Raw genomic sequence first — 72,089 nt, 5'->3', positions numbered from 1 at the left:
TACGTAGGATACAGAGTAAAATAGTTTTAAGCCCTCTATGAAACTACTTTAATCACGACACACTGCAAGATGGATATGCAGAGAGGAAGAAATTATTAGGTAATTTAGGGAAACTACTTTAACGCTCTCAGATTGTTGGAGGGTTAGTTAGTGCTTCTGGGCATTTTCCGTAAATCGACAACCATTGTGCCTATTTTGGGTGAAACGAGGTAGCGCTACTCTAACCACCCCAGCTCCTCCACGAAGCCTAGGATTGTTTTCAGGTTGCTAACTGCCTCCTTTAGTGTGCACGGAGTGCCACGGAAATGTCAAAGAGACGGATAAGGAAAAACGAATACCAAGAACTTGTTAAACTTGAGAAGAATATATGAATGAATACCTAGCGCCATAAGTAGGTACCTAAATAGTTGCGACTAAGGGCAGCGAGCCTACCATCAAGTATACTCTTTAATAAATGAGGCTATGTAATCAAATAACTACCTAATCAAATTACATACCAATGGAAAAAGAGAATTGTCAATATGAAGATATAAATTAATAAAACAAGGAGTTAAGTAAGCTGCTAGCAGCTAAGGTGACTACTCACCGACATACAATAATTATACGGGAAAAAATAACGATTATGGGAAAATACTTACGGGTCATTTATGACGTTCATATTACATAGCCAATAAGATAGAAGACACTGCATTTAATTGAAAATGAAGGGATAAAGGTGTCTACTTGAAGTAGTGATTAATAATTATGTGTATCGTGCAAATACTAAACTGGTATTGAACGTTTCAGTATACAACTATTAGGTACATAAGTAGGTAATTGTAAATACCAGAGGGATATGAAAATAAGTTTGTGACTTCAGAGTAACGTCACGTGTCACACGGCTACAAAAAAAGTATTGATGAAATATACATTGATTCTTTAAATATGTACGAATGAAAAAATACGAATGTAGCCATCTCAATTTGAAGGTTTGAAATAAGGTACAGTCAACTTAATAGGGGATATTACGCAAAACTGTGCGTAGAGGGCGCCACTACCACATTCTGAGGGCTTGTTAAGAAACACAAAAATCGAAATTTCCTCTGCCTCTCTATCACTCTTGTGTATTCGAACGATAAGATTTTCGCGTTTCACTGTAGGCCTCTGTAAACAAACCGCTTTGATGCATCAATTCAACGTCATAGTAAAAACTTCTCAAATAATTTTTAACGCTGTTTTCTCTTTATTTAAGAGCTTGTCACCGAGGTGAACATGTCGTTCCATAGAAAATCAACAGTACAATATTCTTATATAATTAATTAATTATATTATTATTTATTAACAATAGCCTTTCGTACAAGCTGCAGTAGCGCCATGGCGAAGTCTGACAGAGGAGCAGCCAGAACGCTATTGCAGCCCCCGATATCAAACATAGTATTATGGCTTGAAAAAGCCAGTTATATCCATGTTATATCCTAGCAGCTCCATTCCGGACACATTCCATTATAACATGGTACACGTCTTCTAATACGCCACACTCATCACAATTCGGAGAAGGAACTTTCTTCATTAAATAACCAAATTGTATTTTTATACTTAAGTAATGAAAACTAGGTAATAAATACCTACCTCATTGGGCGGCTTACTTAATAAACGCCTACAATTAAACCCCTACAATTAAAAAGCGGCCAAGTGCGAGTCGGACTCGCCCATGAAGGGTTCCGTACCATTTATGACGTATTAAAAAAAACTACTTCCTAGATCTCTTTCAAACCAATTTTCGGTGGAAGTTTGCATGGTAATGTATATCATATATTTTTTTTAGATTTTTCATTCTGTTATTTTAGAAGTTTCAGGGGGGGGGGGGACACACATTTTTTCACTTTGGAAGTGTCTCTCACGCAAACTATTCAGTTTAGAAAAAAATGATATTAGGAACCTAAATATCATTTTTGAAGACCTATCCATAAATAACACACACGTATGGGTTTGATGAAAAAAAAAAAAATTTTTTTAACTTTTTGACGTTTTAAATAAAAACTACTCACTAGATCTCGTTCAAACCAATTTTCGGTGGAAGTTTGCATGGTAATGTATATCATATATTTTTTTTAGATTTTTCATTCTGTTATTTTAGAAGTTTCAGGGGGGGGGTGGGGGGACACACACACACATTTTTTCACTTTGGAAGTGTCTCTCACGCAAACTATTAGTTGAGAAAAAAATGATATTAGGAACCTAAATATCAGTTTTGAAGACCTATCCATAAATAACCCACACGTATGGGTTTGATGTAATTTTTTTTTTTAACTTTATGACGTATTAAAAAAAAAACTACTTACTAGATCTCGTTCAAACCAATTTTCGGTGGAAGTTTGCATGGTAATGTATATCATATATTTTTTTTAGATTTTTCATTCTGTTATTTTAGAAGTTACAGGGGGGGGGGGGACACAAATTTTTTCACTTTGGAAGTCTCTCGCGCAAATTATTCAGTTTAGAAAAAAATGATATTAGAAACCTAAATATCATTTTTGAAGACCTATCCATAGCATAGATACCCCACACGTATTTGATGAACACGGGTTTGATGAAAAAATCCTTTTTTTTTAAATATTTATGACATATAAAAAAAAAAACTACTTACTAGATCTCGTTCAAACCAATTTTCTGTGGAAGTTTTCATGGCAATATATATCATATATTTTTTTTAGATTCTTCATTCTGTTATTTTAGAAGTTACGGGGGGGGGGGACACATTTTACCATTTTGGAAGTGTCTCTCGCGCAAACTATTCAGTTTAGAAAAAAATGATATTAGAAACCTCAATATCATTTTTAAAGACCTATCCATAGATACCCCACACGTATGGGTTTGATGAAAAAAGATTTTTTGAGTTTCAGTTCTAAGTATGGGGAACCCCCAAAATTTATTGTTTTTTTCTATTTTTGTGTAAAAATCCTAATGCGGTTCATAGAATACATCTACTTACCAAGTTTTAACAGTATAGCTCTTATAGTTTCGGAGAAAAGTGGCGGTGACATAATCGGACAGACAGACGGACAGGACGAATCTATAAGGGTTGCGTTTTTTGCCATTTGGCTACGGAACCCTAAAAACGACCCTTTTCTGCTGACGTAATTATTGCTCACGTAGACCCTATAACCTTTTACCTTTTACCCACACCCCGCTCATTTATACGAGGGATGCAAAAGAATAGATCAATGTGACCTTTTTAGGTAAAAGGTACCACATTGTCGGTTGTCCGTAAGGGTGATTTTTAATTACATATCTGCCGCATGAAGGTTTCACAGTTGTGCCTTTATAACAAAAGATATAATCATTAAATTAGGCTCTCTTCTACGAAACTGTATAGTTAGATATTTTTAAGATTATAGGAAGAGCTGTAAATTAAAATTCAAACACTTTAATGCCCAAAGTAATTGCAGATATAACTTACCTTTGTAAGTATAAAATTTTCATATTTTACCGCAGTGAAACAGTGGCAGCGCAGCTCGACTATTTATTAAGCAGATAGAAGCAGATTATAACAGAAGCAGATCGATATTGGTTATAAAAAAAAATCAAGTATACCAACCCATAAGACACATTACAAAATACAATTCAAATATAAATATAAAATTACTAAAAATACATTAAATAACAAATAATGTTGACCGTTTGCGAATTGTTTGCTGAACAAGAGTTGTCGCTCGATTATTATTTATTGTGACAAAAATTTTGTACGATGTCCAAATGATTTAATGGCAATTTTTTCTGCAAATCAGGTTAAAAAACGGCTGATCATTTAATTACTTCCCATTGATAAACTATAAAGTATTAGTATTTTGTGCAACAGGTACACAATAATAAGGGTTCTTGAAATTCAAGGGCCGCAGTTTAAAACGAATCGAAGTTGAGTTTTGTAAAGACAGGCCCGAGAATTTTAAGACCTAATTATGTAGCGTTGCACATAATATTTTTTCTAAGAAAACATTCATCCAAAATTATAAATAACAAAAAAAGATTAGTTTCTATCTTTGCCTAGAAGTCAGAATAAAATAAACAACAGTTGTATAATATTCCTAAGAACACTGATTTTGCTGAAGCTGCTTATGAAGTCAATTTTGATCTCATTAGCAGTCATTCAATCGACAAAGAAGAGTACTGGAGTAGAAAAATATTTAATACGTAAGTGTCTCACGGCAGTCTTGTTATTAAAACTAAAGTCAGTTCTAACGCATTATACGTTAACAAAAATCTACTTTTATTAAAATGGCCTTCAAAGGTTACACGTAACCCTAAATTTGACCTTATTTTGCCATTGCAATAATACGAGCAAAATGCGCAAGTGATTTTAAAACGAAATGAAATTCAATTTTCAAAAGACGCTCACGGTTACAAAACAAGCCGTTTTGCTTTGATTTCTCTATTATAACTCTCCAGTCCCTGGTTAGTTATACAAACACAATTGTTTGCATACCTTCCCTCCCCCTCTCCCAAACGATTGTCGTTTGCGGTCTCTTTGATCAACCCGCAACAAGTATCGACCAACGTTAACACTGCAATATCATCCTTACCGTACTGTGTGACAGTCTGAATTGACTTGCATGAGAAGTAGGACTGTTAAGGTACAATATAAGGAGATTTTTACCTCTTGTTTGAATAACTGGAGCGATTTGTTGACGGAACATCAATCAGGAATATTACTGGCTTTTAAAATAACAGGCAATTTTCAACTTCTTACGGCAATAATTAAAAAGGCAGGCAGGTCAATTCGAACGTACACTGACATCAGTCTCGCTCGCCCCAATACATGTACGGACAAGTATGAGCGAAATGCAAGTTAACATGTTAAGGAGTACACACGTTTGAATTGGCCTGAGGGACAAATTGAGCTCATGAACGCAAAGTATGCATGCATAACAATTCGGAACCCTAAAATTTGTATGCTTGGAAATATACTCATCATAAGTTGCGTTGCGTACTTGCGTATGAAAGAGGTTTTGCTAATAGATAATATGTTATAGTCTGTATCTTTAGGTATTTAAAAAAAGGTAAACAAACAATTTGTACATTTTCGGGTAGTTTTAATATTTATTGGTTAACCAACCAAATACAAAACCGCCTGGATCTGTCACTGAACGACCTGACTTTAAACCTACATTATTTGATCATGTAATGTTTTCATCTACCCTCAGCTGCCTTAAGGAGCCATTTGAGGGTAGATTTTGTTTACCTTTTTTTAAATACCTAAAGATACAGACTATAGGTATGATATTTATTTATTTTGTCAGTATAAAAGAATTAATATTTTGATTGTCAAGAGTGCATTATAAAATACGATATATTCTATTAAACAATACAACACAGTTCAAGGTATCAGGAATTCGTCCATACAATAAGTAATAAATAATAAAAATAAAATAAAATAAAAATCATTTATTTCAGACCTTGGTCCATACAGTGTTAGTACGACTTACTCTAAAAAATTATATTAAATTATTATTGAATTATTAATAACCTGTCACAGTATTTACAGTGGCAACACTGAGATAGGTACTGTCATGAACGTCATGTAAGGAACTCGTGTTGTATAGCCCTGAATAAACCGTAATTCATTAATTTACAGTTTTATTTGGCTCCAAATCATAACACAATATATAGTATTTGACAGTACATTTAGTTTGAACTCTATTTCAATTGTACGTCTTGCAAGTCAACACATCACTTGTGTCATCAGCAAATTATATTACCTTCCATGGCAGCTGTAGGCAAGTCGGTAACAAAAATTATAAACAAAACATTTGGATCCGGCTACGTCCACAAGAGAGGTATGGGCATTGTGAATGTCATCTCGCTTTGTGTGGTAGGGCACAGCACAGCAGATGTTATTCCAGATCAGAGCAGAGCCCAACTGGGGAAGTACCTCCACCTTACAGAAAACCGCAGCCAAATAACACTAACTAGACCCTACTCTGGAGTTGCAGGTGTACATATGGTACGGAGACTGCTTACCACCAGGCGGGCCGTATGATTGTTTGCCAACGACGTATAAACGTATATACGTTTTTAGTATTAAAAAAAACCATCTTCACCACTTATGTAGTTAGCCATCCACAACTGTGCATTTCTCCGGAAACTTCCAGCCTCGCACAGCTACACTGTGGAATGAACTCTCCCCTGCGGTATTTCCGGACCGATTCGACCTTCGAACCTCGACCTCGACCTCGAAGAAATAAGCCTAATCCTATCTTAAATGCACTTGCAACCCTTCTGATGTTGCAGGTGTCCATGGGCGCCGGTAATTGCTTACGATCAGGCGATTCGTCTCGTTGTTTACCTCCTACATCATAAAAAAGCTCTGCCAAAGGTCAATTAAAAGTGCTGTTGTTACTTTGTTTCTTCACTATTCAGTCGACCGTCCGCCAATGAAATGTAGTTTTTAATTGGCACTTCTGAATGAAGTCGAATGGAGTTAGCCTCGAACGAATGGACGGCTACCTCATGGTTGCTATGTATATTTTTTACTCGATCAACGAAAAAACAGTTTTTTAAGTGCAACGTGGAATATTTAAAATAGCTAATAATAAACAGAAATTGAATCGATTACATCAACAACGTTTTTTGTTAAAGTGATCAATGTTGACCCTGACTGTACCTAATTATTTTCCAAAATCTGTAATAGCTAACCGTCGTTTCTTAAAAAGGATCAGGGGTAAATGTTAGAAATTCAAGCGCTAGAAATTGAAGGAGGGTAGTCGAAAATAATCTCATACGATAAATTTTCACGGCTAACTTCGCATGAATCCCCACCCCCATGACTTCTAACACTGAGAAGGTAAGTATGAGATTATTGCTTCCATCTATACTATTACACATTTAAACTCTGCTAATAGAATTAAATGTACCTAAAACACACCTCACAACAACTCGTTTATGTGTGTTAGAATATTGAATAAAATTCCTAGTCATATAAAAAATCTTCCTTTAACCCAATTCAAGAAATAACTGCATATGTGACTATGTGAATTAACTATTACCTTAACAGTTTTGAATGCTTCACGGTTAGTATCACCCGCTATCTCCAGTTACCCGTGAACAAGATGCATGTAATTGCGTCGAAATATCGGGAGCTCAATAAAAACAATATATTTCAAAGGTAATCACAGTTCATATCCCGGTCGATTTAAGTTTACAGTACCTTAATGGTTATTAATAAAAATGCCAAAAATAGTAATAATAATGACTACTACTAATTATTATTACTGTATATAGATAGACTTCCCCGGGCAGTGATGTTGAGTGAAATATATTGCATACGCCAAAAGACCAGTCGGACGTCCAATGCTTCGCTTTAAGGATTCCTGCAAGCGGGACATGTTGTCCTTCAGCATCGACCCGAACACCTGGGAAACGGAAGCCTTTAAAAGAGGGGAATGGCGTAACCTTCTACATGACGGCATAGCGAAGCATGATGAAGTCTGGCTCGATGATTTAAAGCAGAAAAGACCTCGGACTGCACAGGAACCATCAACAGATTCGCGCTTCACCTGCGATCTTTGTGGCAGAAAGTGCTGCGATTGGGATTTACAGTCACAGGAAAAGATGTGCCGCACCTCCGATCTCCGACGGCGCACGGACTTCTTCTTCTTCTTAATAACCTGTCGCTGCAACAATCATCTGTCAAGATGCTGTGGCCAATGATGTAATTGTGTATGTGAGTGTAGGCTTCATAACGTTTAGCAACACCTATTTTCGCCACCCAAAGGTTGTCTGGAAGTTTTTCTTTCTTTTGTATCTTTTTACTGAGGTGTGCCAATAAAGAGTATTCTATCTCTATCTATAATATGTAGGTAGGGTCAAGGAATTTAATATCACAATGATTATCACTGTAACAAGGAACAGAGTGATATGGAAATTAAATTTCTTAGTTAAATTTTCCTTAATTAGTATATTTAGGTACCTACTCAAAACCGTGCTTTTTTTCTAATGACATCCCTTAAAAACATTATCTTTTGACAAAATCGGCTAAAAGCAATTAAGACTTGGAGCTGAACACGTAATTATTGAGTGAATGGGAACGGATTGAACGAGTGAACGAATGTACACGTCATTCATTCGTCGTGTCGCAATCAGGGGCTGTTGTTTTTACTGATTATGCGCTTCGAGGGGGCCATTTCAAGTTACGCCCTAATTAATTTGTTAACACGCTTTAATTTTTGACTTCTTTTGTGCCATGATGCAGGGGTTATTTTAAGATTTATTTTACATGTATGTACTTAGTTGTATTTTAATTTTATTTTCAAATTTATTTATCTTGTTGTTTAAAAAATAAAATAACTAGTTTTACAGTCAAACTATAAGCTAGTTTTCTCGAACTTAATGTTGCTCTGTTTTACGGAGTTTTTTTACATTTTTTTTGTTGGAAGTAAAGCAGATAAACGAGGGTTTCGAATTTCATTTTATTATAATAAATAAGTGATGCAAGTCTTTGATGAAACCGAATTACCAAAGAATGAAGATTAAATATTGAATGAATAACTTCCTTTCTTCCAAGTCGGTTCATCTATCATTCAAAAATATAGCCAAATACAGTTCACTGGTCTGAAAACTTTTCAATAGAGAAAAGATTAAGGTTGCAGGAACAATTGAAGTCCTGCCATTGTGCCTGAGATTGTGTGGAAACATAAAGTTAGTAAACGGTGTTTTATTCTCCGCTAACTACGGGGTATAGCTAAGTACATTTAAGGAAACTGAATAGCATACTTCATTATGCTTTTTCGTAAAAGTAATTAATATCGATTCGTCAAAAGCTTCTGTTAGATTAGAGTACAAAATGCTATGTAAAAAGCTAGAGGTTTCAGACGTGCCGGCAGATGTAATAAGTATCCTAAGGTACCGAAGTCAAGTGAATTAGGTAAGATGGGCGGATAATTTTGCCTCAGAGTACAGATGCGGAGTTAGGCAGGGGGCTTCTTTTACTTTTACTTGGAGCTGATAGTTGGGCTCAGCAGCATGCATATCGGATGCTACATAGATGGTGTCAGCATAAATAACATCAGTTTTGCGGACGACATGGTGCTGTTGAATCCGTCGGTCAGTGCTCTAAGAAAGATGTTGGCGGTATGTGAGCAGTACGATAACGTTCATGGCTTGCAGTACAACCCCAAGAAAAGGAATGGTGTTCAACGTTTGTATCGTTGTCTGAATACCCACAGAGCAAGTCTTCTTGAGATTACTGTTATATTATTTATTTATTTATGTACCGCTCCATAGACAATTCTGAACTTTACAAAATAATTTATAACTAATAGAATATAATAGAAAAGCAAGAAATGAATATGAACCGTTTACTAAAAAAGGCACTTTCAGTAATCAAATAACAAATTATTGGATAGAATATTGAATTGGAATTAAAATTTAATATTAAAATTTAATTATTGAGGGTAAATATTTTATGAATGAAAGTTTACTTAAAATGTGAAATGACTCAATGAGAGTCCAAGCATATTTTACTCCAAAAACGTAATCACAGTCTTTAATAGTTGCTCCATTTATGGTTCAAGCTAATTTGGTAGTCAATGCTAACGGTATGACGAGCCAATGTAAAGTGAACCCTAAATGGCTCAGCAATTAAAATCTGTGACTGTACCTACATTTACTCATATTTCTAAATATTTACATGGCTAACGCAGAGTTTTAATTGAACGGCCCGATTTGAAGAATGAGATATGATACCGATAAGTTCTGGTTTAGATAAGTTCTCATTTAGATATCGTTTACATATCGTATAATTGAAAGAAGCAACTCGATTCGGGCCACCAATGTCAGTTTGACGTTAGAAATATCGTAGATAGATCTTATTGCAGCGGAATCGAAATAAACGTCAATTTTGACACGTCGTTTAGTTATCGATCTTTTAAAGATCTTTCAAAGATCTTAAACGTGTCTTAATCGTTCTTCGAATTGTGCCGAAAGGCAGATGTCATGAAAAAAAAACACTCGAAAAATAGACTATATAACTAAACTAAACTAACCTAGACTAGAACTAGGACTAGATACTAGACTAGCTTATCGTAATACTTAATACCTATCTTTAAATATTTCGTGTTCAGTTTCTAAAGATTACCTACTAGAACAATACAGAAAATTTCATAATCTTCCTACAATAATACTGCGCAATCATCTAATAGGTACTAATAATACCTAATGTAACTCTAAATGCTATTTCATCCATTTCGTTATGGACTACTTTATAAAATGACCACGTGTGTGAGAAAATGAGTGAACCTTTTTAGGATCATAGATTTTTTTTGTATCCACTACATGTATGCAATTATAAAAGAATAAAACCACTACATTCGCAAGGGCATATTCCAATAAAACCCGTGTTTAAAGATGACATCGCTTCTTTACAGAATACGTGACAGCCCGAACAGCCTCCTGAAGACATTAGCTGTAAGGAATGAGTGCTCAATAATGCAACATTTAATTAAAAATACGAGTACGTTGTCATTAGTTATGAATATTAACATAGATTTTAGGTTTTAGCTTTAATAATACTAACAAATTTGTGGATCTTGTTGTCTGAATAAATAATTCATTGGTAGAAAAAGTTACGAGACATGTCTAATTGTCATTTATTTTCAGTCGTACATATATCGATACCCTGTATACAATCGCAGTATAATATTTGTTCAAATAGCTAGAAATATCGTCTAGGGTTCGACTAGACTGACCAGAAAATAAACAGAAGTATATAAAATAATGTGTAATAACTATTAGAAGTATTAGAACAAATTAAATTATTTTCAGCTCGGTATCACCTGAGTTGATCCAGTTAGAAGGTATGAACCATACTGTTCTACCTTAGAGATGGCTAGGGGGCGCCGTAAGCCTTCAGTAATAAATGCATATACTTGGAAAAAAGCATTGGTCGACAAAGCTGCCGTGACCCCGGTGCCCGAGTGGCTCAGACACCTGCCGCGATAGCAGAGGACGCTGGTTCGATTCCAGCCTGGGGCACTGGAGGCCTTGGTCACTTTTTCTTAGTATACGATATTTATTTCATTTAATGTGTAATTAGTTTGTGTTTACGACTTTTTACAACTGGCCGGAGGAAGCTCAAAATCAGGAGTTATGGAGAACTTGGGAAGAGGCCTACCCAGCAGTAGGACACGCACAAATAGGCTAAAAAAAAAAATTTATTTCTTCCGTCGCAAGTTTTGCACGGCACGCCATAGCTTTTGTCTCCTTCTAATTTCCTGGCTTTACGACTCCTCTTAATTGAACACAATTTGATTGTTATTTACAAGAATAAGGCTGCGTTTTCACCAAAGAAAATCAATATAGAATCACTTTTATTTCCTCTCGCAGCACAGCTACACACAATATATATATATATATCCCTAGCTGCTCATCCTCGCTTATCTCTGGTGGAAATACAACCTAAGATTGTGTGTCCATGGACATATTTAGCTACTGTTGCTGACTGTACTTGCTTTGCTGAATCGACGTTCCCTTTACTGTTAAGGGTTGTTTGTCTTTTGCCTTATAATCGTGAAAGCCCTCCGGAAAGTTGGGCGATACTTTCGGCTAATTGCAGCAAAGTATGGAACTTCTTATAATGAGCCCAGTTTTGTTTGGGTTTAGGATTCAATGCGGGTAAGACAGACAAACGGTAGGAACTTTTGAACCGGAGTCCGATTCTGATTTGCCTAATTTATTATGGTTTTGATCATGTTACGATACGACTTAGACACGACTTAGGTACGGCCATTGGCGGTACTAGACTCAAATTCTCTAGTAGGTATAGTAGAAATATTTCATAAATCCAATTTGTTTTGTTAACCAGTAGAATACGTATTACTCTGTACCCCTAGTGTAAATATTTTCGACAGCGAAACGTGACGTACGCGTTTGCGTTAAGTGTCATTTTGAAAGAGATTTTTGACTTTCCAAAACGTCCCGCTTGGCGCGCTGTTCAAAAACCCATACAAAATGAGACTTAACGCAAACGCGTACGTCACGTTTCGCTATCGACTAAATTTACACTAGAGGTACTGAGAGGTGAATATGTAGGTATAATAAAAATATAATCGCCAAAGGAAAAGCTGCTGTTTTGTACTGAAACAGCAATTTTTTTCGCTGTTTTAGGGTTGGTTCCTTAGCAAAAGTATTCATCCGTCAGATCAGGGCAAGTAATCCCAAAATTATGATGTTTTTGGAATAGCTTGGAATTAAATTTGCATTCTGGTAAGCTTTAAGTACCTCCGTTGTTTAAGATAGATCGAACCAGTGTTCCGACAAGTCGCAAGTTCGAGTCTTACCCAAAACGGTATTTTTTTTTCCCTCTAATATTAAAATTTGTAATCTGCAATACTTACTATGAATTAGTTTTATTATAAGCTCGTTACTACATAGTGAATCCTCAATATATTTTTGGATTCCGGTGCCGTTAAAGCAGATATTATTAGATAACTTCATTATCCTTTTAATCGATTGCTTTAGCCCAATTATACCGGATGTAACCGGATAACTATCCTCAAATCCGGTTGGAACTAGTTTAAAACTGGCTATAGTTCGTTAACGCCCGGTTTGATTACCAGCGGATATCCGGAAAGTCGGTAAGTTTTAAATGAACCTGGAGACTAAATGCATTTAAAATAAATTACTTTTGGTTCGCCAGTTAAGGCATAGTGGATGACCGCTTTTTTATACAAACGTAATCCCCATTTTCCTCCCTAGATATTAAGGGCTATTTATACACATTTTATTGTATATTATACATAGTTCACAAAGGGGCATAGCTATGGGCAATATACATAAAACTGCCTAAACATATTTTCTATGATATTAGTAATATCCGTAAGGAAAATGTGGACTACTTGTGTATGAAGTACCTTACAAGAACTCTATTAATGTCAATATGGTTAAGTGTGGCTGCGCAATTAGTGTGGCTGGCATTCACTTTGGATCTGTTTACACATTCATTTGATTAGTGTTTTTTGCGAATTAATACTTTTGCCACTAAACGTAAGTAGCAACTTAGCAAGTACCAAATGTATGAATTTGCAATAAAAACTTATCAATGTGGATACAGGCCCCAATGTGATGGCCAGCCACACTTATAGACGACCGGTCTGGCCTGGTGGGTAGTGAAGGGTCTCTACCCATCCCCCATCCCAACCATCCCATCCATTGGCTTCATAGGCAGGAGCCTATGAAGCTGATGGCCTCGGGTTCAAATCCTGGCAAGGGCATATATTCGTGTGATGAGCATGAATATTTGTTATTTCTATATTATATATATCGTTGTCTAAGCCCACAACACAAGACTTATTGAGCTTACTGTGGGACTTTAGTCAATTTGTGTAATAATGTCCTATAATATTTATTTATTTATTTATTTACCTATCCCGCAGACACACTTATCCGTGTGACCTTATCAGGGTCCTTCAAAGGTTCTTCTTCACACAAACGTAGTCCCGTATAATGACCTTATCCATTATGTACGTTATGGATGACTTACAGCAAAAATAATCTTCTCAGATCGAAGTCGAATAGGTATTCAATTCCACTCCAACTTATAATACTTGTGCGCAAGTTCTGAAGACCTGTAAAAACAGTCTACTTAGTTCACAAAGTCGAGTCATATCACAAATCGAATTTTAGTCTACTGAATAATATATATTTAAGAGGCTGATTCTGAATTAATTTTTTGTCAAGCAGAAACGTCTTAGAACGATGCTTAGAATAAATTTTAAAGTGGAAAAATTTACTGTCCTCTCCTGGGTGAGCCTCGACTCACGACACTGGATCGCTAGCCCATTGCCCTGCCGTCTGAGCCACCAAGACCTCACACAAGGACAGCAAATATTTCCGTCATATAGGCCTTTAGGGAAGCACCAAAAATCGGCAACAATAAACGCAAAAATGGAAACTTTTTTACGATTGGTTAAGTTTTGGAGGAGGAAAATATCGAGAACGAAACCTCAATTTCTCAAGATCTTTGATTTTTACGCAGGATTCGGTGTTTGCGGCCCTTTGATTGCATTTCTTGAGGTCCATTCGGCACACGCTGACTAAAGCTGACCATTGAAGCGGAGATGAGATGAGAAATGTGGGAAACAATCAATACGCGTAGCATTGGTTGTAATGTAGTGTGTGTTATGCGTCCCACACATCTACAGTGTAAGAGTAGGTATATAAGGTTATCCAACATGTAATATAACAGAGCGGACAAAGGATCTGGATTACAGCCAATTCACGCACGCCTCCTCAATGTCATATCAAAATAAGATGAAAACCATATCAAATTGTAAAAAGAGAATCGGCCTTCAAATTGAGAGTTCCCAGTTTGATTGAGACATCTGAAACTTAAATGTAAAATGAGCTGACTTGTCAATTTTATGGATTTCTGATGTAATTTAGTTAGGGTATCTTTTGTAAGGTATCTTACATAAGTCTTGCGTTTCGACTATACGATATGGATCGAATATGTCAGTGTCAAAAGTAATGTTTTTACAAACAAAAACTCATACTAATATAAACATTAATACCGTTAGACTTCTCTAAGCCGAGGCCTAGGCGCGCAAGATGGTTCAACGTGCCTTCCTCTTTGGCCTCCACTGTAGCGGGCCCCCATGAAAACCAAGGATGCCAGGAAATTCCCCGGCGTCCGGCGACAGATCAGGTCTAAGGTACTGCCGCAAAATCACAACTCGGCTGCAGACATGGAGAGAGAGACACACCGTAACACCGACACTTCTCTTCCGCAGCCCCACCAACGCCTGGTTAACGGTTACTAAGCCCCTCCACCACAACAAGTTAAGCAACCCGAGGGGACACTATGATACAACTTGGTACTAAGGGTCGTTTACACCAAAACGGTGGTCACCGCTAAAATATTTGTTAAAGTTTATTATCCAGTGTAACAGGCCCAGTGGCACTAACCACAAACTGAACAACGTCATCAGACCGTGAACAGTTCGCATACAATACAGTTTAGAGAACATATTAGCGGTGACGGACTGTTTGATGCAATTCATAGATTTAGTAAATTAACCAACCGAGTGCCTAATGTGCTAGATGTAACCACAAATTGATGGGCTGAACAATGTCACCCAGCTGTGAACTGAAACATTGCATATGCAATAATTTCACATCAATTTAGAGAACGATTTAGTGGTGACCGATGGTTTGTCGGTTTAGTGCGGAGCAGTACCAGAGCAGTAAGCTAATGATAATGTATGATTCGACCAGGACCATCGGCTTCATAGCCATCATAGCTTCTCAGCAATACCAAAGTTGGCTGCTCTTTTGATGGCAACATCATCAACAATTTAAGCTATGCAGATGGCATGGTGATGTTGAGTCTTGCAATGAGTGTTTTGAAAAAGCAGCTGAAAGCCACGGGCTAAAGTATAACGCAAAAAAACAGAGCACCTCGTGTGTAGGCCGCAAGGTTCCCGAAGGTATCCCGTTGGCATAGTGCCACCAGCGTTTCAGGTAAAATTAAATTAATTAAAAATTGATTAATAAATAAATAAATGATTAGTTAAAATTTATTAATAATTGGAACTGTGTGGCGTCATTTTAGCCGCAACCACCCTTCAGCCGAAACATTATTTTTATGCCGAAACAGAAATTGAATGCGAACTTTCGGTCGGACACTACTATGACACAACTTTATGATGCACGCAAACGTTTTACAAATTTAAATTAAATTAGAATCGATCTATATTTCATTTCTCCACTACCTAAAGGTTGTCTGGAAGAGATCGCTCTGTAGCGATAAGGCCGCCTGTTGTTTACCTCTATCTTCATGTATTATATGTGTTTCCATGTACATTTATTCTGAGGTTGTGCAATAAAGAGGATTTGTATTCTATTTTATTTTATCTATATTTAATAAACTTCCTTTTTTATTTTCGGTAACGTAAAAAACGTTTACCAACTGATCCAAAATATTTTTTGGTAAACATTTATTTACACGCGGAACGTTGTTTGGTTTATCAGGCACCCTAAAAAAATCTCACAAATTGCAGTTTGAGCAAAAAATACCATCGTTACGTAGCTAAGCCAGATCAAATATCTTCTACAAAAATTTTAGACGAAAAATTCCCCGAAAAAGAAGGAAACCTACAAAACTAGAAAGTTACGTAAGTATTTAGATTTTTGAATTTGTTAAGGATTTGGTGTCGATATGTTGCGATACTTCTTCGCGCTTCCCATCGTTCGCGGTTCTTCGTGCGTGCGAACATACTGCGAACTGCGAAGGAATTATATAGACTAAACTCATACATATTTGACAGGTCTGGCAGTTATACCATCTCCATATCCCTCTTTTTTAGTTTGCAGTTTTGAACATTACCAAATACACATACACAATTTCCCTCTATTAAAAGTTGTGATTGGTCAATAAAAGTGTTGATTTCCTAAAGTGAAATTTTATATATCAAAGATTTGACATATACCTAGTAGTAGTAAGTTAAAGAAATCCATTGTCAAGCTTCGCGCAGTCATAGAGTCTTATTTCTCTATGGCGCAGTATAGTCAATATAATAACGGCTTTCGGGCGTTGTTGAAGCTGCCCCGCTTCTGTAGTGCTTCAAAAATGTTCGCGGAGGCACGCACAGACGGTTTTCACGCCATCGTACGCAAAAGAACTGCCTCGCTAGTGAATAAGATGCGGAGCAGCTCTAACGGCATCCTGAAAATGTTTGTAGGAAAGCCTGATTCTCCCATGCACAAACATATTAATAAATAAATGATCATGGGTAGTTTAATTGCGTGAATTTTAATTTAATTTAGTTATTTTATTGTGAATTTTAAGTTAATTTATTTATAATATGTTAATTTCAATTTAATTAATTTATTTATTTTTAAATATTAACAATAGATTTTAAGTCACTATGTACCTAACCCCAATGGATCCTAGTTATCTAAATAAAGAAATAAATTTATTATTATAGTTGAGTATCACGCCGGAAAACTGTAGTGAGGTCATTGTTGAGAGACTAGGTAGACTTACTCTAGCTCGTTGACTGCGATTCCTATCATTATGTACGGTCGCGGACTTTAATTGTTGACCCATCTACGGTTCAAGCTAATTTGGTTGGCAATACTAACGCTGTGACATATCCAATGTAAAATAAACCCTAACCCCGATATTCATACAAAAGTCAACAAAAGTTAACAAGCTGCTAATAATCTTTTTTTTAAATACTACGTCGGTGGCAAACAAGCATACGGCCTGCCTGATGGTAAGCATTCTCCGTAGCCTATGTACACCTGCAACTCCAGAGGAGTTACATGCGCGTTGCCGACCTTAACCCCACCCCCCTCGTTGAGCTCTGGCAACCTTACTCACCGACAGGAACACAACACTATGAGTAGTAATCGTTTGTCCCTTCCGACGTATTGGTATGATGGAAAGGGACAAAGGATTATCAGCGGCTTGTTAACTTTAGTAGATGTTTATGAATAAGGGGGTAAATGGCTCAACAATTAAAATCCGTGACCGTACCTCACTCGTAATTATTGTAGCCCTCAAGATCTCCTGTAAGGTCATATGACCTAACGTCCTAACAATTTAAAAGTCTCTAGGTCGTAAAGGTACGTTTACAGAAATGAGATGAAGGAGAAGTAATGATAAAGTAAATTCACTTAGTATTCATCCCCAGAGTTAGGTCGTTAGCCGATAGCCTAGCGTTTAGATAATTGGCTGTCTGGCCACAGTCAACCACGCAACACACTCATCATATTTAATACTGTAGTTTGTACGCCTGCCTAGTGCCTCTGAAATAAAGTTGAGTCCAGCGTGGGTACTTCAGGTCTCAGTACCTGCTGCAGAACTTAAGTGTAGGAGTGGTTTCAATATTCTTATAATGCGACATTCTCGATACGAAAAGTGAGTTTCATTATAACCCAATGTCGGGTACCTGCTGTCTGTAAATCTGATCTCTCTTGATTCTAATGTAGATGGTGGATGAATTAGCATTGTTAGCGCTATGGCAACATCAACCAATCAATGATGGATGGAAATGGCAGCCCTGCAGGTCCAATCCGCCAACATCCAAGACGATAACTGGCTAATAGACGGTGAGAACGGCGTCCAACCAGATAGCGCAACACAGCGCCAGGATGCGCGGCGCGGCCATCCCTCTTTTGCTTCCGACGTGTCGGAAGCCGGTGTTCCTCGAAGCTCTCTTGCATTCTAACCAACATAGAAAGCGCGAGTGCCCTAAACTATTAGAACCTAACTATAAATAGGTATCATAAGAAACAGATGTAAATCTTTGTTGTATTTAAATAAGGGAAGCAAGCATACATACACGTATAAAGGACTTTTAAAATAAGGAGATTCTAACGGTTATTTAATAGCTCAATTTAAGTTTTGTACCCATGCGTATGTTTCAGTGGCACTAATGTAGGTAACGTGATTGCCTACGTGTTACGCGTCAGCCATCTCTGCAACATAATACAACTTCTATACAGACTGCTTCATCTGCCGCAATCTGTGCCCAATACCATAATGAGACGTTTCCAATTCTCAATGGGCCCTCAGTATTATGACAATTACCTCATACCAGCTACAAACCAGCTTTGACATTAGCTCTCATTTAACCTAGCAACCTCGCATCTTACCTTATCATGCCATTTCAAAATCGGTTCTATCACTAGCAGTTAGAGTTAAATTTTGAATGACTTTACATTTTAAGAAAGGAAATGGTAAAAAGTGTTCATGGTTATTAGGCTATAATTTTGATAGTAATAATATTATTATAGGTGTAAGTAATGGGATTTATAATGAATATTGTCGTTTTAGACTACATTAGCCTAATATTCTGATTGAGCAATGTTAGTGATATAAATTATATTATCGTAACTCAAGAAGCTTATACCAAGCGACAGGTAAGGTTATTCATTTGTACGTAACATTAAATTTGTTTCGTATCTTTCAGCAAGCAGTTTTTTTGAAATGTACTTATTTTCAAGGTATTAAACAACTTTCAAGATAGTCTTAAGAGTCACACAATCTTGAAACCACTCATTCAATTGAAATAAAGCTCTTATTTTAAAACGATATTGTGAATTATACAAAAAAAGCGCTGGTGGTCTAGCGGTAAGACTTCCTGCTACCTAAAGGTTGTCTGGAAGAGATCGCTTTTTAGCGATAAGACCGCCTGTTGTTACCTGGTTCAACTTTCCTTTAAAATTCTATATAACTTTTAGAGCTAAACATATTTACGAAGAAAGCTTCTCTGAATATACATGCTCCTTTGTAAGTTTTGTTTATTTGAAATTGAGTTTGGTTAGTAAATAATGTACATGAGTATACATTAATTTAGCATTATACAAGCAAATTTCATGTTCCACATTGTATTTTGCGCGCACCAATCAGCATGAGCGATGACTATAGGATATACATAGGAGTATAACTTAAAAGTCAGGTTTTTAGGCATTCCACTCGCACTTATTGCCTGTCAACTCATGATAATCAAGGCTCGGAAACCGGTTTTTCCAAACCGTTATCAGGTACTTGGCGCAAAACGTTTTAATTTCGTTTTCGCTCGAAAAACCGTTATTTTTAAACGGTTTTTATGAGTTTTTGTCAATTAACCGGTTTAACTCAATAAAAACCAGGTCTATTTCGCTGTCTATGTTTACGTGACACACCACCAGGCCGACCGGCCGTTGCGTCGCTCTTCGAATAAACCGGTTTTTTAGGTTATGATAAAGTTCTTAAAGCGTTCGCGTTCTTATAAAATTTCGGAGGAAAACCGAAATAAACCGGTGTTTACCGGTATTTTAAAAACCGGTTCCGAGCTTTGATGACAATATAAAACTGTAAGGCCCGGCGCCCACTATCGGCGTGGCACGGCAAGGGACCTTCGATATATTGCCGAAGAGTCCTCAGGTATGCCGCGGTGTGCTTGGGAATGCAGAGGCATCTCTCAGGCGTTCACAGACATACCAAATGCTGGTACAGCCTGAATTTTTCTCTTTGGTATCACGATAATATTTTTGTAGACTTATTTCCTCTTAGTAGACGAATTGAGTCCAATATTTTTGCTGTAGTTTCTTAAGGTGCCATAGGTTCAGAGATCAGAGTTTTTGAAATATTGTACGGCTTTTTAGATAGTATTTCATTTGCAATCTTGAAGATTTTCTCTAGGGATTTTAGCGATTCGAATCCTGATTTTTAGACTTTCGCTCGATAGACAAAAATCACGAATTAATGAATGGATGAAAGGAATAAACCGCACTTTTAAAACTTTGTATCATTTTATTTACAAAAGCTAAGATTCTTAAAATTGTTTCTGAGGGAATTCAGCGATAACTTTTTTTAACTTACGACAAATTAAAGTTCAAAAACATGGTATCCGCGGTCCCGAGCACGCACATCCATCTTGCTCATAGCGTAAGTACGCTCAGTAGGAGAAGAACCCAAACCTACGAGACCTTAAGGCCTTGCGACAAGGGCAAGGTTCACCAGTCCTCAGTATTTCGCAAAAAGACGTGACAAAGACCTTTATCTCAGTGACGTTGACAAATGAATACTAAATAGTAGACCTCTAAAGTATGCTGCGATGTTTTTGAGGCCTTAGAGACTGGGCCTTTGTCTGTAAAGTGAAAAGGTTCCCCAATTAACGTTAAAATTAATATCAGTAGAATGAATGACACAGGGATCGGAAACCGGTATTTTTTGTATGGGAACGAAATCGGTATTTTTTCATGTGTTAATTATTTCGTTTCTAATTGAGCAATATACGAAGTCGTTATCTAAACACACAACAAGTTTTTGCAAAACACCGGTTCCGATCCCTGGAATGAGAGAATTTTTCAATCTCCGATAATACTTGAATCACTTTGATTTATCGTAATGGCTCAGGGCTATAACCTAATAGAAGTTCGTCAATTGCGGGCATTTATATTTGTCACTCTAATTATAATAATTACGTCTTAGTGAGAGTAAAAGATAAAGATCCCCGCAATTTGCGAATTTCTGTTTTTGCGGTAGGCCCTAAGGTGTCAAGTTGATCAACAGTGAACAGTGAAGCAAAACATAACCAAATGAGGACTGCTCCGTAGCCCCTGAGGTGACCCTCCTCCCAGCCCCCCCCCCCCCGCCTGCATAGACTTCAGGGAAGGGTCACTTCTTTCTGCAGCTGACTGCTTCAAAACAACTTCCATTATATTACCAATTTTTAATATAAGTGTACAATTATTTTAAAATATACCTCACGTAATTTATTTTAATAATTATCATTTTTAAATTTTGAGATTTATTTATTTATTTATGTTCGGGAGAACCAACAGCTTTAAACTTACAATAGGACAACAAGATTAATACAGAGAGCCAATTACAGGAACTCACAAGTAATTACAAAGTATATAAAAAAAATGCTAACACTGACGCACACACACATGCGTACAAAGTGCGAAAAAAACAAAAACACAATTGAAAATGAAAATACATAGAAGCCATTAAAATAGACCCTAGGTTCGGAAACACTTAGTTCATTACGCCCAGAATAATTGAGGTCTCAAAGTTCGAAAGAAAAAAGAACATACAGTAAAATATATCAGATGTTAATGCTGATAAAGCAAATTTTTATGAATATTTCAATGTAGTTATTACGCTTTCGATTAACTTTTTTAACTTAACTAACGATTACCCACGGACCTGACCGTTGTTTTAACACTCCGTTATTTTAATTACTGTCGTAAAATAACCGTTAACCAGAATTAAGCTGTCAGCGACCAGAATATAAATAAGTTTTTGCCGAAAATTTCAGTTTTGGTACAAGTTTTTATCGCTTATTGTACTGGCAAGGCATGGCATGGAAAGGCATTAAATCCGCCATTTCTAGATACCTACTATATATGCATTAAAGTTTAAAATAAATAAATACAATGTACCTTGAAACGCAGAATCTCGCAAATTTTTACATATATGTCACCGTACCCAAACTGTTTGACAATATTATAGCTAAAAGGATTATGTATGTATGTATGTTTGTCACTATATTGCACATAAACAGACAAAACAAAACAAAAAAAATGTTATATACAAAGGCGAACTTATCCCCTGTTAACATAGGATTATGTATTGTAATATTCATGGGATTATTATTTTGGGATTGGTTGTCAGGAAATGCCCAAAACTTTACCTTCATCATCATTTTGACTAATATTTCAGAAACTTGAGAAGATTCGGCAATAGCAAGTAATCCCTTGCTCAAACAAGACGGTTTATTAAATCGATCAAGGCGGCTGTTTCACCGCCAACGATAAAGGTTCATGTACAACAATCAACAGCCAAGGAATCAGATGTATGTTTTTTTTATTTATTACAACAACGGTTTACACCAATTACACTTGCAAATTATAGGCCCGATTCGAAGAATGATTAAGACATGTTTAAGATCTTGGAAAGATTTTAAAAGATTCCGCTGTGACCCCCAATAAGAGGTATCTACGATATTTCTAACGTCGAAGTGACATTGGTTGCCCGAATCGAGCTGCTTCTGTCAATTATGCGACATACAAACGATATCTAAATGAGAACTTATGCGATACAACGAGGAAATGCTGCCAGCATCTATGGCACCATGCCGCAGGGGGATAGTTTTTAATTATTTATTTTAAGATTAGTTTTATTTATTTTTAGATTTAGATTTTAAGTTTTATATGTATTATGTTGTTGTGTTTGTACCGAATAAGTTATTATAAAATGAGAACTTATCTAAACCAGAACTTATCGTTATCGTATTTAATTCTTCAAATTGGGCCTTATGAATACTATTTAACACACTTATACATAAATAACAGTATAGAAATTATTCTTTAACTCTTCGCTCATTCATAGTCTCACCTTACCTTATGGTTGACGGGTAAAAAGTGCCAGTAGGAATTAAGTCTGCCATTTGCACATTATTTGTGTATTTTGTGCAATAAAGTTTAAATAAATAAATATGCACAATAAAATATCTTTATCAACGTATTTTAGGGCCCCCTCTATTTAGTCGTTTCCTTGCAGCCGGTAGGACAAATGCCTATATATAGGCATTACCAAGCCCCGATTCCGGTTGGCATTTGAGCCTAATTGGTAACTTCATATTTTGCTGCGGGCTCCAGTAACTCTTCGCTTTCCTACGATTGTGTTTTTATCGTAAAGGGGAGGAGGGGGCTAACTCAAAATTGTAGTTTTTATACACACACATACTTTTACATATTTTAATCAATTTCAAATGCCATAAAAAAAACATATGGAAACTAGAGTGTCAAGCCAAACTCACATATCTTTGAAATAGCCATTTCGAAATAAACGACGCTGAAGTTTAAAACAAACCACACAAAATTCTTATCTTCTTCCTCGCGTTGTCCCGACATTTTACCTGGCCTGGGGTCCGCTTGACAACTAATCCAAAGATTTGGCGTAGGCACTAGTTTTTACGAAAGCGACTGCCATCTGACCTTCTAACCCAGAGGGTAAACTAGGCTTTGTTGGGATTAGTCCGGTTTCCTCACGATTTTTCTTTCACCGAAAAGCGACTGATAAATATCAAATGATATTTCGTACATAATTTCCGAAAAACTCATCGGTACGAGCCGGGGTTTGGATTTGGACCCGCGACAACACACAACAACAAACACTATCATAACTTACAAAATTATGATCTGTATTTTATATTTTTTAATAATGTGAATAAGCAGTACAGGAACTAATGATAAGACGTATTTAAAACTGTATGATTTAATTATGCCAAATTAATACACTAAGGTGTATAGGGGTAATTTCGAAAACTGAGTAAAGGGTCTAGCCGCAATCCTATAGTGAAACTGCCCCTGGCTGAAATGTATACCTTTCTTAGAAGCGTTAATTAGTCTTATTATAAGATATCATTTTACAATATTTCAAGCCTGGAATCCCCTTGGTTTGTATGGTAAACTAAAAGTAAGGTTAAAACAAAGATTTTATAAATATACTTCGAGGTTCCTCAAATTTAAGTGCCCAAATTATTATTTTTTATGTTTTAAACAGAAGATATCAATTATTAAGGTAATGAATACTGTATTCTTCGTAATTCTGAGTAGAAATACCCCAAAATTTAATGGCTTTTCCAAATAAAACGGTGAAAATGCCTTTAATATAAAAGCTTCCTCCACCTAAAACCTTTATTGCCCTAATAACCGCCCAACCAAGACCTCAACTAAAAAGTATCGTTAATTATTCTTTCGTCTGGACCCGAGTGTCATAGTTCCAAACTTTTATTGAAAAACTTGCTCCAAATCTGCTTTACAATTTTAAAAGGCTGCCTGAGCCTTGTTAAAGTATTATGACTCTTTTACAACTTTCGACATTTCTTCTTAAAATCCGAAAGCTCACTTAGTGGACAATAAAAGCTCAATTAAGTATGATAAATATAAAATAAATAAATAAATATTATAGGACATTATTACACAAATTGACTAAGTCCCACAGTAAACTCAATAAGGCTTGTGTTGAGAGTACTTAGACAACGATATATATAATATATAAATACTTAAATACATAGAAAACACCCATGACTCAGGAACAAATATCCATGCTCATCACACGAAGGGCATGTACCTTACCAGGATTTGAACCCGGGACCATCAGCTTCGTAGGCAGGGTCACTACCCACTAGGCCAAACCGCTCGTCAAATATAAGTATATTAGTTTGCTTTTCTTTTTAATTCATTGATATTTTCTTCTATCTCTGCACCAATTGGAAGTGTCTCTGTTTGGCTCTCTGATTGACTGGTAGATAATGCCATTTGGCATTAAGTTCGCCATTTGTACACTGTTGTATATATTTTGTGCAATAAAGTGTAAATAGATAAATAGTAATTTTCACTTTGTAAATAGTATATTTCACCCTGAAAGTGTTATATTTGACCATACGATATATATATCGTGGATAATATATGTATGTAGATCATACGGAACAGCTTTTACTAAGAGGCCGTCACAGCAATCGCGAAAAAAAAATTGCCGTCTCTGACTACAAATAATATAAATAAATAAAAAAGGCAAAAAGTTCATTTTAAGTACAAGTTTTTATCGCTGCCTGTACTTTTATTTCCGCAGGCAACGAATACTCATCGAGACAATTCTAAAAACCCCAAACGATTAGGTTGCGTTGTTTTATCACAGAGTTCCAATGGTTACCTCCTGTCTTCATCATCAGATCAGCTCGATGGTTACCCTAATATTGCATTGTCACTCGACTTACATATGTGAGCAAATTTTCAGCTTCGTTGGAAGTCGGGAAGTGGGTCTTTTACTTGCAAGATTTGACCCGTACACACATTGTTACATTGCAAGTTAAATATAAGCTTGTAAAAATATAAGTTAGGTAATTTTCTTGTATAACATAAATTTCAAAGTAACCTTTCGGCCCGATTCGGAGAATGAGAAGATCTCATTAAGATATCGTTTGTATGTCATACAATTGACAGAAGCAGCTCGATTCGGGCAACCAATGTCACTTTGACGTTAGAAATATAGAGTGAAAATTTAAATGAAAAAAATGTAACTCCCCGGAGTTGCAGGCGTACATAGGTCACGGAGATTGGTTCCCATCAGGCGAGCCGTATGCCTGTCTGCCACCGTCGTAGTATTAAAAAAAAATATCTTCCAAGAGCTTATATTTTTTGATATATGTAACAGTTTAACATAGGATAGGATTTTCCCTTTTTTGTTCAAATAGTAGCAGAAATAGCTTCTAACCTCCGACCCCATTTTCCTTCCGTCCCCAAACCTCACATATAACACATAACTATGTCAACAACCTCTATATCTCGGAGGGTGCGAGTGTGAGGGTAAATTGAATCAGGTTTCCAGAAAAACGAGAAAATATTACATCTCGTTATATTGTGGAAGATTGGATTTGTTCAATGTTTACATGGTTGGGAGACTTATTGAGAAACATGATTGACTAAATTCAAATCACAGTGACAAGGAAGCTAATTCGAACGAACATTTTTATACCTAAATTATGTAATTCTGTTATAATCGCGCGTACTTGTTTGGGCATGTATTCGCGTGATCGAGACGCTGGGTGGAATGACAACAAATGGCAAATTTGTTGTCAAAATGTAAATTTGAATTACAATGTAAAAATTTCACAATTTTTCATTCGTAAACTTTGGAGATTAAGGGGGGGGGGGAATGGTATTATTTTTTTTAACTCTTCCTTTATAATTCTATTTTTGTTTACAATGAAAAAAATTGTTATGTAATGTTTAATTTGAGCTCTTTCAAATGATACCCCACTTGACCTAGTTAACTAGACTTTGAAACGTTGCTCCCCCGTTTGTATTGGGCATTTTCCATAAAAATAAAAAAAATACACTTTCAATATGTCTGGGTTAGCTTTGTTCATTACTATTCCAAATTTCAAATCGATAGCTTAAGTACTTCTCGAGATATTTAGCAATGTGACAGACGGACGGACGGACAGAGTCGCACCATAAATCCTTTTGTACCTTTTTGGTACGGAACCCTAAAAAGAAATTTCGAATTCGCCAAATTTCTGGCCTATAGAATTACCGGAGCAACTAGCCGGTAAAAGCTATTATTGGAAGAACCCGAGTTTAGGCTCTTAAGCAGAATAGTGGAGCTGATAGTTAAAACACTAGTTCTCGTGGTGAATATTATATTGCAAGTGATTGACATCAGACAGCTGTACAAAAACATAACAAATTCAAACGGGTGTCATATATGTGCCGTAATAAGTTTACTTTTGTGCCAGCATACACATATACAACCTCCAATAGCTATTACTTTTTCCTTAAATAATATTTTCAGTTTAAACACAACTTTCAACTAAAATTTACGTGAAAATTAATTACCTTAATGAAAACAACATACCCTCAATATCATTGTCTGACAATAAAACATGTTAAAAGCTATTTTCAACACTGCTCTCATTGCTTTAAGGTACAATGTCATGCGACATTGTACCTTAAAGACAGGTCCTTGTTGCCAGTTAAATCTTTTAATATTTGAGCTAAAGATAAGAACAATGCAGTTTTGTCTCCGTGTTTCTTTGTTTCCTGACAATGGAGAAGTTAAATAGATTATTCGTTTTTTTAATTAGTCCTGTACTTGGATAAGCCCTGACTTTTCTCTGAAAATATGTATTTTCATTGTTTCTTGGATTTCATGCTTATTTTAGATGGAAACCGCTGTGCTAATATTGGAGTTTTACGGAACTTATAACAGATATATAATTAAATTAGATCACGGAACCGCACCTAAATCTAGTGGATTTTGAAACTGTTTTTGTGATCATCTCTAACCGATATTTTTTCATGCATTTTTTTACTTATTCGACTAGATCAAAAGTATAAATTGAAATGGTATCATATTGCACGAAAGAAAAAGTGGCCAAGGCCTTTAATGCCTGGACCAGAACACCTGCTGCACTTTTTAAATCCTCAATCCAATCCAAATTCTAATACAAAACAGAAAAAAAAGTATTCATTTAATTAAACATGTCGAAAGATTACCAATATAACTCGGACACTGGGTAGGCTTGGTTTTCATAAGAAATGCGTCATCGTTGAATGCGTATACTTGACTATATATAGATACTACATATTAAGTCAAATCAAAAATACCTCTATAGGTCAACCGCCTCTTGTAAAAAAATGTGTACAGATTCGATAACTATACCTTTTTGTTAAATTGGTTGTTTTTTAGGGTTTCGTACATACCTCAATAGAAAAAGACGGAACCCTTAAAGTATCACTTTGTTGTCCATCTGTCTGTCCGTCCGTCTGTAAAGTGTCAAGTCGGCCGTGTATCTCGGGAACGCGTGAAGGTATCGAGTTGAAATTAAACTTAACGTAGAAAAAGATTCGTCGGTTTATGCCACAAAAAAACGTATATTTCGATACTCTCAAGGCAATCAAAATGTATGGGGTACTACCCGTTGACCTAGAACTATAGCACTATGAAATTTTGCAAGTAATATTGTCTTACTCTACAAATACAGGAAAAATGCTCAAAACTATAAGTTTGTAAAAAAAAGTTAATTTCGTACGGAACCCTCGGTGGGCGAGTCCGACTCGGACTTGTCTCTTTTTTATTGATTGTGGAGCCATGAACTGACACTTCCCTCGTTGCGGGCGGGTTATCTAAACTACTAGACAATTTGGTAGTGCTAGATCGATGTGTTGTTCTGTTTGTTTTTGAAGGCAGATTTTATCGAAAGCCACTTTCCGTTTATAAGAAACTTACCTATTTGTTATTATGGAAACGTAACAGAATTATCACTAATTAGACTAATTATTCATTCATTAGAATGAATGAGTACTAATTATTCATTCATTAGAATGAATGAATAATTAGTCTTTATATCAGGCAACTAGAGGCCCATAGATAAATACCTTAAAACTAACATAATATACACTACAATTCACATTATGGTTGCCATACATTACGCAACCCCGCAGGTCGGGAAGTCGGCCGCGGAACCGCCGAAACTTGTTGACACCCTTCTGCCAAAACTCCTCCTTGTTGAAGATCGCTAGACGTTCAGTCAGAACGCTCACCACAAACGAATTAAAACAACATTATTAGAATACAACAGTACATCTGTTGTATTTTATGCAACCGTTGTATAAGAAAGGCGAGTGGCGTGAGTAAAGGAAAACGCCACGAGCGTTTTTTTACCTACTTATACAACGTTGCATACAATACTTTTCCTACGAGTCAACAAAAATAATACTTTAAACTAGTAGAATCATATAGGTAAACAAACCAAAAGTATACAACTAAGATACGAGAGCAACCTTCTTACGCGCCCGCCCCGGCCCGGGCTGGTCAGCGACACCTATATTAGGTAATAGACCGCTACGCTCCTTAATTCACAGTTGTATTAAAAATTAGAGATGTGAAAAATAGTTTATAAAAAGTATTTAAATACAAAATACAAATACTTCCTTGATATACTATTTCAAATGCAAAATACAAAATAGTTTTCAAATTTGTATTTAAAATACTAAATACAAAATAGGTATTTTCAAAATGCTTTTTTAAAATACAAATACTTTGCGATAAAAGGTACTCTTAAATAGTGAATACCTAGTCTGAATTAAAAAGTTAGTATTGCTCGGAATTTACAAGTTCGAAAGGCTTTCTTTATTCTTTAAAAATGGTGTGTATATCAGTCCTCTAGAGTGCAAATGTTTTACAGCTATATACCTCTCGTTGGTTGGTGAAAACGTCTCGTTTGTGTTTCACCAGGTCAGAAAAGTTTGTTTACCTCTCGTGCCTTGAAACCCTTGCAACGCTTAATATTCCACATTTTTAATCTCTCGCTACGCTTGTGGTTATTTACGGCGTTACTAAACAGATTCACCAGTTCCATGTAAAAATAATAAATAAATATTATAGGACATAATACTACGTCGGTGGCAAACAAGCATACGGCCTGCCTGATGGTAAGCAGTCTCCGTAGCCTATGTACACCTGCAACTCCAGAGGAGTTACATGCGCGTTGCCGACCCTAACCCCACCCCCCTCGAACAAATTACACAAATTGACTAAGTACAGTCAGCGTCAAATACTTTGTAGCAGTCAAAGTGGCCAAATAGTTCGGTACACCATACTAAATATATGGTGTACCGAACTATTTGGCTACTTTGGTTGCTACAAAGTATTTGACGCTGACTGTACCACAGTAATAAGCTCATTAAGGATTGTGTTGTGGGTACTAGACAATGATATATATAAATATTTATAAATAATTAAATACATATACATAAGGTCGATATTTAAACGATAGATACAATAACAGCTTTGACAGGAAAACATAACTAAGTATGTAAAAATAGTATTAAGCAAACGCGGATCGGTCCGCGCGATCTCGCCAACTATTACATAAATCCTAGAGGTTTTAAATAGTGGCTTATTGTGTTAAACCCTGTTTCAAAACATTCATAGTGAATAAATAAACTAAAAAAAAAAACATAGAAAACACCCATGACTCAGGTACAAATATCTGTGTTCATCACACAAATAAATGCCCTTACCAGGATTTGAACCCGGGACCATCGGCTTCATAGGCAGGGTCACTACCCACTAGGCCAGACCGGTAGCCATAAAAGAATGAGAGAGTTGCAAGGATTGTAACGTCAGAAGAGATTGTAACTCCTACTTACTTTACCTAATAAAAAGTATTTTGTATTTTGAAAATAGAAAATAGGTCCCAAAAACTATTTGAAATAAAATACAAAATAAGTTTCTTTAAAAGGTATTTAAATACAAAATACAAAATAGGTATTTTGAATTTTGTATTTGCATTTTAAATACAAGTATTTCAAATAAGTCACATCTCTGTTAAAAATACATGCAGTATTAGATAAATTGGTATATTGGGGTTATTTCGATAGGTACCAAGGGATTGCCAGTATAATTAAACAAAGGGCTCTTTTCTAAACGTTTTAATGACGTATGATAACATTAACTTAATATTCCTACCATTTCGTTATAACTTCGATAATGCTTATTTAACAGCACATATTAGAACACTTTATGAGGAATGAAATAATGTCCAATGTATGAGAAAAATTACTCCATATCACGTTCAATGACAAAAGTGTGGCTATAAAAAAAGAAATATTATAATTTCCTTATATTTGCTAATAAATATTACCTTTACTACGATCTACCCATAAGGTAATTTATGTAATAAAATTATAGGTGTATTTTTCCTGTTACAATTTAACGGGAGTAAGTAATTTTCATAGGCCAATTCGAATTTTAATTATTAGATCTGTTTCCAATAATAATAATAAAAAAATCTTTTTATACTTTGTCGGTGGCAAACAAGCATACGGCCTGCCTGATGGAAGCAGTCTCCGTAGCCTATGTACGCCTGCAACTCCAGAGGAGTTACATGCTCGTTGCCGACTCTAACACTCCGCACCCAGTTGAGCTCTGGCAACCTTACCCACCGGCAGGAACACAACACTATGAGTAGGGCCTAGTGTTATTTGGCTGCAGGTTTCTATAAGGTGGAGGTACTTCTCTAGTTGGGCTCTGCTCTAGATCTGGAATGACATCCGCTGTGCTGTGCCCTACCACACAAAGCGAGATGACATTCACAATGCCCAAACCTCTCTTTTGGACGTAGTTTAAGGACGTACCCGGGTCCATATGATAGATCAGTATCATATTGGAAACAACGTTTCAAACACGCAAATAGGGACAATGGTTGTCGACTTGCGGGAAATGCCCAGAAGCTAGTTAACTAATTAGGTTCTCAAGCCAAAACGTCATTTCTTCAAGCCAAAACGTCACTTTAGACACTGACAGATCTACTACTACTGGCCTTAGCGTCTATTTCAGACAATCTATAGTGCAATGTTCGCAAATTGAAAGCCATAATACGAGATATAATTAAAACAGGTGGAACCAAGTCCAGGTACAGTGGATTTGCAGATATTAGAGCAGTTAATCTCCAGTACGGCGGCCATGATGGATTTACGAGCACTGCCGTGATTTAGCTTCTAGTCTGTTTTCAATTATTTATGACTGTGAAAAATGTGTTGCAAAACAAATGGCTGTATTAAAATTGTTTATTATCGAGTAGGCTTCTTGTTCGTATATGTCATATATATGAATAACTGAGTGAACAAACTTTTTTATCACTCGTTGTTTTTTTTTTAATACTATGTCGGTGGCAACCAAGCATACGGCCCGCCTGATGGTAAGCAGTATCCGCAGCCTATGTACGCCTGCAACTCCAGAGGAGTTACATGCGCGTTACCCTAACCCCCCTCCCACCCTTCGTTGAGCGGGTTCTCGGGGCGAGATAGACTACCTGTTCCTCTTTAATTAACATACGGGTAGTCCATTTCACCCCGAGATACTGCCGCGCTAATCCTGTGCTAGGCCTACAGGAATAAAACCGGCCAAGAGCATGTCGGGCCACGCTCAGTGTAGGGTTCCGTAGTTACTCTTCCGTCACAATAAGCTAAACTGGAGCTTAAAGTATAGTAAATTGTTAACCAAGGGATGAAACGGTACCTTTCACCCGAGTTAAACAAATAGGCAAATTTGCATAATCAGTACCTAATTAAAGTAAGTCTTTTTACTATGAAGGGAAAACTTTTTGCGATAACTCAAAAACAGCTAAACTGATCATGTCCGCTATAGTTTTCATTTAATGTCTTTCTTAAGCTCTACTTCCACGATTTTTTTCATATTTTTTGGACCTATGGTTCAAAAGTTAGAGGGGGGGGGGACACATTTTTTTTCTTTCGGAGCGATTATCTCCGAATATATTCACTTTATCAAAAAATGTTTCTTGAAAACCCCTATTAGTTTTGAAAGACCTTCACTTTCCAACGATAACCCACACTCTAGGGTTGAAGCGAAAAAAAAAATTTCACCCCCACTTTACGTGTAGGGGAGGTACCCTAAAAAAATCATTTTTTTAGATTTTATTGTACGACTTTGTCGGTTTTATTGATTTATATATCCATGCCAAATTTCAGCTTTCTAGCACTAACGACCACGGAGCAAAGCCTCGGACAGACAGACAGACAGACAGACAGATAGACATACAGACAGACGGACATGGCGAAACTATAAGGGTTCCTAGTTGACTACGGAACCCTAAAAAGCTGCTATTAAAACCCTGATTTAATAATTTTATATTAAATTTAAATTGACAAACATGCGAATTTGTGGCCGTTATGAGCTCTTTCCATAATGATGCATCTAAATAGTAAGTATGTTAGGAGCTGGGGCAAACAAAAGCATTATTTTCCCCGGGAAAACGGGACAGAATAACAACAAAAAAGTTGATTTATTATTTTATTGAGTTAGACTCTTTATTCGTTTTTATTTTAAGAAGTAATAAAATAACATAAGTAGTAACAAAATTGTACAAAACAGAATATACATATTTTTCTTGAATTTATTATATGTATTTTTTTTGCAGGCGTATTTAAATTATAAAAATGCGACTTTGATTTGATATCACACATACCAGTATATTTTCCAGTAAGATGCAGTAAGAAAAGTAACAATTCATGATCATTTCACCTATTTAAAAGTAGACTATGCCACTCGGAAAGCATACGACATTACGACGGAGTGCGGGCTGTGACTGTTATGTGACGTATTCCTTCTGACGAATACAAATACAAAAATACAAAATACAAAATACAAAATTCTTTATTTCATGAAATACAGTTCATATAATTTAGGGGATGGTGTCTCCCGGTAAGCAATATTGCCTGTGTTGGGAGGCACCGCTCTTCCGTGATTAATTAATAACTACTACTAAGACCTGTACTATTTACAAAATTTACTACCTACGAATGTGTGTCTGGACCGAGATTTTTTTTAGCAATAGATGTAAATTTTACCCATGTGTTATTTGCCACCACATTGATGGAGGACGGTGATTCCAGTATCTATTCCTTGTTTGTTTCAGTATTTTTATGAATGGTATCTTCTGTAATGTCAGTCAAGTTTACTGGTTTGGTTTCAGACCAATTTATTTCAGTATGATTTGGTTTTATAATCACATTAGTCTGCGTTACAGGATTGGTTGGTTCGTTTACTGGTTGAATTTTGTCTATATCTACAACTGGATTTGAGTCAGGGTTGGAAAAAGTATTTCCAGCAGGGCACGGATTTATAATAGGACTATTTTGAGTTTCTGTTGGGTTCGTGTTTGCAATAGAATTTGTAGGGTAATTTGTAGAAGATGTCGGAGCTACAACTAAGTTTGTCAGAGTAGAACCTTCTACAGTAGAATAAGGATTTATAACGGGACTAGTCAGATTTTGATTTTCTGTTTGGTATTTCATGTTTGCAATAGAATTCGTAGGGTAAGTCATGTTTATCGCAGTATCATGAGTATAATAGTTCGGCGTAGCGACTAAGTTCGAATTAATAACGGAATTAGTCAAATTTTGATTTTCTATAGGGTATTTTGGGTTTTGACTGGGATATGTAGGATTTACTGTTGAATAAGTCGCATTTGTGGGAGTTGAACTTTCTGCAATTGTCGGGTTTATGACTGGTATAGTCTGAATGGTATTAACAGCAGGGTAAATTGGATTGACTGCTGGGTAAGGGGGGTTACCAAGTGGTTGTAGTGGGTAAACTGGGGGGTAAGTCGGACGGGCCAAATTATCTAAATTTGGATGCGAATTCCCGAACATCACAGCGTAATCTGAAGGAGCTAGATTGACGCCTGAGTAGTTCTGAGTCGGGTTTAAAGGAGTTTGAACTTGAGCAGGGTATGTTTGAGTATGGCTGGCATAAATATCAGTGTCGCTGGGTTTTTGAGCTTGATGAAGGACCGCTCCATTGTTGTTGCTTCGTTTCTTGCGGCAGTAGCGGACACAGCAGCAGGCGATGCAAGCGATCTTGATCAACACGACCTGTAAATATTAGTAGGTACAAATGTTTTGATTTTTATTATTATTATCTCTATCCAGTATTTAGTAACATAAATATTTATATATATGTATTTTTGACGACCGGCTTGGCCTAGTGGGTAGTGACCCTGCCTACGAACCTTTTATTCGTGTGATGAGCATGGATATTTGTTCCTGAGTCATGGGTATTTTTAATGTATTTAAGAATTTATAAATATTTATATACTACACACTAACTCAAAAAGAGGAAAGTCAGCTCCTGATAGCGGAAAGAAAAGTGCTCAGGAAGATCCTGGGACCTGTCCGAAGTGACGACGGCTCCTGGAGGATCCGGAAAAACGCCGAGATCGAAGAGTTGGTGGCTGAGCCCAATATCATAGGCGTAACTAAATCCCACAGACTTCGCTGGCTCGGTCACCTACTCAGAATGGGGAAGGATCGCGTAGTCAAGGAAGCGTACTTGGGGCGACCAATCGGCCGTCGTCCGATCGGGCGCCCCAGGTACCGCTGGTGTGATGTCGTGGATGCGGACCTGCGTCGGCTGAATGCCAATTCATGGCAGGAAACCGCGCTGGATCGGGACAGGTGGCGTTCTCTCGTTTCGGAGGCCAAGATTCTATTTGGATCGCTGAGCCAAAGCAGTTAGTTAGTTATATATATCGTTGTCTAAGTATACTCAACACAAGCCTTATTGAACTTACTGTGGGACTTAGTCAATTTGTGTAATAATGTCCTATAACATTCATTTATTTATTAAATAATTATCAGAAAAAAGTATAAAAATATGATATTAAAGCATTGAAGGACAATATATTTGACTATATTGAGTGTATTTTGTTTAGGAATTTTGAAATACATATGATAAGTAGATTTCAAATAAGTAAAAATTAATGTACACAGTTGTCAAACATAAAACTTTTGCATCTCATAGCAATACAGCTTTTTATTGTTTTTTCAGAAGTCGGTGGGTACTTAAGTACTTATTGCCATTCATGACTGTTCTTTGAAATTTGTGTTTTTAGATGAATCAAATTTTAACTGTAGATAGATTCATTATAGGTAGGTACCGACATATATTATGAATATTATGATTTACACAGTATCGTATTTACAACGAACACAAAATAAACATAATTGTTTCTATTCATCAAGGTACTTACTATGCCTATGATTACAGGTATCGGTATGCCAGTTTGTGCAGATACTTTTGAGGCGTTAAAGTGACTTCTACTATAGTGTCGAGTCATTTTTTCTTTTTCTTCTTTAACGTTACACCCTTTACACTCTCTTTGTCTTCTCAAAAATATTGATGGCTTCTCAATAACACAACACTCTTCGCTTCTTCATCCTTTTTACAAATACTTTATTATGCACTGAATCTATTGAATTTCTTGTTTTCTTGCACGACCTTCACTCACAAAAGTTTTCTCGAAATGTGAAAACTAATTCAGGCCTATATCTATCTCTTACCGTCGCAAGCGAGCTTTCGTTTAAGACCCAGTATAAAAGTGACCTTTAAGTCCGTAACAATGATTAGTATTCAGGGCTCTTAATAAACTGGTTTATTGGAATTCTTCCGTAAGCGATGAGATTTCAGGGCCATTACGCAGGGATTTTAAAAATAGTGTGCTACAGTATTTTGATTCTTGTAGTTAGGCGGATAGAGTGGTATCAAGATGATACTGAATTGATATAAAAAATATTGTGGCTTAAAAATACCTATGTAAATATTTCATCGTTAGGTGGCGATACACGTAGAATCTAAAATATAAATCGAGAAAACATTACTACCATATTGTATTGTATGCATTGTGTTTACCCTAGTCTAATATATTTTAATGTATTTTGGATTTTAGTTTTGTACAGTCAGCGTTGAAGTGCATGGCCACTCAATGAATGAATTCCAATCATAATGTATCTATGCAGTTTTGCGGTTTCCTGTATACAGTAACCTTGGTTTGTGCTGTAGGCACTTGTGTGTGTTAACTGAATTATATTTGATCTTTGTTATATTAATTTTTATAAGTGAGAACCTGTATAGGTAATTGGCTTTGTATTTCTATTCTATCTTTGTATCTCATAAAAAAAAAACTGTTGGTTTTCTATGTAATTAAAAAAAAATCTATTTTACCAACGTTTTATTTTGTGGAATACCGACGACTCCGTTAACATACTTAGTTATTTCGTCTAGATAGTTATTTAAGTCGAACGGCGCTAGAACTTGATACCTATTTTTCGTGACACGTTGAATAAAAAGTTATTTATTAAAACATGGGGTAATACTAAAGCTTAATTATACGCGATTAAGCCCCGTTTAAGTAAATACTAAAATGCTGTTTTATAGCTTGTCATCGGTTACTGTTGCCTCAAGTGTATCGCCACCTTTACATGCCTGATGTCGTTTTGAGTGTGTGGGCGCAGCTAGACTGATCGAATGTATTTTTTACCTAGACCCTCCTTTTATTTGACGCCAAATAACATCTAGTGGAGTTCAATAGAAAATACAAATACTGTTAACAAATCAATTTGCCTTAATTTCTTCGTAATCTCGCGCCTCGTAATCTTTTGTGGACAACTATGATATTATCAACAGTTTACATAGATTTTTTTTTATGTCTGCGGGCGATACTCCAAATTTTATTTTAAAGGAAAAAATGGAAAAAGTTACGCTTCCGACAGGACTTGAACCTCCAAACTCCGCAATCCGTGCGTTACTCTTAACCAATTGAGCTACCGAAGTCTACTAGAACCTCGCAAATCTTTCCATTCCTTCCCTTATGTATACACGCCTTTGGGCCCTTTGGGGTGGCGTAAAGCGACATCTACCGAAAGAAGATTACATCTTTTAACGGCCATCAGGCGGACCGTAAGCTTGTTTGCCACCGACGTAGTATAAAAAAAAAGACACGCTACTATTTAAACTATCAATTAAAATAATGTCATATAAGAAAGGAAATATGACCAAAGCCTCCATTGGCCAGGGCTGGAATTAACCAGCGTCCTCCGTTTACGCGACACATGCCTGAACCGTTGGGCTGGGTGTGGTAGTTGTTATTTCATTTATATACGTCATACTGAGTAACTTTTAGCGTGGGTCCAACTCTGAAATCCATTCCGGGTTAACCTAAATGTGTGAACGCTGAAAAATGCAATTTCAACACGTCACCGTGCAAACCATAACCCAGAATGAACTGAACAACCACGAACTCAATAACATCTGACGCACTTGCACTTTTATTGAACACATGCCACCAGCACAAAAATACAGCTAAAACACTTAAAAATAATCCTTATGCTAAGCGTAAACAGGCTACATTGACTGCTTGATATTGTGGAATGACGAAAAGCACCAAATTTGATATGCTGGCGGTTCAAACGATTTTTAGCTTTAATTGAAGGTAGTAGAGGCGTTGAGAGATGCAATTGAATTGGGATTCAAAGAGAATTATTATACAGTGGAGCCACAGATCAAATAATAATCAGAGAAAATCCTCGAACAAACGTGGTGTGAAAGTAATGGGTTATGTATGACACTGATGCTCTGATCTATTCAGCTCTGTGGTAAAGCTAGGTTGATATTGGGTGCAGTTATATGGCTGACTGTGAGCTTCAGAGCAGTTATTAGTTTTCCTGAATAATTAGACTTTTCCTCTATTTCGAATGATCTCTATTTGACAAGTGTTTTAAATGTTATGAATGTGATGGAAAAAAAGACTAACATGTTTTAGCAGCTAAACTAAAGCTATGTAAGGTTTTGAAAAGCAAAAGACGTATAGTTATAAAAAAGTGTGTGAATGTAGTGGGACACTCGGTTGGAACGAAGTATATTATTGATTAACAAATACAAAAAAACTTATATACATAGAAAAAATATTATTTATCTAAACTTCACAAAATTTCACAAATCAGTTCAGAATTGCGACTGCGACAGGCAGGGAGAACAACTCAACGTAAGAAAAAAAAAATTGTAGAACTGATACGCTAAGCTCGAGCTTCACACTCGCTTCGTCAATAAAAATCAATGAAGATCGACCTTGGTCGTGGTTCGCGGTAGGCCCTCTGGTAAGGACTCACCGGCAGGAACACAACACTATGAGTAGGGACTAGTGTTATTTGGCTACTGTTTTCTGTAAGGTGGAGGTACTTCCCCAGTTGGGCTCTGCTCTAGATCTAGAATGACATCCTCTGGTTGTACCCTACCACACAAAGCGAGATGACATTCACAATGCCCATACCTCTCTTTTGGACGTAGTTTAAGGACGTCCATTTACTTCCATTTTCAAAGTACTTAGCTACGAAACAGTCTTAGAGCTAGCCCCGGAAAACGGTATATGATAATGAGAGCAACGAAACTAGTCACGTTTGCTATACTATCATTATTACTAGATCCGGAAGTCTAGCAGTTGTTCATCGGTGGAGGTCAGTGATAGGCCAGCAAAACTTGCAGTTGGGAAAAAGCGGCCAAGTGCGAGTCGGAATCGCCCATGAAGGGTTCCGTACCATTTATTCATTTAATCGAATGGCATAACAAAAATCACAAATAAATCGAAAATATAAATTAAAAAAAAAAAAAAAAATCAGGTATGTCACAAGTTTGTATCCAAGGTTTTCAGCCATTGGGCTACGTCAGGAGTAAGTGAGAACAGGTCATCGAGGCTTCCAGGATAGGCTCTGAGGGGGCACTCCTGTACCACGTGTTGGACAGTTTGAGATTCAGCGCCACAATCGCATCTGGGCGAGTCGATCCATCCACAAAGATGTTTAAATTGTGCGGTACGGCCGAACCCTGTCCGCAATCTGTTAAGCTTGCACCATTCATGTCGCGGGAGGCTGAACCCCTTCACTTTCACGCCGGGTGATATTAGGCTACTAAGAGATCGGGCTGTCTTTGACTGCCAGTCAGAAGTCCATTTTTCTTTAAGACTGAGTCCGGATTCTATTAGGGCCTTAGCCAGCTTACAAGGTGGGTGATGTGATTTGAGTCGATGGTGATAACTGGGGTTAAGGAACTCTTGGCGCCCGGGGAGGTCCACTCTAGCTATAAGTTTCTGGGTTTCCCTTAAAAGTGCCTCTTCCCTTCTCAGTCTGGGAGGTGCAATGTTACATAGTACCATTTATGACGTATTAAAAAAAACTACTTACTAGATCTCGTTCAAGCCAATCTTCGGCGGAAGTTTGCATGGTAATCAGAAATCAGAAATCTATGCATTAATTCGTGATAAACTATGGCATACAAAAGTATAACAACATAACAAAAGAAAGAAACATAGAATAAATAAATAGTTTACCACGAAATGGTCCCGCCTCAGCAAACTTCTAACTCAAAAGTCAGCGCTGATCTTCCGGCGAGACCATTTGTAGATCACGAACGCAGCTGTACGACACGGCATAAAACTGAACGCGGCTTTGCGGCGGCGGCGTAAGGTAATGTACGAGTATATGATATATTTTTTTGGTTTTATCATTCTGTTATTTTAGAATATACAGGGGGGGGGACACATTTTACCAAAAAAAATTGAGTGTCAGTTCTAAGTAAGGGGAACCCCCAAAATTTATTGTTTTTTTGTTTTCTATTTTTGTGTGAAAATCTTAATGCGGTTCACAGAATACATCTACTTACCAAGTTTCAACAGTATAGTTCTTATAGGTTGTGGAATGAGCTACCTGCCGAGGTTTTCCCGAGGGTCTACAATATGAGGTTCTTCAAAAAAGGAGTGTACAGATTTTTAAACGGTCGGCAACGCGCATGAAACACCTCTGGAGTTGCAGGCGTCCATAGGCTACGGTGACTGCTTACCATCAGGCGGGCCGTATGCTTGCTTGCCACCGTCGTGGTATAAAAAAAAATAAGGCCTAGTTTACTCTCTGGGTTAAAAGGTCAGATGGCAGTCGCTTTCGTAAAAACTAGTACCTACGCCAATTCTCGGGATTAGTTGCCAAGCGGACCCCAGGTTCCCATAAGCCGTGGCCAAGATACCGGGACAACGCGAGGAAGACGATGATAGGAGGCAAGCGAGCAGACGAATCGCCTGATGATGGTCACAATCATTGTCGCCCATGCAACACCAGAGCGGTTGTATTGTAAGTGCTTTGCCAGTCATTATGATGGCAGTACGCTCTTTTATTAAAGGGTTGAAGGCCATATCGGTCCGAAAATACCGCGAATGACAGTTCATTCCACAGTTTAGCTTCGTGAGGCAGGAAGTTTCTGGAGACTACAAAAGATACCTGAACAGCATTTACACTTGGCCGGTTCTCATCTAACTTTCTCAGTCTGAATTTTGCACGTTTCGTCCGTTCAGAGGAACAAAGCGCCTTGGACATAACTTGCGGAATTCAATCTAGTATAATGTGGTTAACTTAGTCTGTCCGGCAAATTATTTTGACGCTGTCGTTGGTTCCGGAGTTGAACTCGAACGTACATTTTTCACATCAAATTGATATATAAATGATGTCATTTTGCTATTATTTGTGCGTCTATTTTGTCCGTATATCGGCGCAAGCAAAACACACTGACGAAAAATAACAACATTTTTTTTTGTGTCTAACAGTACATGTAGGTAAATTACAACTAAATTTTGGTTCGTTTTGGTATAGATATTGAAATTATCCCAAGTTATCTCATTATCTATTTAATCTTTATTGCACAATAAAATAAAGTTCGCATGCTAGGGAGCAAATAATGTTGATCTAATCCCATCCTCTGGAAGGTTCTAGAAGCATTCTCCCCTGCCGACGAGCTCTTGTATCAGCTGAAGGCAGTTGGCGCGGTGGACTTTGCCAGTGTGAGTGGTGGGCAGTGACGTCACTATCGCGATGCCCCCTCGCAGGTGCTTGTAGTCGCTTAGAGTAGCTGTAGAAATATAAATATGTCAGTTTCTTTAAAAAAAGAAGGACAAGTTCCCCTCCTTTCCCTCTCTTCCCCCTCCCCTTGAAGGGATAAGTTCGCCTTTGTACTTAGCTTTTCCTAATTGTAAGTTCCTTTTATTATGTGTTAACAATAAAGCTAAGCTAGGTAAACTTACAAACTACTCATAGCGTCTATTTTAGTTTCTGCGAATTGATTATATTATAATACGTACTGGGAATTTGATAATTGATATATTCGTCTAGCTACGCTGTGTTGGTTGTCAAAGGTTAACGTTTCACAATCCAGTCCTACAACTTCAGCTGTCAGATCTTTGCAAAAGGCATATACTACTTTTCTTTATTATAACTGAGCTTTGTTTTGGCTACCTGTTATTTCTGTCATCAGACCAGATCGATGGAGCAAAGTCATAATCATAATTTGATGGTATGCATTTTTATTGTTTATAAAACACAATGCATATGCTAACTTCAGAGTCCAGCACTTAACATGATTTACTGGGCTCCTCATAGCCTGTTGGTTTAAGATATCAGTATTGCAACACTGACTGCTCGTTGTGTATCCTCTCTTGTAACACCACGCCCGTCTTGTGGAACCACATCAGCGGCAGGCTCAGCGTCTCTGCGCCAACCACCACAACTAGCTGGACTTCTGATATGGTCCCTATGACTATTACATCAGTATCACTCACAATTGACTGCTTGTTGTATATCCTCTCTTGTAACACCGCACCCTTCTTGTAGAACCACAGCAGCGGCAGGCCCAGAGTCTGCGCCAACCACCACATACTGCTGGACTCCTGGTATAGTGCCTATGACGTGCTCGATTTCTTCTGGATAAACCTGGGAATAATGCCTTCATCATGTATAAAGGGTGAAATGGTAAATAGAGAAATTAGTAGTCGTCGATAAAGCTCATGAAATACGGCGTGTCGTCCAAAAAATTGATTTAAAAAGTGGAGGCACCAAAATTTTTGATGTATATTTTAGGGGGGTGGGGGGCTCTCAACTTTATCTTGATATCTATATCATTTCAGTCTTGGGAAAGATGATAGGATAGCTTTTATACCTAAAACCATTTACCCTTAAGGGTGTGAAAAGGGGGGTGGAAGTTTGTATGGGGATTCAAAAACCGCTGAACCGTTTTAGATGAAATCTACGTCTACACAATTAACTCAAACAATTATTAACCTCAGACGTCGCCGACGATGAAAAACCCCCTAACCGCCATCTAGATCAAAAATCTCGTTGGGTCCACTTTTTAATTACTACATCTTAGGAATACAAAGATTAATTTGGGTCGTCAGACCACATTCTTTCAACAATCTTTGTATTACGTCTGCTTACGCAAATGATGGTGACCAAAAATATTAACTCGCAGTCAAAGTGATTTACTAACATGATGGTTCAAGTATTTGAAGCTCAGCTTAGTTCTGTTGACGAAAAAGAGCCGGTCCTCCTTATCCTTGTAGAAAACGTCTCCAGTCTTTAACCATCCGTCCGAAGTGACGCTTTCGCGGTAGGCTGCCTCGTTGTTTAGGTATCCCTGTTAACAATAATTTGTTAAACAACGTATTTTTTTTCAAATTCCGTTAATTTCAAGGGTGAATTCTTGAACTTGAATTAAATAACTTTCTCTAAAACACGGTATTCTAATTAAATCCATTTTGGAGATTTTTTTTTCTGCTAAGACCCCCACGAGCGTGTACACTAACCTAAGGGCCTGTTTACCTATTGATTAAGTGTTTAGTATGAGTTAATACATTTGCTATTAAACGAAAGTAGGAACTATCTCAGACGAGCCACGTTCGAAATGATATTGATATGTTAAAGCTTTCAACTACGCCACTTAGTTTCCTTAAATGTACTTCGTACAGTCAGCATCAAAAGTAGCGGATCAAACAAGGTTTCAAAAATATCTACCATTCTGTAACAGCTTAACAAAATGTGATGGTTCAATATGTAGAACAATTAAGACGGTAAAAGATATACTTTTGCATGTAAATTTTAGAGATATATCTATATTTGGAAAAGTTATCCAGAATATCAGATACTTTTGGCGCGTTGTTTCATCCGCTACTATTGATGCTGACTGTACAACATGGTGTATAAGAATTCAAACTGGATGCTCGGCCTAGGCCTTTTCCTTTAAGTATAAAATATGATCTTGCATGGCTTTACGTTGGAATTATTATCTCTTACTGCGAGTGGTTCTATTGAAACCAGCGGCATCGTAATCCTTCGAAAGCAGTTCCTCTCACAGCCCTTAAAAGTAGCTCGCTGTAGAGCTATATTTTAAGAATGACGACTGAAAAACGTAACAATATATATAATAAAATAGGTTCCTTATTCTTAACTGTTTTGTTAATATATGCTTACCTTCAGGAGACATCTGCCCTTTAGATACAGTTCTCCTTTTTCATGAGGCTCTTTGACTATTTCGCCTTTTTCGTTGATTAACTGAAATATAAATTTAACCAATCAGGACATGGCAAATTACAAAAAAAAACTACTGTTATTTTCCGTTTGGAATTCTCCGCTGCTTCTTTTTCTGAATGAAATTGGTTTTATTTTTTTGTCATAGTTTTTTTTTTGTGTAATTAAGTATTTAATAAAGTATTTATTATTTCATCGATTCCATATTTGTAATTGTTTTTTGTAATTTTTATTGTTTGTAAAAATAGACATGTAAAAGTGCCCCTGTGGCCTATTTGCTGAATAAATGTTTGATATTTGATATTTGAATCAATATGTTTGCGTAAAGTATTACTAAATTTTAAGTATATTCCGTAAAGTATAACTAGTTAAAACTTTACCGTAAAGCCTCGGTAAAAACTAGTGTTAGCTGGGACTTTTTACTCAAAACTAGTTTTCGGAAAGTGCTTTGGTGAAAACTCATCGTCATCACAATATCAGCCTTTTATCGCCCACTGCTGAGCATAGGACTCTCTTTGAGTACGTCAGTTGTCCCAGTCCTGAGATAATCTCATCCAGAAGTGACCCGCAATCTTCCGAATACTGTCCACCCAACGAGCCAACGCAACTGACGCCAGACGGACGACTCGAGTATCAACATTCATTCGAGGATAGAGGATTATTTTTCACTAATTATTCAAAATTAAACGTTATTTGACTTACCCTGTAGTCAAGAATGTTGATGATTTGCCCTACGGAGTTGAGCGGGGTGCCCAGTGGACCTGCTGCTATAAATCCATGCACCTCTGTCATGCCGTATGCATTTAGCAGGCGACCAGGCGCTGGCAGTTTATCCTGCAAAATTTTATTTATTATTTTTTTACCTTTCAGTATAAGCAGTCTACGCAACCTACCTGTTGATAATTTGGATTCTGATACTAACATTTATTGCTTATTGATTTTTTTGTATGCCAATTGTATCGAGTCTAGATGGAATATAGAATAGTGATTTTGGGTAACACATTATATTTAAATAATAATTTATTTTTTCTGTTCCCAAAATTATATCCGTGTAAAACATAATAAAACATACTTGCAAAACAGCATACATACTAGCATTTTCTATCCTAATAATCATTTGGGTATGGTTGGTATAAATAATATCCATCTGCAGCACGGCACTTCGGCAAAGATCGCAGGTGAAGCGCGAATCTGTTGATGGTTCCTGTGAAGTTCAAAGTCTTTTTCTGCTTTATATCGTAATGGCCCATGTTACTGTCAAAAGGATTTCGGCGATTTCCTTTACCTTTAGGGGATTAAGCATGACAGTCGATAATGTCGACCCTCCGGCGTACAATCTGACGAAGAAGACAACCGTCCAGTGTAGCCAGGTGCTAAGGCAAAACAGCTGATTATAACAAAAAAATGATTCCTTACCTTTAGGGGAGCAAGCATAAGTATGAGGCGAAAAAGTCGTGTCTTCAAGGTTCAACCTGTCGAATGAAGATAGCTGGTCTGCCGTGGCTAAGTTACCGAGTGGGGCGGCTAGTGATGGTCCCATTATGGTCCATGTTGATTGTGAACTGTTGCATGCACCCACAGAGATGGGACAAAATAGCCGCGGTATGGGTGCCCCAAGATGGGCAAAGAGCTGGCAGACTGCTCAAAATTGAGACAGATGGAAATCAAGGGGAGAGGCCTTTGCCCAGCAGTGGGACACTATATAGGCTATTCATAAAATGTACCTTGAGGGGAGCTAGGGTGTCAGGCGAAAACGCCGAGCCTCCGACGTACAATCTATCGAATGAAGATAGCTGCTCTGGCGTGGCCAAGTGACCCAGTGGGGCGGCTAGTGATGGTCCGATTATGGTCCATGTTGCCTGAAAAATATTCCAAATTATAGTCGGACCAAGTTCGGCAAGCATTTGTAATTACCAAGTGAGGTAATGTCATCATTAATGAAAAATGTCCATACAAATAATTTATTGAAAAAGGTCTTATACAGTGTTGAATCAAATGACTAATAACTTAATAAGTGTTATTAATGCCTGAAACTAGGATTTACTGTGTTTTAGTCAGAAAAAGGACAGTATAAATTAATATTTATTTATGCCCTGTGAAAATAATACACTTATAATGACATTGCCACAGTTTGTTCTGTTCAAAGAAAGTCGGCTTCTGTGGAAAGTTAGTAAGATAGACTCTAATGATTTTTTGTCATGTACATCAGAACTGATCGAATAAAAAATGGGTTGCACTCCAAACCTTAGATGGTTCCAGAAAACTCAATATAAATGTACTGTTCGGGTACAGGTTGCACTAGGATTACTGCTACAGTCTTTTTGATTCATTTACTTGATCTATATGTTTTTGATAAACGGTGGCCATTGCGTTGCGGCATCTTTTGAGTGTCGGGTTTGTCAACTCTATAGCTGCTGCTCGAAGCAACGTTGGCGCAACTGCACAGCGACACCATTTTCCATAGCGCTGACTAGACACCGACGCTCAGAATACGTTAGTGAGGGTATGCCTTACAATTTGAAATTAGATGATATTCTTCACCTAGAATATATTCCTAAATGATATTGACACTGTACGTAGTTACAGCCATATAACAGATCATTCAAAGGTAAAATAAGCCCTGCTTGTTATCTCATCTTAAGTACCTATACAAATCTGAGGAAAAAATTACTAGTGACTTTCTTCAAAGTCACTCTATTTCAACAACAACGCCACTACTGAATATTCATCAAGACCCTTCATTGAATAACAAAGTGTACGTGCTTACATTTATTTGAATATTTAGAAGTTTTAACTTTGAGATAGACTGACTCGAATAAGTACTGGGTTTTTTAACTACGTCGGTGGCAAACAATCATACCGCCTGCCTGATGGTAAGCAGTCTCCGTAGCCTACGTGCGCCTGCAACTCCAAACTCTGCACTCCGCTCCCTCGTTCAGCTTTAGCATACTTACTCACCGACAGGAACAAAACACTATGAGTAGGGTCTAGTATTATAATGGCTGCGGTTTTTTAGAGGTACTTCCCCAGTTGGGCTCTGCTCTAGATCTGGAATGACATCCACTGGCTGTGCCCTACCACACAAAGCGAGATGACATTCACAATGTCCATACCTCTCTTTTGGATGTAGTTTAAGGACATACCCGGGTGCGGGTGGTTTCTTTATTTTCCGTTAAAAATATTTAAAGAAAGATCTAATAAGTTCTCTTTTCATTGCTCGTATTTTAAGAGCACACCCAGACCGAAAGGGATGTGACAGACCTCAGAGAAATGATTAAAGAACACTCACTTGATATTTCCCTGCCAATTCCGCGATGTACTCCGCGGAGATCCTCAACGGAGTCATCAAGATCGGGACCTGGTAGACGGGGAAACTGGTCATGATAATGGTGTGGGTCAACCACTGGCATGTGGACAAAAGGAGCCCTATACCAGTCGGGTGAGGAAACTGGGTGTGATGGATCCTGGGGAGAATTAATGAGTTAAATAACTCAACTTGGACCATGTAAGAGTTCAATAATAGAAATTCCAAAAAATGTAAAGTAACCATGCATTTGTGCGGAAAGAGAAGAGTCATAGAATAACTATTTCACGACTTTTCTCTTTCCGCACAGACTCTACCTACTTGAACTCCACTATAGTTGCCAATGAATGCCAAGATAATCAATGTCTTTGATGGCTTTATCATATGTCTAGTGTTTTAATTTCCTTCATTTTGTTTTTTTGGCTCTACTCTATTCTTACCAAATGCTTGGCATCTGCATGACCATGCCTTCATGAGTTAGCATGGCACCTTTCGGTACACCGGTGGAGCCGCTGGTGGGTTGGATTAAGGCTGTGGAGTCCGCGCGCACTTCTGTCAGCCTGGATGTAAGAACAGTATGAGAGCATCGGAGTAAAACACTGATTCAAACTTTCACGACCTGGTACACATTATTAACTATAACGTAGGACTTATTTATTTTTATTAAAACTTAATTATACGCGATTAGGTACGAGTAAGTCGTGTGTTATAGTTAATAATAGCATCAGAGTAAAATAGTGAAAAATAACAAAAACGAGTCAATTATTCGACATACAACCGCAGACAAAAACATTTAAGATGAATTTCGAATGTCAACTGCAGCTACAGCTACATAAAGGTGACGTTTGGATTTCAACTGTAGCTGCATTACCGTTCCGGCGTCGGTATTGCCGCCGCTATATCTGACGATTTCTTTGACAAAATTGGTGACGTCCGCCCCAGCGATCATGACGTTAATTCCGTCAGTCGTGGATGATTCTTCGGACATATTATGCGGTGTCCAGCGTATGTTGTGAAGAAACATATGATTTTAGGCCGAATGGTAAACGTGCTAGGGGTGAGCACGTATGAAATGGTGAAACGCTATGAAGAGGTCCACAAATATCCTATGGCCGCACAAAATGGAGACAAATTAAGTACACGTGCTCGCAATCATCGGCAATGAGGGAATGAGGGAAGTTCATCCTCACTTTCTCGACACGTGGCAAACCAAGAACAAGCGGGCATCTCGCTCGTTTTTTCCCAGAACATGCAAGTTGTGGAATGAGCTACCTTCTGAGGTGTTTCCCTTGCGCTATGACATGGGGTTCTTCAAGAAGCAGGTTTTTAGGGTTCTCAAAGGTTGGCAACGCATAAGTGGCTCCTCCGATGTTGCTTATGTCCATGGGCGGCGATGACTGCTTCCCATCAGGCGGCTCGTCTGCTCGTTTGCAGCCTATTACATACAAAAAAAAACGAGAAAGAAGAAGAAGGATACTTACTGAAAACTGTCAATATCCTCACTACACCCCAGCGTGAATTTTTCTAACGATGAACCATCGGCAACCACGACTCTGATGTCAGTTCCTTCCACCGCTTTTGTGACGATATCGACACGATCAGGCTCACAGAAGATGATGTGGGGGGATACCAGAGGGAGGAACTGTTGGATTTCATCTGAGAATGAAAAAAATAGTGATAAGTTACTTGAGGGTATATTTAGTTTCATAAGTACATTATATTTCTAACATAATATGGGCTTCAAGCCTGAATTGAATCGAATCGAATTGAATTGAATTCAATAAACTCCAGGCCTTATTATGCTACCTTGGTATGGGATTTATCTTTTAACTGTAGTAAAAATTCTGACGCATAAACACATGTAGGTATTTTATTTGTTTAATAGTCTAAATTCACAAGAAGCTACATTGGCTGTGGTTACAATAAAATCTTTACTTAAGAAATAGCAATATTAAACCTATTTGAAGTTAATTAGGCCTTATTAACTTCTGGTACTTTATAGGTCTACAACTTATCTCAGATGGTTGATAAACAAGTTCTGTAGACGGTTTGTGGCTATAACTGTGGATATGATAAATATTGTAATAGTTTAGTATTAATATAAGTAAGGATATCTGTTTTAAGTTCCGATTACAACGCTGTCGTAAAATTATTGTCTGAACTCCTAGTGGGAATTGTGTTAGGATGTAGGCTAAATTTATTATTTTAGAATCTTATCCGTATATATTACTGGCCTGTATCTGTTTTTTCCCCAATGAAGAAAAAAAAAGAAAAAAAAAACTAATTAATATACAAATGAGTTTCCTGCACGCAGGCACGGACAGAAGCTAACCCTCGTTATTTTGGTAAATAAAGAGTATTACTACTACTAAACCCCAAAGGACACAGTATAAGTTCCCCTTTGGCTCGACGCGGCCAATGTTTGCTCATTATGAATGAGATAACGGCAATAAACAATCGTTTGTCGCCATATGAACTCGTGTTTACATTAACCGCCGGCATTAATAGTATTACGATTCACATTATCATATGCATGATTGTGTTAATAATAAACATTTCAATAAATGCAGTACCTGGGCGACCGAGCTTTACTCGGTTATAACTATTTATTGTAATATGGTGGTGTATAGGTGATAATCTTAACTACTTATTTTACTAAATTAAACTTGTCTAAAACAATAAAATTAAAAAATTGTATATAAACTTGAACATATATAAAAGAAAAAAAAGTTAGTCACCGGGCGAGATTCGAACCCATAACACTCGTTTCTAGCCGTCCGCGTCTTAACCCGCTGGACCAGACGGACAGTGGCCAGCAATACGAAATTAGCGACCATATTCTGTGTCGAAAGGAAAACGGCATGAAAACTCGAAAACACGCGTTTTCCCAAACATAAGACTAATCTAGATCGATTGTATTACCCCAAAAACCCCCATATACCAAATTTCAGCGAAATCGTTAGAGCCGTTTCCGAGATCACAGAAATATATATATATATATACAAGAATTGCTCGTTTAAAGGTATAAGATAATTACTGTAGCGATATTCAGATTAAACAAAAATCTCAATGACCTGATTTTTGGTTGATATGATGCGACCTTGATAAGACTCGTATCTCGTGCGCACATATATGTAAAACTTATATTAAATACCAACAAAAATTATGCTTATGTTTTTTGCAAACTGTAGGTACAAAAACTACACGCAAGAAGGCAACGCTCATCAAGCTCGAATCCATCTAATTTTTTATAAGTCTTATAAGTTTTTAACTTATAAGTCTTATAAAAAAATTAATGGAGTTCGAGCCCGTGGCCTTCGGTTAAAAATTCGCTCGCCTTACCGATAGACCACCAATACTTATAAAATAAATGTAATAATCATATAGACATAAAGAATATAATAAAAATAAAGTCATATAATCGAGTGCACCGACTTTTGGCCGAAGGGTGTCGAGTTTCGGAGGTTTCGGGCAAACTGCCGAATCCGACACAAGAGCAGACGATTCAACGCAGCCTTGCTGTTTTGTTGTAAATATAGTGTTTAGTTTTTTTTATGATATTTATATGGCATGTTATTCTATAAGGTATATGTAATAGGGGCTTGTTGCCTGACTCAAATATTAAAATAAATAAATAAATACTGTCCTACACCGAGTATCATAGCAGTAAGCCATTGAAACATATTACGTAAATAGTTCATTTTTACTCATGTAGGGACTGCGTCCTACATTCGCCCAAGCTTTAGATGATATTAAATAAATAATATATTAATTTAGCTTTCCCCGTTATGTGCAATGTGCATTTCAGTTAATAGCATACGTAACTGTTTATTATGACCGTTACAGGGATGAGCTTGTAAAAGCATTGTAATATAAGTAATCTGTTTCCTTCCCTTTGTCGGCACTTGCCTTTGTGTTAATCTCTCTTTCTTTTATTTCTTTGTCAGTTTCCGAATATTGTTAACTTTAAGTTATAAACTAATTTGTAGCCAGCGGAGTAATTCGTGGGAAACGTTAGGATTCGCCATGTGCGAAACCGTTATAGGTTCTGTACCGCTATTCCTATTGCGTGCCTGATGCAAGGTTGTAAATGTTATAATCATCGGGATCGCGGGAGTCAAAGATAGTTGGTAGTCAGACGTCAACTGGACAAGTTGTCTCGTACCTATTATCACAGGTCGAGCTTGATATCGTATCGCTCCCTCGCGTTCTCTCGGTACCTATCTTTAACGGTCGAGCTCGATTATATATCGCTCCCTACTTATTATTGTAATTAGTTTAGTATTGAGTTGTGTTAATATAAATTTATTATTTTTACCGCGTCTGAACTTTTTATTTGCAACAATCCCTACACCTAAGCACATATACCAAACCCCACTGCCAAACTCACATTCAGTAGAACGAGGCTCCATCATAAAAGGGACCACGCCAGCAAACAGCACAGCGTAGAACAGTGCAGACATATGCTCCGAGTTCCGCACCATTACGACCACTGTCTCTGTCGCACGAGCGCTTTTCAAGGCGCGAGCGATAGAGACGGCACGCTGGAGGATTTGGCCGTTGGTGAATTTTTCACCGGTTGCCCCATTTATCTGAAATAAACAAATCCTTTTAGGGTTCCGTAACTTGAAAGGAAAAACCCTTATAGAATCACTCGTGCGTCTCACGATCAATGGTATCAAAACAAGATTTACATACCAGAAGTCATAGTTAAAGCAATTTGTCAATCTGTCAATATTAAAAAATCTACATACCAATCAAACTATCATTTCAATATCTATGATATGATCTTTGACGACCAGTTTGGCCTAGTGGGTAGTGACCCCGCCTACGAAGCCGATGGTCCCGGGTTCAAATCCTGGTAAGGGCATTTATTCGTGTGATGAGCATGGATATTTGTTCCTGAGTCACGGGTGTTTTCTATGTATTTAAGTATTTATAAATATTTATATATATCGTTGTCTAAGTACCCTCAACACAAGCCTTATTGAGCTTACTGTGGGACTTAGTCAATTTGTGTAATAATGTCCTATAATATTTATTTATTTATGATAAAATAGACAACAGACCTATGAAAAGTGACGCCCTGAGCGGTAACATATAAAGTGGTTAAGGGAGTTGTATAATGAACCCTCGTGAACGTCAGTTGCCGCTCCGTTGGTATATAGTCATAAAATAAAAATATTACCGTATGAATTCCACCCAGATTGTTTTTCATGCAGTAAAACAAGACCTCCGCGAGATTCACCCCCTCTCTGCTATTGGCCCATGTGCCTCCATTTTTAATTATTGAGTCCAGTACACCGTCCAGGTACAGTTGGGAGGTCCAGGGACTGCCTCGCTCCACTGCGTAGGTCATCTAGGGAAGATAAATTAAAATTAATTTATGCATCATTATCGTTAGGGGCGGCTAAAGAGTAACTGTACAATTTGTACAATTTAAGCCCTTCTATTTTGGAACGCCTATAACCTAGGCATCTGGAGTATCATTGCACATCATGCATGTAATATATCACAAAGTAATAGTCTATTAGAATAAATAATGACATTTATTATTGTTTAAATTATCGATGTCATCAAGGCCATTAGCACTCAGTTCTCTCAGTAGTCGTTTTCTTGGTCATTAGACCAAGTAATAAAACCGTCTTTAAGAAGCATTAATTTAATGGTGAGATCATTAAAAATGCTAGGGTCCTAATTAACAAATTGACGTTTAAATGCTTGTGACTATGGAGTATGGAATTAAAAGGAGTGAAATCTCTTATGGTAAAACTGTTGCAAAGGTGTCCAGCTGTCAGCTATAAATAATAGTTCCAAATCTCTCCAGAGTAGCGCTAGAGTAGCTAAGAACCGAGGCGTTATTGACGGATTGAAATGCGCTGTCTATGATTTTTCTTTTTGTTCAAGTATTCTAGGTATTGTAGCGCCACCTATTTAAGGTTTTTTGATGGCACTTTTTGGTACATGGAGATTTCATTTTTCACCGCCACCTTCCATACTCGTAATGTTTTTCTATTCGGACGTTTGTTAAATATAAATAGTAGTACTCGTAGTAGTAAATGTACTTATATAATAATTACTTAACATTACATTACGATACAAGTGCGAAAAATAGGAAATTCGCAACGAGTGGCGATGTATTAAAACACGTCCGAAGAGAGTGTCTTACATCGAAACGAGTTGTGAATTAACTATTCGCACATGTATCGTACAACGTTTAACAGTACATACATACGCCCTTTAAACTTTCAACATCGTTACGTACTGTGCTAATAATCGCACTAGTGCGGTAAAATAGCACCATGTGTACTTTAATAGTACATTACGATACAAGTGCGAAAAATAGGAAATTCGAAACGAGTGGCGATAAATTAAAACACGACCGAAGGGCGTGTTTTAAATCGACACGAGTTGTGAATTACCTATTCGCACATGTATCGTACAACGTTTAACAGTACATACATACACCCTTTAAACTTTCAACATCGTTACGTAATGTGCTAATAATCGCACTAGTGCGGTAAATAAAAGTAGCACCATGTGTACTTTAAAATAAATAAGGACGTTTTTATTGAGCTAAGTGTGGGACTTAGTCAAATTGTGTAATAATGTCCTATAATATTTATTTATTCACTAGAAGCAAGTACTGGGAGAATTTCAGTTACTTATTTAAATATATTTTGGAACCATTTATAATCGGTCGATTTTTAACCTTATAGGGCATAATATTAGCAAATATCTATTCTAATTAATTAGGTAACAATAAGTACAAATTAGAATGGATTAGATCGAATCGAATGAACATGCTCGTAATGGGTACAAATTGTTTGTATTATTAGGAGTATTAATGTAATTAATTATACATATTGAAATTAATTATGCTATTGGGACAGACAATAGTTACTCCTACCAATCACAATGTAGTAGACAGATAATAATAATGATTACCGTGTTAACAGATAGGCAGACAACGTTTTTCAATTCCTAAACAAAGTACACATTTAGTCCAGTAGCGTAGAATGGTTTTAGATTCCTTTCGCTTTCTATAGTCCCTACATCCTGGCGGGTGCTAAGCTAGTTACTAACCAGGTAAGTAACTTAAGGTACCTCTAAGGTCCAAACAATATTCATCAATTCAACATTATTATTATTTTTATACTACGTCGGTGGCAAACAAGCATACGGCCTGCCTGATGGTAAGCAGTCTCCGTAGCCTATGTACGCCTGTAACTCCAGAGGAGCTACATGCATGTTGCCGACCCTAAACCCGCCCCCCCTCGTTGAGCTCTGGCAACATTACTCACCGGCAGGAACACAACACTATGAGTAGGGTCTAGTGTTATTTGGCTGCGGTTTTCTGTAAGGTCGAGGTACTTCCCCAGTTGGGCTCTGCTCTAGATCTGGAATGACATCCGCTGTGCTGTGCCCTACCACACAAGGCGAGATGACATTCACAATGCCCATACCTCTCTTTTGGTCTTAGTTTAAGGACATACCCGGGTCCATTTATAGTATGTATGTGTGTATGTGTATGTATGTATGTATGTATGTATGTATGTCTTATATTTATGTTAACTAACTAACTAACTAACTACAATAGTACATTACGATACAAAGAGTGGCGGTAAATTAAAACATGGCCCAAGCAGGGACCGGAAAACCCGTTCATTTGGCTTACCCGTTCGAATGGGTAACCCCTTCATATGATAAGCTAATCGTTTGGGTAACCCGTTCAACCGGTTACCCAACAATTATGTTTCACAGCTTCATTCTTTGCGATTTAAAGTTAACATAGTGTAGTAGCACCCCCAAGCATCAGCCTTGCACGGTTTTTAGAGTCTTGTACTGGCAACATTTAAAAAAGAAAAAGTTACCCCTTCCACTACCCCCACCTGGCGACGGTAGGAACCGCCATTTTTACTTCATTATTCATTCCCGTGCTCAAGCCTTCGCACGTGTACCTTCCACTTTAAACATGGGGAAACGGAAGAACGAAGAGGAGGAGATTAGGAGAAAAATTAAGAAACTAGAATCAAAATTGCTACGACGGACACGTGGCCGATCAAGAATTATTTATTCTTCAGATTCTAGTGAAACAGACGGTAAGTAATTTTTATTTTTCTAGCTTGTTTTCATACACTGCTGAGAGTCAATTAAAAATGTGATGCGTTTTTGCTAATTATGGGCACTGACTGTCACACATACATTACTTTTGTAACAGCTTGATGAGCTTGAGGTCAAATTTTAGACCCGTCCTAAAGACTGTGATGCGTATTTGCTAATTACGGGCTCTTACTGTCACATTTATGTTACGTTTTGTAACTGTTTGAGGTTAAATGACCAGTTTTAAGGATTGTGATGCGTATTTGCTAATTACGGGCTCTTACTGTCACGCTATTCCTTCCTTGGCTGGGAGTTGCATAACAAAATACAGAACAGATGGTTCTTTTCAGACGACATGATAGTCGATTCTGAAGCACGTCAAGAACGAAGCTTGTCGCCGCGTGGTCACGTGGCCTCGCCGCCGCCGCCTCGCGCCGCAGCGCCGACGCCAACACCAGTACGAGACCCGCCACAACAACCATTGTCCCAGCCCCCGACGCAACAAGAGCCGCCGCGACCAGCCTCTCCGCGCCCAGGCCCGTCGTCTGCTCCAGATCTACCAGAAACTCAACCACAGGTACTTTCGTCGTCCCCTAAGGATCAAGAACTCGGTGACGACATCTTGCTAATGCTAGGCGATGCTCCAAAACCAGAACTGGCGTTAGGTGACAGCATACATAAGGATGTGGCCAGTAGGTGGCATGAAATCTTACTAAAAGGTTTACAGAAGGAGGTTAAAGAAAAGCTTTTTCAAGAGTACCTCGTGCCCAGCAATTGTGACCTCTTAGTTGCACCTACACTTAACGCCGAGGCTAAAGCGGCATTAACAGATAATTTAATAAAAAGAGATCATGCCATAATGGAAAAACAGAAACAATTAGGAATTGCTTTGTCAGCACTCGCGCAGGCCATGGATTTATTGCTTAAGCCAGATGCATCTGCTCAAAATATTTTGAAACCAGTCAGTGATGCTTGTCGTATCTTGTGCGATAGCCACTATTTAGAAACAAAGACACGTCGCTACTTTGTGGCTTCGTCAATTAACACCGATCTTAAAGAAACGCTTACTAATACAGTTAGAGACGGTTTCCTCTTCGGAGATAATATAACTGACAAATTAAAAGTCGCCCAATCTGTTCAAAAGTCTGGTGAAACATTAAAACATACGCCAAAACCGTTAAATACTCGTTTTAATAAAAATAATTTTGTACTTAACAAAAAGTCGCACAAAAACAATTTAAACTTCAAACCCCTGCATCAAAGGAGGCAGAGCAAGCCAGATGCAGGGCACTACCGACCGTCGCCGCGCTCCAGCCGCCCGAGCGACGCCCGCGCCCCGCGCCGCCCGAGCTCGCCGCGCCGCCGCAGCTACCGGAGCTACAGGAGATAGCTGAACACGAGGTACGATATGCAGGACGATTACGAAACTATACCCATAAATGGGCACAAATCACTTCGGATCCTACGATCCTTCAATGGACCCAAGGGTATAAAATTCCTTTTACTTCTGTGCCAACCAGAAGAGATTGTCCTGCTGTTTATTCCAAGACAAGATCGGAACGATCTGAGTATGAAAAAGCTATCAATAAGCTTTTAGAAATTAATGCCATTTCAATGTGTGAGCATGATCCCGACGAATTCATTTCTAGTATTTTTCTTGTACCTAAACCAAATGGCGAGAAAAGGTTCATTCTAAATTTAAAATGCCTCAATAAGTTTATCGAAACTCGCCATTTTAAAATGGAAGACTATAGAACTGCGTCTAAATTGATAACTCAGGATTGTTATATGGCTTCTATTGATATTAAAGATGCCTATCTTTTGATTCCTATATATAAACCACATAGAAAATACCTACGGTTTATGTTCAACGATACTTTATTTGAGTTCAATTCTCTCGCGTTTGGTTTATGTACCTCGCCGTACGTTTTCACAAAAATGCTAAAACCTATAGTCGAGTACTTAAGACTACACAACTATCTGTCGTGTATATATCTGGATGATATATTATGTGTGGGTAGAACTCGTGATGAATGTCTTGCAAATGTCACTGCATCCAAATCTTTATTAGAAGATTTAGGATTTATTATTAATAGGGAAAAAAGTTGCTTTACGCCAAGTACAAAATGTAAATTTTTAGGATTTGTGTTTGACTCACAAAGAATGACGTTAACGTTACCTGACTCAAAAAGAGACAAAATAAAAGATAAGCTTACGACATTTATCCGAATCTATAAATGTAAATTACGCGAATTTGCTAGATTAATTGGTCTTTTAATATCTGTCTGCCCTGCTATACAATATTCTTGGTTATACACTAAGCTTTTAGAACGTCATAAATATCTTTGTTTACTTAAACATTCTAGCTATGAAGCTACAATCACAATATCACCTGAAATAAAAGATGACTTGTGTTGGTGGATTCAAAATATTGACAACGGCTTTTGTCCGTTCAGATTTAACCAATTCCACTTAGAAATATTTTCTGATGCATCAAGATCTGGCTGGGGAGCATACTGTAATAATCAAAAAGCTTATGGTTACTGGAAAGAGAGTGAACGTTTGTTACATATTAATGAATTAGAGTTAAATGCAGCTTTTTTGGCTTTAAAGACGTTTGCAAACCAAGTTCATAATTGCGAAATTCTTTTAAGAATCGATAATGTTACCGCCATCGCTTGCATAAACAGAATGGGCAGCGTCCAATTTCCTCACTTAAATCGTATTACAAGGGAAATCTGGCAGTGGTGTGAAAGGCGTAAAATTATAATATTCGCGTCATATATCAATACTAAGGAAAACTATGAAGCTGACAAATTATCGCGTACTAAATTTTCTGACACCGAATGGGAACTAAGTAATAATGCATTCGTAAAAATAAAACAAACTTTTGGTATGCCTGAGGTCGATTTATTTGCAAGCCGTTGTAATACTAAGTGTCCTCTATACGTTACCTGGAGGAACGACCCAGATGCGTGGACGATCGACGCTTTTACATTTTCCTGGAAAAATATTAATTTTTACGCCTTTCCACCATTCTCATTAATTTTAAAGGTCATACAAAAAATCATTAATGATAAAGCCGAGGGTATACTTGTCGTTCCAAACTGGCCCACACAGCCATGGTTCCCTCTGTATTCGAAATTATTAGTTGAAAAACCCATTTACTTTCGACCAAGTGCTAATTTGCTAATGTCTCCTTGCAGGTCGACTCACAACTTGCACAGGACCCTGTCGTTGATTGCCGCAAAATTATCAGGGACTCGTTACTAAATAGATCATTATCCCCCAGATCGGTTGAAATAATGTTATCTTCACTATCTGATAATACATACAAACAATATGGCCCATGCATCAAAGCCTATATTGATTATTGTAAAACCCTTGGCCATGATTATATGGAAATATCAATACCAATTATTATTGATTTTCTAACCCGTATTTTCGATACTGGCGCTAAGTATGGAACGATTAATAATTATAAATCAGCTATTTCGTTATTATTAAGTTGCACTTTAAATGATAATCGAATCAAACGGTTTATGAAGGGCGTTTTCAAATTAAGACCGACATTACCCAAATATAATATAACATGGAACCCAAGTACAGTTCTTAACCACCTGGGCCAGAAATGGCCTAATGATCATCTTAGTTTGGAAACGCTTTCAAAGAAAACACTCACCTTGTTGGCGTTATGCTCGGCACATCGAGTGCAAACCTTTTCATTAATAGAGTTGAGTAACGTAAACATGCAAACCGATTCAGAAATTGTTATCAAAATTCCAGCTTTAATTAAAACATCACGACCTGCGTCGTTTCAGCCAATTCTTAGGCTACCGTTTTTCAACGAACGTCCTGAAATTTGTCCAGCGAGATGTCTTAAAACTTACATAAATAAAACAAAAACAATCCGCCATTCAAATAACCATTATTTATTTATAAGTTACAAAAAACCGCACAATAAAGTCACATCTCAAACGCTAAGTTCTTGGATAAAAACAACACTGCGCGATAGTGGAATAGACACTTCCATATTCACTGCACACAGCACTCGCCACTCGGCCACATCCACTGCCAACAAGATGGGTGTAAATCTTGACTTAATCCGTAAGACAGCGGGATGGACTGATGGCTCATGTGTATTCGCCAAATATTATCATAAAGAGATAATCACAGATTTTAATCAATTCGCTCGTTCAATTCTCTCTTCTGCCGAAGACCTGTAAATTAAACAAAATGTTGTTATTATAACTACTATAAGACTTTCTGATACATATAGATACATATATGATTGTTGTAAAAAAGTACGTTATACTAGTGATAAATTGTATACATTGAATATGTTTAAGATAAACAATTCAAATAAATCTAAAGATTTTTGGAAAGATGTTTGATTACATGTAATAATAATCATGATGTTTACTAATGTGAATAAATAAATGATTTGATATCATTAATGGTTATTACTTGCCTAAGTAAATCCTTGGATCCTTGACGCTTTATTTCACATTGGCATGCTCTGAACATCCTACACTATGTTAACTTTAAATCGCAAAGAATGAAGCTGTGAAACATAATTGAAGATCAAACGAACTTACCAAGTGAAGTTCGATCGAAATTATGTGAACAGCTTCATTCGACGCGATTTATAACAACCCGCCCTCTAATTATAAATATTGAGTACACAATGTTAACGCCCTACCCTCATTATATAGATGTGAAATAAAGGCGTTCAAATTATGCTATAAACAAATGAAGTAAAAATGGCGGTTCCTACCGTCGCCAGGTGGGGGTAGTGGAAGGGGTAACTTTTTCTTTTTTAAATGTTGCCAGTACAAGACTCTAAAAACCGTGCAAGGCTGATGCTTGGGGGTGCTACTACACTATGTTAACTTTAAATCGCGTCGAATGAAGCTGTTCACATAATTTCGATCGAACTTCACTTGGTAAGTTCGTTTGATCTTCAATAATGATTAACCCGTATTATTCAGATTAACCTAATCGTAACAAGTGGTTACCGCTTACAGGAGCTGATTCGGTTTGTGTTTTGCGTGTACTAACCGGTAACCTTTCGGTTTAGGGTAAGCCTTACCCCTCTCCCGCGCCTTTCCCCCACCGCTGCGGCACCGCGGCAGAGATCGGCATTACGTAATTGATTCGATAGTTATATTGTAACTACCGACGTAAAAGTACTTTTCGTTAATGTTGACTTACTATATAGATGCTTATTTGTATCCGGTTTTAGTAAGATGGCGGCCACACACTTTGTCATAAAAATCATCATTTTTAGGTTTTAGGGAGTTCCGATTTCGAAAATGATGACGATTTTGGAATCCAAGATGGCGGCCATGCAGTAAGTCATAAAAGTCGCCATGTAAATCGGTTTTTAGGTTTATGGGAGTGCAGATTTAGAAAAAGATGACCATTTTGGAGTCCAAGATGGTGACCATGTACTGTCATAAAAATCGTCATGGATGTCGTTATATAGGTTTTAGGGAGTGCAGATTTCGAAAATCATGACTATTTTGGAATCCAAGATGGCGGCCATGCAATTTGTCATAAAAGTCGTCATGGATGGAGTCCAAGATGGTGACCATGTACTATGTCATAAAAATCGTCATGGATGTCGTTTTATAGGTTTTAGGGAGTGCGGATTTCGAAAATGATGACCATTTTGGAGTCCAAGATGGCGGCCATGCAATTTGTCATAAAAGTCTTCATGGATGTCGTTTTATAGGTTTTAGGGGGTGCGGATTTCGAAAATCATGACTATTTTGGAATCCAAGATGGTGGCCATGCAATTTGTCATAAAAGTCGTCATGGATGTCGTTTCATACGTTTGAGGGAGTGCAGATTCCGAAAAAGAAGACCATTTTGGAGTCCAAGATGGTGACCATGTACAATGTCATAAAAATCGTCATGGATGTCGTTATATAAGTTTTAGGGAGTGCAGATTTTGAAAATCATTACTATTTTGGAATCCAAGATGGCGGCCATGCAATTTGTCATAAAAGTCGTCATGGATGGAGTCCAAGATGGTGACCATGTACTACGTCATAAAAATCGTCATGGATGTCGTTTTATAGGTTTTAGGGAGTGCGGATTTCGAAAATCATGACTATTTTGGAATCCAAGATGGCGGCCATGCAATTTGTCATAAAAGTCGTTATGGATGTCGTATTATACGTTTTAGGGGGTGCGGATTTCGAAAATCATGACTATTTTGGAATCCAAATGGCGGCCATGCAATTTGTCATAAAAGTCGTCATGGATGTCGTTTTATACGTTTTAGGGAGTGCGGATTTCGAAAATCATGACTATTTTGGAATCCAAGATGGTGGCCATGCAATTTGTCATAAAAGTCGTCATGGATGTCGTTTTATACGTTTTAGGAAGTGTAGATTTCGAAAAAGATTACCATTTTGGAGTCCAAGATGGTGACCATGTACAATGTCATAAAAATCGTCATGGATGACTATTTTCGAATCCAAGGTGGAGGCCATGCAATTTGTCATAAAAGTCGTCATGGATGTCGTTTTATACGTTTTAGGGAGTGCGGATTTCGAAAATCATGACTATTTTGGAATCCAAGATGGTGGCCATGCAATTTGTCATAAAAGTCGTCATGGATGTCGTTTCATACGTTCTAGGGAATGCGGATTTCGAAAATCATGACTATTTTGGAATCCAAGATGGCGGCCATGCAATTTGTCATAAAAGTTGTCATGGATGTCGTTTTATACGTTTTAGGAAGTGTAGATTTCGAAAAAGATTACCAATTTGGAGTCCAAGATGGTGACCATGTACAATGTCATAAAAATCGTCATGGATGTCGTTTTATAGGTTTTAGGGAGTGCGGATTTCGAAAATCATGACCATTTTGGAGTCCAAGATGGCGGCCATGCAATTTGTCATGTGTCATAAAAGTCGTCATGGATGTCGTTTTATACGTTTTAGGGAGTGCGGATTTCGAAAATGATGACCATTTCGAAGGCCAAGATGGCGGCCATGCAATTTGTCATAAAAGTCTTTATTCATGTCGTTTTATAGGTTTTAGGGAATGCGGATTTCGAAAATCATGACTATTTTGGATTCCAAGATGGCGGCCATGCAATTTGTCATAAAAGTTGTCATGGATGTCGTTTTATACGTTTTAGGAAGTGTAGATTTCGAAAAAGATTACCATTTTGGAGTCCAAGATGGTGACCATGTACAATGTCATAAAAATCGTCATGGATGACTATTTTCGAATCCAAGGTGGAGGCCATGCAATTTGTCATAAAAGTCGTCATAGATATCGTTTAATAGGTTTTAGGGAGTGCGGATTTCGAAAATGATGACCATTTTGAAATCAAAGGTGGCGGCCACACATTTTGTCATAAAAGTCATCATGGAAGTCATTTTTTAGGTTTTAGGGAGTGCGGGTTTCGAAAATCATGACTATTTTGGAATCCAAGATGGCGGCCTTGTTTTTTGTCATAATAGTCGTCATGGATATCGTTTTATAGGTTTTAGGGAGTGCGGGTTTTAAAAATGATGACTATTTTGGAATTCCGAGATGACGGCCACGTACTATTTAATAAAAGTCATCATGGATGTCGTTTTATAGGTTTTAGAGAGTGCGGATTTCGAAAAAGATGATCATTTTGGAATTCATGATGCCGACCATGAAATATCTCAGAAAAATAGTCATGGATGTCGTTGTATAGGTTTTACGGAGTGCGGATTTCGAAAGTTATGACTATTTTGGAATCCAAGATGGCGGCCATGCAACTTGTCATAAAAGTTGTCATGGATGTCGTTTTATAGGTTTTAGGGAATGTGGTTTTCAAAAATGATGAACCTCAACCATCTGTATCGTAAAGAACTCGTCATGACATGAGCTTAAACTCGATAGCATTATGGGAAGTCATCGATGAGTTCCATTGACAACTTCCGATTTCACTATCAGACCTTCGTCACCATGTGTATCGTAAAGAACTCTTCAAGACATTTTAAATGAGCCCAAACTCAATAGCATTACTAGTAGTTATCGATGAGTTCCATCAACACCTTCCGATTCCACCATCAGACCCTCGCCACCATGTGTATCGTAAAGAACTCGTGAAGACCTTTAAAATGAGCCCAAACTCGATAGCATTACTTGTAGTTATCGATGAATTCCATCAACACCTTCCGATTCCACCATCAGACCCTCGCCACCATGTGTATCGTAAAGAACTCGTCAAGATATTTAAAATGAGCCCAAACTCGATAGCATTACTAGTAGTTATCGATGAGTTCCATCAACACCTTCCGATTCCACCATCAGACCCTCGCCACCATGTGTATCGTAAAGAACTCGTCAAGACCTTTAAAATGAGCCCAAACTCGATAGCATTACTAGTAGTTATCGATGAGTTCCACTAACACCTTCCGATTCCACCATCAGACCCTCGCCACCATGTGTATCGTAAAGAACTCGTCAAGATATTTAAAATGAGCCCAAACTCGATAGCATTACTAGTAGTTATCGATGAGTTCCATCTACACCTTCCGATTCCACCATCAGACCCTCTCCCCCATGTGTATCGTAAAAAACTCGTCAAGACCTTTAAAATGAGCCCTAACTCGATAGCATTATTAGTAGTTATCGATGAGTTCCATCGACACCTTCCGATTCCACCATCAGACCCTCTCCACCATGTGTATCGTAAAGAACTCGTCAAGACCTTTAAAATGAGCCCGAACTCGATAAAATTATTAGAAGCCATTGATGAGTTCCACTGACACAGGAGATGTGCACAGACAGCTAACGATAAATTTGACATCTGTATTAATTAATAGCTATATTGAATGAAACATTTTAAAATTAATTTTATTTGTATTTATTTTTATTTGATCGAATTTTGTTTTTATTGTATTCTGTTTGATTTAGTTTCACTTCTTTTCAATTTCAATTAATTTATTTATTCTTAATCATCATTAATTTATTGTGTATAGTACTAATCATATATTTTAAGATATACATTTTTTACTAACAATAATTGATCTCAGTTGGTCTCTCAATAAATGAAATTGAAAATTGAATTGATAAAGAAAGTGACTATAATAGGAGCAATAGGTACTTAACAAAAATATACCAAAATCAATGCAACGCCTTACCATATTAGGTAATTTGCCTTAAACTTTAGCATGTGTTTTGAAATCTACGTTGTGCGCTACTTGACTTAACGTACACTTTTGTTTGAATTAGCAATATTAGGTCGGCAAATTACAAAGCCTTTGACAAATACCGACTGCCGCCGCGCCGCGCCGCGCACTCGCACGTGCACGTAGGGAATGGAACCGCCGTGTTTCGCGTCGGGTGCTACGTTAATAGACCATATGCAGTTCACGTAAAAGTTAAAACAGCTTGTTCGTATTTAATCAGCGCTTGAAGCGGTAACCCTTTCCCGGGTTTTTAATATCGGTAAGCGCTAACCTGAATTAATTCAAATAAAAGGATTAGTTTCTTAACCGGTAAGCCAATCAAAAGCTTACCGAAATGAAGCGGTTTTTGGAACACAGCTTCACAATAACCCGGGTTTTTGAACGGGTTAGGGTAAGCGGGTCCGGTCCCTGGGCCCAAGGGAGTGTTTTAACTTTTAAATCGACACGAGTTGCGAGTTACCTATTCGCACATGTATCGTACAACGTTTTACAGTACATATGGTCCTTTACATGTTCGACACAGTAATGTAATATGCTAATTTTCACACTAGTGCGGTAAAGTAGCATATGTACTGTAAAATTATTAAAGTTCCTGTTCATATTTATATCTCATCTAACTTAGATAACAGTCTAAACGTAACCGTTAATATACAATATAACTTTCGGGATAAAATCCTGTACCCCTAGTGTAAATTTAATTGACATCATAACGTGACGAACGCGTTTGCGTTAAGTCTCATTTTGTATAGGATTTTGAGTTTCCAAAACGTCCCGCTTGGCGCGCTCTTTCTAAATCACATACAAAATGAGACTAAACGCAAACGCGTATGTCACGTTTCGAAATCGAATTTATTTACACTAGGGGTACAGATTTTTTATATTTACTTAAGTATTAGGCATAGAATAGGTATTAAGTAGAGTTAAGCTAAGTATGTGTAGGGGAGGGGAGCTTAAAGCGATTCGTTCGTACCCCGTCTAAAATGGGTAGGCGCCGTTTTATTTATTTATACATATAACAGATAAGAAAAACAATACACACCTACATACATACATATAGTACTTAGAATAAGTCATAATCATAAATAGTTCATAAGTTAAGATCGGGTACACAAAAACTGTGAGTGCAATATTATGTAAATGTATATTGTACCAACTTTTTTTTGACAAATAAATAAAAAAAAAATGAAAAATTCAGTGCGAATGGACCCGATTCGAAATTTAAGATACGTCAAAAATTTCCTAAAGATACGATATTTTTTTGTTTGAAGAAACGTCAAATGTCAAAATATCGATATTCAATGATGGCTCCACTCCTGAGTTTTTGTAAGTCCCTATCGGATATGTATACTATTTTGGTGCAAAGTTTCGAAATCTTTATGTATTCTATGTTTAACGTGCATTGTGAGTCTGTGGAATTGTAGATCCCAACCTGTTGACGCTAATATGTTATTGGGTGTGATTTTCAATGAAGTATTTGTGATAAATTTATAATAAGTTTATAGACAGGATTTTACCCTATTGGAATTACTCTTAGGAATATTTATTTCGGGGATTATTAATATAGAGTTATTTAAGTCCCAATTATTATTTAAAATATTAATATTTAACGTTTAAAGCCTACTATGTGACTCACAAATTCTTAAAAAAATATTACTTACTTTTCGCTCAAAAAAAGACCTTTCCTGCTCTCTGCTTAATTGATAAAATAACACTTAACCAAAGAATTGATTAAAAATTACGCACAAAACTATTCGAACTTTCACGGATATAAAGGTCAAATTATAACGAAATCTTGACTTTAAAATTGTCCACTGAACATAAATGAACACTACAAAATAAATGGCACTTAGTTCTCGTTGATCATCTCCGAGCGAGTTCACGGCCAGGAATGTTGCAATGTACTAACGTTGCGTATAAATAGGCCGTGCAATGCACAGTGAGGTGATGTGCAACAGTAAGCAAACGCGGCCCGCCTACCAGTGTTGGCTGAACGTTAATTGCAATTAACCACTAACCATTATAAACTGAACCGTAACCGTAACGAATGGTTAAAGTTTACGGTTTAATTTATAATGGTTAATGGCCAATAATTTTTGATTGCATTAACGTTTCGGCCAACACTGCCGCCTACAATGATAGCGCAAGACCACTCCCCACCGGTTTAAAAGTGTAAAGCAGCAAAATCTACGCGTGTAAGGCCTCGTGGGTTCAGGTTCTTCGCTAACTCTCATAGAGCGTACGTACCCGGGATCGCGGATATCATGATTTTAAATTGTTATGTAAGTTTCAACAGAAAAAAATTATGCCAAAATTTAACAAGTCTCTATGTGCGTTTTAGATCGTGTTTTTTTTTCTATCAAGCAAAAGTCAAGAAACCATCAGGTTTCGAATCGATTAAGTTACTAGAGAAAGGCTTCAAGATTGCTGTTCATATTTTTTGGCAACCGTATTTTTGCTGAGCCTACTGAGCCTTAACCTCAATGACGACGGACTTTTTTCTAGTGTTGTTGCTTTAGACTTATAAAAATCTCAATTATAAAAGGTAGCTTTAAGAATGGGACCTCGACAACAGAATGAAAATAAAGTTTCGATAAATACTCTATAGAAAAACATAGCTTGAAGCATTCCTCAAGTTTGACAGTACTCAGCGCGAGGGCAACGTCAACCAGCGTTCAGAACTATATGTGAAAGACTCCTTTGTCCACCTTTTAGGTCTCCATCTAACTCTGTCCTTTAGAAACATTCAATTTGGTGTATATTAAACGGTAAAATTAATTCAATAACATTACTTTCAGACTTACTGTGAGATTACTGTGAGTATTAGTTATTGCTCTCATCCTACTTTATGTGTATCCATAAATCCTATATAACTATTGTTCATCTTAAATTTTCTTTCATCTGTTAGTATTTGATCTTTTCGCATTTCCTCAAAGGTTAGCTGGATGAGATCGGGGATCATCATATTTAGGGAATATGTTCACCTTTGTGCATAATATTTTTGTTTTGTCGGCTTTATCTAAAACTGTTCATGTGCCATAAACTGACATACATACATATATACTGTCGGAACAAACAAAAACGGTAGCCTAATTTAAGTTGTACTGTAAAAGAAACCTACAGAAATTTTAAATGGGGGGTTTTATTACTGTTTCAATACTGCCGACTGTGCCCTATGATGAGAAGTAATTTATTATCATGGTGTGTAAATCATTATACGTTACAACTTTCTGTTCGAACAGGTTTTAATGATAAAGACATTTATATATGGGCATCCGGCCTTTTGGTCTCAAGCAGCTTGTTAAATAGACCAGTGTATGCAATGCCGGATTTAGAGGTCTGGAGGCCTCGGGCAATAAAGGACTGGAGGCCCCCTGGCCCCAAATTTTTTTCAAATAAAATGGTAAATTTACCGAATTCTCTATTGTGGGGGGCCCCTCTTTTAGTAGCCCCGGTTGCCCTCCCCTAAATCCGGCCCTGAGTGTATGTAGTTGTCTACTCACGATAATTGTGTTATTTACATAGTGTTATTTACGTAGCATAACTATACATACACATCTATTATGTGTCCTCCTTTTTTGTGTCTATTTTTTTATATACGCACATGTGATAAACGCTCTATATTTTGCGGTCAAAGACCGCAAATTAAGGCCTGTATAAAGACATGCTGTTTTGTCACAACAAATTTCTTATCGCAAAGATATAATTAGTTTACACCCGTAAAAATGGAGGACAAAAAATACTTCCATATTTATTTCTACACCTACGTAGAAATCTGTTATTATTGATTGAATTTCGCATTCCACTCAACTTAGTCAGACTCGTTGTTAAGCATAAGCTTGTCTCTTTCTCTTTCGGTGTGCACGTTAGCACAGCACGTGCATATTTCTCGTTTGTCTACGCGCGACTAGAGGCAACTTGTACAATTTGTCAGAAGGTAAGCGCTTCTATTTTGGAAGTATCTTTAGTTGTAAATCATTGTCTTATCTGTGAAAATGTTATTATTGTGTAAGTAATCATTAATAACGTCGATATCGGCTTAATAATTCAGATTTCAGATTTCAGATGATTTATTGATAAATGTACATCTCATTTACATGTCAAACAAAAATTCAAAACAAAAACATAAAAATTTAAATTATTAATTTAAATATACATCACGTGAAATTGCATAAATATAATAATAATGACATTCAAATTTCGAACATCTCTGAAAACAAAGAAATTTGATTTGACCACATTCTAGTATCAGTTAAGATGACGTTTTATTGAGTGTGTGACCAAATGCCGCAATGAATGTCCTATCGTAACATGCGGCTCCTGAACAGATTTTAGAGAGCTCATAATATACAATACAATACAATACAATATAATACAAATCCTCTTTATAGCACAACCTCTGAACAAATGTACATGGAAACACATATAATACATGAAGATAGAGGTAAAAAATACGTAATATATGTACGATCGGGAGGCAATGACTAATTCATTTTTACGTATTTCGGTGGCTTCCATTCCTCAAGCCATTAACGGAGCGGCAACTGACGTCCACGATGATTCATTAATCATCACCCTTAACAACTTTGCGATTTTTCACCCGGGAGGCTGATGGTCATGGAAATCTGTTCCTGGCTCATGGTCTATTAGTTTTCGTTTCTAAAAAGTAAAATTACTTAATAGAATAAAATTATTGTATTCTCAATTTACGATTAGAGCCTAAATTACTTTAAACCTCTTCTCTTCTTCCTCGCGTTGTCCCGGCATTTTGCCACGGCTCATGGGAGCCTGGGGTCCGCTTGACAACTAATCCCAAGATTTGGGTTAGGCACTAATTTTTACGAAAGCGACTGCCATCTGACCTTCCAACCCAGAAGGTAAACTAGGCCTTGTTAGGATTAGTCCGGTTTCCTCACGATGTTTTCCTTCACCGAAAAGCGACTGGTAAATATCAAATGATATTTCGTACTTAAGTTCCGAAAAACTCATTGGTACGAGCCGGGGTTTGAACCCGCGACCTCCGGATTGCAAGTCGCACGCTCTTACCGCTAGGCCATCAGCGCTTTTTTAAATTACTTTAAACCTATCGCATTCTATATCTTTAAAATATAATAAAAATATCAAAATATCAAATCAAATACAAAATATGAACGCAGGTTAGAGATAAATTAAACCTATTTAATGTCAATCTTAATTTTCTACTTATAGACGTTGTACATCTTAGATATAGTCACTAAAGATGTACCTTGCCTATGAAGCCGATGGTCCCGGGTTCAAATCCTGGTAAGGGCATTTATTTGTGTGATGAACGCAGATATATGGTCCTGAGTCATGGGTGTTTTCTTTGTATTTAAGTATTCATAAATATTAATATATATTGTCTAAGTACCCACAACACAAGCCTTAATAAGCTTACTGTGGGACTTAGTCAATTTGTGTAATAATATCCTATAATATTTATTTATTTATTATTTATTTTATATTTTACACTAGCGACGGCATATATAAATTTGAAGCATTTTTGACTTTAAAAATGGTACCCTGTATAGTTTCATGACTCCACGAACGAAACAATTGAATTACATCAAAACCCTAAAACATTTTAGACTAGGTTTAGCCTACCAAATTAGCCTATCAAGCAACCTAAATTAGTTTCGGCAGCGTTAACGGGTTTAATCCATTTTAGTTTATCTAGGCTAATGAGACTACTTAATTTACAAAATTGCTAATTACGACACAATGTGTTCGTTGATACACTCGAGTGGGATAGTTTGGGTTCACTATTCACAGCTCTACAATGTAGAGCCTTATTTTTGTATGGTTTTCATAGAGAAATAAGCCCTATTGAAAAGACACTCCTCAAATCGTCGCTGTGCGTACAAAAGTCGCCATTTGTTTTTAACCTACTTTACAGGACACACAAAAAACTGTGTTAATAATTTTTGGACATAAATTAATCAATATTTTTATGAAAAATGTATTTGCCCATTAACATACATTAACGAATTACCTGAAAATATATTTTAGTTTTAATAACATGAAAAAAACACTTTTCACAAATATGTTTGACTCATAAATAACCTCTAAGAGCCACTTGCACCATCCTACTAACTCAGGGTTAACCCGTTAAACCGTTAACCCATTGTCAAATTGTACTGGTAACCGGTTAACCTCGGGTTAGTCAGATGGTGATGGCGCTAGTGTCTTCACGTTACATGATTAGATTTAATTTTTAAGGACCTAATAGGGAGCGTGCATGAACTGTAGGAGGCAGCACAGGAGCCGTCAGATTTTTGGCGCGAGGCGTAAATGTGATGTTTATTGTTCCGATGTAGCCCACAAGATGGCAGAACCTACTATGCATAAGAAAACACGTGACGTGTAAATGTACATGTTTATGGTTCCGATTCAGGCCACAAGATGGCAGACCCTCCAACGCGCACGGTCCCTATACAGTTTTTGTTATTTATCGTCACATAGCTATTTAATAAAACAATGTAAGTGTTAAATAAAACACTAAAAATACATTGTATTTGACGTATGGGCAATTGGGCACTGTGAATGTCATCTCGCTTTGTGTGGTAGGGCACAGCGCAGCGGATGTCATTCCTGAACTAGAGCAGAGCCCAACTGGGGAAGTACCTCCACTTTACAGAAAACCGCAGCTAAATAACACTAAACAAATAATTTAAAAAAAGCATAAAGGTTAACTGGAAGAGATCCCATACAGGGATAAGTTCGCCTTTGTTGTATTTAATTTACTCTGTAACTGTGTTTTTCGTGTTTTTATTTCTATGTACAATAAAGTATATACATACATACCTAACACTAGACCCTACTCATAGTGTTGTGTTCCTGCTGGTAAATAAGGTTGCCAGAGCTCAACGAGGGTGCGGAGTGTTAGGGTTGGCAACGCACATGTAACTCCTCTGGAGTTGCAGGCGTCCATATGCTACGGAGACTACTTACCATCAGGCGGGCCGGCTGGTTTGCCACCGACGTAGTATAAAAAAAATAGGTATAAATCGCACTCCACTTTCAAGGCGTGGCCTTACCCAAACATACCGTTCATTAATATGAACTTTACCGATCGATCCAGGAAATTCGAATTACCTGTCACCAACTAATTCAATACCGCTACATTTGCATGTTTGCTTAGTATAATGAATATTGTTGGGCCATTTGCATGGGACGGTCGTTTGCCTGAATGACAGGGGACTGATCAATTACATAGTTTGTGCAATCTGGAGGTGTTTGATTTAACAGGAGCTACAAACATTGATTTAAACTTACACGATTTTACACACTATTTCGGCCATTTTTAGGGTTCCGTAGCCATATGGCAAAAAACGGAACCCGGTTATGTCACAGCCACTTTTTTCCGAAACTATTAGAGCTATACTGTTCATAACTTGGTAAGTAGATGTATTCTATGAACCGCATTAAGATTTTCACACAAAAAAAAAACAATAAATTTTGGGGGTTCCCCATACTTAGAACTGAAACTCAAATTTTTTTTTTCATCAAACCCGTACGTGTGGGGTATCTATGGATAGGTCTTTAAAAATGATATTGAGGTTTCTAATATAATTTTTTTCTAAACTGAATAGTTTGCGCAAGAGACACTTCCAAACTAAAAAACTGTATCCCCCCCCCCTGTAACTTCTAAAATAACAGAATGAAAAATCTTAAAAAAAATATATGATATACATTACCATGGAAACTTCCACCGAAATTGGTTTGAACGAGATCTAGT

General features: G+C 37.2%; 2 protein-coding genes across 4 annotated transcripts; one reads left to right on the top strand and one right to left on the bottom strand.

Moving 5' to 3' along the window:
* Nucleotides 1-32,907: 32,907 nt before the first annotated feature.
* LOC133528775 (luciferin 4-monooxygenase-like) lies at nucleotides 32,908-66,221 on the bottom strand. Of its 3 annotated transcripts, none has more exons than XM_061866238.1 (12): nucleotides 65,995-66,221; nucleotides 52,230-52,400; nucleotides 51,432-51,633; nucleotides 48,523-48,697; nucleotides 47,482-47,601; nucleotides 47,027-47,201; nucleotides 45,462-45,596; nucleotides 44,440-44,571; nucleotides 43,681-43,761; nucleotides 42,701-42,847; nucleotides 41,994-42,144; nucleotides 32,908-34,437 (listed from the first exon to the last, which is right to left on the bottom strand). In XM_061866238.1, the coding sequence occupies exons 2-12, from the start codon at nucleotides 52,398-52,400 to the stop codon at nucleotides 34,322-34,324; spliced, it is 1,605 nt and encodes a 534-aa protein (XP_061722222.1). In that variant the 5' UTR covers nucleotides 65,995-66,221; the 3' UTR covers nucleotides 32,908-34,321. The 3 variants fall into 3 exon arrangements, with proteins under 3 accessions (XP_061722222.1, XP_061722221.1, XP_061722223.1); XM_061866237.1 differs by lacking the exon at nucleotides 32,908-34,437 and adding an exon at nucleotides 41,051-41,287; XM_061866239.1 differs by lacking the exons at nucleotides 32,908-34,437; nucleotides 42,701-42,847 and adding an exon at nucleotides 41,051-41,287.
* Nucleotides 54,794-56,546, top strand: LOC133529220 (uncharacterized). The gene has a single exon (XM_061866898.1). The coding sequence runs from the start codon at nucleotides 55,500-55,502 to the stop codon at nucleotides 56,532-56,534; it is 1,035 nt and encodes a 344-aa protein (XP_061722882.1). The 5' UTR covers nucleotides 54,794-55,499; the 3' UTR covers nucleotides 56,535-56,546.
* Nucleotides 66,222-72,089: the final 5,868 nt, after the last annotated feature.

This window comes from Cydia pomonella, chromosome 20 (assembly GCF_033807575.1).
Source record: "Cydia pomonella isolate Wapato2018A chromosome 20, ilCydPomo1, whole genome shotgun sequence".
NCBI classification, from domain to species: Eukaryota; Metazoa; Arthropoda; class Insecta; order Lepidoptera; family Tortricidae; genus Cydia; species Cydia pomonella.
Note: the sequence above shows the minus strand (reverse complement) of the source record. Positions and strands in the feature narration are given on the sequence as shown.

Bases quoted from the DNA above. Each gene is read 5' to 3' on its own strand.
- LOC133528775 (XM_061866237.1), bottom strand. From the start codon at position 52,400: ATGACCTACGCAGTGGAGCGAGGCAGTCCCTGGACCTCCCAACTGTAC. The intron at 48,698-51,431 runs GTGAGTTTGGCA...TTTCATTCTCAG, and splicing joins GGAGCCTCGTTCTACTGAAT to ATGAAATCCAACAGTTCCTC. The intron at 41,288-41,993 runs GTGAGTGATACT...ATATTTCTACAG, and splicing joins TATACAACAAGCAGTCAATT to CTACTCTAAGCGACTACAAG.
- LOC133529220 (XM_061866898.1), top strand. From the start codon at position 55,500: ATGATAGTCGATTCTGAAGCACGTCAAGAACGAAGCTTGTCGCCGCGT.